Source organism: Euprymna scolopes, chromosome 25 (assembly GCF_053919585.1).
Source record: "Euprymna scolopes isolate OS-2025 chromosome 25, ASM5391958v1, whole genome shotgun sequence".
NCBI lineage: Eukaryota > Metazoa > Mollusca > Cephalopoda > Sepiida > Sepiolidae > Euprymna > Euprymna scolopes.
The window spans coordinates 97654424-97726512 of record NC_136506.1 but is presented as its reverse complement, the minus strand read 5'-3'; the positions used below and the strand labels follow the sequence as shown (position 1 = coordinate 97726512).

At 33.1% G+C, this 72089-nt stretch overlaps 1 protein-coding gene and 1 pseudogene across 1 annotated transcript; both read right to left on the bottom strand.

The window, feature by feature from the left end:
* Positions 1–33355: 33355 nt before the first annotated feature.
* LOC145247646 (U2 spliceosomal RNA) lies at positions 33356–33502 on the bottom strand (annotated as a pseudogene).
* Positions 33503–47734: 14232 nt separating this feature from the next.
* LOC145247547 (uncharacterized) lies at positions 47735–52989 on the bottom strand. Its single transcript, XM_080109389.1, has 3 exons — positions 52862–52989; positions 48681–51585; positions 47735–48553 (listed from the first exon to the last, which is right to left on the bottom strand). Exons 2-3 carry the CDS (start codon positions 51121–51123, stop codon positions 48222–48224), a joined length of 2775 nt encoding a protein of 924 aa, XP_079965515.1. The 5' UTR covers positions 51124–51585; positions 52862–52989; the 3' UTR covers positions 47735–48221.
* Between the last annotated feature and the right edge of the window lie 19100 nt (positions 52990–72089).

Below are 72089 nucleotides of genomic sequence, written 5' to 3'. Positions count from 1 at the left end.
CCCCACTCCCAACACATCCCAACTCTCAACACTGGAGCCTTGGGAGTACTTGAGTACCACATATGCCCGTGCAATTAGATTTGGTTGACCTTCTTCTGATGGGTTGAGGGTACCGGATTGACAGTTCCTGGCTACTGTTTCCGACTGGTAGTACAGGTGCCCTAACTCTTTGGTAGCGCTCGAGCGGCTGATCCATCAACAGTTGTATAATATCGGAATGTTTGTAGTGCCATGTCGCGCAGGGAAAGGGACCCCGCACTCATCCCCGGTAGGCTTTCTGAGGCCACAATCCTAGTTCATAAAAGGTCAGATGTCTGATACTATGCATAACCTCTTGTTCACCCCCTTTACCTAAACTGAAACTCTTTAAAAATAGGATGACAGTACAATAAAAAAAATAAGCTTAGACCAGGCTTAGGGTAAAGCAAATCCAACTTGCATACTCCCTTGATGCTTGCATTCACGAACATTCGTGGGCTTAGAAATAATTTAGCTGATGTTGAAGCATTTTTCCTAACAAATGACCCAGATATCTCTGCCGTAAGGACTCTGACAGACATATGCACGGACTTGGAGTCTACATTCGTAATACTCTTCCCTTGAATAGAGAAACAAACCTAGAATCGGACGATCAAGCCTTTATGTGCTTTAGACTAAACATGCAACATAACATTAGCTGCTTTTATTTTCTCTACCGCTCTCCCTCGACCAAGGACTGCACCATAATAAACAAAGTTTCTAACAGCATAGACACAGCACTCTCCCTCAATATTAGCGCACAAGTACATGTATTTGGTGAATTTAATGTTCACCACAAAAACTGGCTTGGATTCTCTACTTACACAGATGCAGCAGGCAGCACAACACAGCTTCTCTATATCTCACTCCCTATAACAAATGGTTACGTTTCCAACCCGTTTCCCTGACAAGCAAGAACAACACACATCACTTCTAGATCTGTTTCTGACCACAGTTCCCGATGATTGTACAACGAATGCCGACAACCCACTTGGTAAGGCTGATCATGAAGTGATAATGGTTGAAATCGTCCTAAACTCTAGAGCCAAAACTGAACGGCCAGAGCCAAAACTGAAAGGCCAGTGCTCAAAACAACGAGATATTATAAAAAGGCTGACTGAGAAGCCATCAGAGATATTATCAGAGATACCCCATTGGGAAATATTTTTTCTCTTCCTGCTAAACAGTGCGCAAATGAGACCACTGAATTGTTCAAAACTGCAATTGAAGTACATGTCTCCATGCGGAAATTTTATAGCAAGCCCCACTCTCCCCCAATGGTTTACTTCTACTTGCGCAACTGCCATTGCTCAAAGGCAGCATGCATACCGCAGATTTAACCGACATAAGTCCAGTTCAAACAGACAGAAGTACGTAGAAGCTAGAAGTAACGTTAAGAAAGAAATAAGAGAGAATTTACTAAAACCACTTAAAAACGAATCGAAGCACAAAAATTAGGAACTCGTGACTTCTGGAAAATGTACAACAGTGAAGTAAATAACGGACAATCAATAATTCCCCCACAAACCTACAACAACGAGGTGGTTTGCTCATCAACCGAGAAGGCTAACATGCTTGCCAGTCGGTTTGCCTCAAACTCACACTGGATCCTTCCAACAACCTCCTACCTGACTTTCCTTTGCGGACAGACGCTACGCTAGACGATCTGAAATCACCTCTGCTTAGGTGCTACTATCATAAAAAAAATTGACACTTCAAAAGCATGTGGACCCGATCTCATCCCAGCTGTGCTATTAAAAAAGTGCTCAGCCGAAGTAGCTCCAGTTCTCTCCAAACTCTACAACAAATGCCTCAATCAATCTTGCTTTCCGGGTTGTTGTGGTACCAGTATTTAAGAATTCTGGCGAAAGAACTGATCCATTAAATTATCGCCCCATTAGCCTCCTCCCACTTTTTGCAAAAATATTTGAGACCTTAATTAACCATGCTCTAGTCCACCATCTTAGAGATGCTAAACTTCTGACTGGATTAAGACAAGCCCGTTCCACACCAGACATCCTAACTGTAATCTCTGAACGTATATACCATTCACTGGACAAAGCGGGGGAGTGCAGAGCGGTAGCTCTAGATATAGCTAAGGCTTTTGACAGGTTATGGCATGAGGGTCTCCTCAGGAAAATTAGATCATACTGTAGCATGGTCGAATACCTAACATAATTAAATCCTTCTTAGATAAGAGAAAAATCCAGGTTGTCCTCGACGGTCGTACATCTAAACAATATGATATAAATGCAGGAGTGCCCCAAGGTTCTATCCTTGGGCCTCTATTGTTCAATGTGCCTTGTTTGGGGTCAAAAGGTAATAAAAAAAAATTTAATCGTTTTTGGCATTGGAAAATAAGCACAATTTTTCCGATTCCGATAACGATTCTGATACTTCCAAAAGTTCCGATTATAATTCCGAATCTCGATTTCGATTCGGATTAATAGTCCCAACACTAATATATATATATATATATATATATATATATATATATATATATATATATATATATATATAATGTGTGTGTGTGTATACATATATATGCATATATATATATATATATATATATATATATATATATATATATATATATTGCAAAAGTATTAGATTTTCTTCAATTTATTCCTCCAGAAAAGTCTTGCAACAAAGATGGACAATTAACTTGATTTGTTCCTTTTATATTTCTGTCTTCCTCTCTTTTTTCTCTCTCTCCTCTCCCTTTTCTCCTTCTATGTCTCTTTCTTTCTCTTTCTCTCTTTCTCTCCCTCTTTATATATATATATATATATATATTCCTTATCTAAATTGTCTTGTCATATGAATCGTTTCACCTTTAAGAGTTTTATTCGATTTCTTACACTATATATATATATATATATATATATATATATATATATATATATATATATATACACGAACACCCTCCCATATATATATATATATATATATATATATATATATATAAAGAACAACCTACCATATATATATATATATATATATATATATATATAAACGAAAACGAACATCCTCCCATATATATATATATAAACGAACACGAACACCCTACCATATATGCATATATATGTATATATATATATTTGTACAAAAAAAACATGAACACCCTCCCATATATATATATATATATATATATATATATATATGGGAGGGTGTTCATGTGTTTATATATATATATATATATATATATATATATATATATATATATGGGAGGGTGTTCGTGTATATATATGTATATAGTGTAAGAAATCGCATAAAACTCTTAAAGGTGAAACGATTCATATGACAAGACAATTTATATACGGACCGCATACTTTAAATATATACTTTACATGATAAATGCCTGCTTTTCCACTGATTGAAATATATTCGCATGTAATCATATCGATATAGCCGTTTACATACATCACTTCGTATATATATATATATATATATATATATATATATATATATATACATATATATATAAATTAGTAGTTATTTCCAACTGTATATTATGTAAATGCAACATTTTACATAATGTATATGTGTGTAATCTTCCTACATAAAAACTTCTATATATTTTTTCTGTTTCTGCATTGTATATTTTTAGAAGTATATATATGCTTATTTTAGTGTATTTTCATAAGTATGAATTTGTGTGTAATCATATTGACGTAGACAAAAACTAGTATACATTTCCTATAGTATATATATATATGTATATATATGTATATATATATATATATATATATATATATATATATATATATATATATATATATATTTGTTATCTATTTGTATTTCAAATTGATATACATGCATAATGTACATTACAGGAGTAGAGCTGAATAGAGTATAAAACATAAATATGGCAGGCAAGCAAGCTTCACATAAATATCGGTATTTTATTCTTATAGGGAGTTCATCAAGTTATGTGTGCGTTGTCTATCTGTATACATGTGTGCGTTTGTAATATATAAATGTGTTGGTTTTTTGTGTATATTATTTTATAATTTTAGTGAGTGTGTATAAGTGTAATTATGAGGGTTTTTACGCATGTACGTATGTATGAGCGAACATGTCTGTATCCTTGTGTGTTTTTACGTGAATGCTAGCGGTTATGTTAATATACGTATTGCTTTGTACATCTTTGGGCGAGTTATTTGTTTCTATATGGAAGTTAGTGTATGTATGTGTATGTATGTGTACGTGTATTTGCATATTTGTATCTTTCTTTATTTGTGTACCGTGACAATCCGCTCGTGCATGATGGATGGAATACTACGGCTCGCTAAAAAAAAATTGTTAATTTATTTATCAAAAATTTTAAAATAGCTTTTTTCGTATAAATATTTAAAAAAAAATTTTTTTGTTTTGCTTAACTTAAATTAATTATTTTACTTAACATATTCACCGAACTTCACACTTCAGAACTCAAAAGCGGTATAATTAAACACAATCGAAGTTCTGATATTCAGACGTCAAAATAAGGTATGCAAACAATTTTTTTTTTTTTTTAATCTATAATTCTGTCCCTTACAACAACGCAATATGCTTCTCTCTTTACATCATCAACATTCTAATTCACATTTGTCATCAATTGAAATGAATGGCTCTCGTCTTCAGGAGGCCTCAAGTTTTGACAAGCTTCTGGGCTTGACCATTACTCCTGATCTTAAATGGAACACGTATATCAAATCTGTTGCCAAGGCCGCTGGAAAAATGGTGGGATCTTTCTATCGATCCAGTAGATATCTCACTGCTGATGCTATTCTCTATCTATATAAGAGCCAGGTACGTCCAAGGATGGAATACTGTTGCCACATCTGGGCAGGAGCTGCTAGAAAGGACTTGTCCTGCCTTGATAGAGTTCAAAATAGACTTCGTAGCCTCGTAGGAGATGTCCTTTTCTCCTCCTTGCAACCTCTATCTCACAGAAGAGATGTTGCGAGTTTGTCTCTGATGTATCGTTATTTTCATGGAAAGTGTTCGACTGAGCTTCAATCTATGGTCCCCCCTCGCCAAACTTTCACAAGAAACACTCGTCTAGCTGTAAACACTATCAATAATTTCCCCCACTCTTTATCTGTGCCTAAACCTAAACGTAGATTCCATGAACAAAGCTTCTTTCTTAGAACTGCACGCCTGTGGAATTGTCTTCCGTTTTCCTGCTTTCCGGCTGACTACAATATGGTTGTGTTCAAGTCTAAAGTAAATAAGTTCTTGATGAGCCGTTCCATATAAGTTATCAAATTTACCAAATTTTCATTACTAATGATTACTATATTGACCAATTTCTACTGTACACTCTTTAACCCTTATCCTTGAGTGGCATCTGGGCCTTGATAATGTGGTGATGCCTTTGTAAAAAAAAAAAAAAAAAAAAAAAAAAAAAAATTTTCTGTAAGTTAATTGGTATGTCTGTTTGTGACTGCCTCGGTAGACGTTTCCACGTCAATTTTGTTTGTTCGTTTGTTTATTTTTTTATTTTTTTGTTTTGTTTTTTCGTGTGTGTAAGTACGGCATAATAATACCGTTAGATCACAGAAGTTAATCTACGTCGAGCCTAATCTATATATATATAAAAGTGAACGTGTATGTCTGTTCGTGTGTCTGTGTACATTTCCTTACGCAATAACTCTGTCAATTTTAAGTATACAGACACAAAATTTGATATACAGGGAACTGAAAGTTAAGAAAATATTTTTAATCCGTTTTCGGTCATAAATAAGGCTGTTAAAGGGTCAAAGTTCGACATTTTGAGAATTACTGCTTTAGATGAATGTGTCCGTTCGCATATATTCAAAGTTTTGTAAGGCTGACTCTAGACCTTGTCCGCCATTTTCAAATATCTTGGTCGCTTCTTCTTCAACGAACCAATAAAATGAATATAAAAGACACGCAACTCTACATAACGTTGGTAAATTGAAAATAAAAATGCAGTTGGATCTGGGTGAAAAGCAGACAAGTAAAAATGATTAAATAAATGCATAAATAAATCAACCATACAAAAATCGAAAATAACGCCAAGCGATATTCTCTTTTTTTATTATTTTTGTCTTTTCGTAAAAATAAAACAAATGGAAAAATGAACGAAATAATAAAAAGAAGAATAAATTCACAAAAATAATTGTAATAAAGACAAACGTCGGCATTGTAAATCAAGGAAGTGAGAATTTTTGGAGAAAAGCATGAGAATGATCTATGAAGATTAAAAGCTAAAAAAGAACGGACATGGAAATGTGTGCGTGGATGCAGTCACGGACATAATCACGGATAAAAAGAGACGTGCAAACTCGCACATAGATAAACATGCACACCCCGCTTACTCTTTTACAATTAACACATTAATACGCAATACGCCTACACACTAAAACAATATACTCAAAAACACAGAAATACATACACTCGAATTTTTTTTTAACTTTGACCCCTATTATGACCTCTTGACATTTATTGTTTTGGGTTCAAATCAAGTTATTAAGTTAGATACATGTTCAAGGAACCTATATCTAAAATTTCAATTGTTTATATCCAAAATTGTCGTTAGAGTTCTTAAAGGTCAAATCGTTGAACTTTGACCCATTAACAGCCAAATTTCTGGCTGAAAACGGATTACACAGATTTTCCCAAATCTCAGTAACCTGTATATCAAATTTCGAGTCTGTAGATTAAAATTAACAGAGGTCTTGTGTAGGGAAATGCACGCATACAGACACACACACATATACGCACAAATACAGACACTTTTACTTTCATGTATATATATATATATATATATATACATATATATATATATATATATATATATGTATATATATATATAGAGAGAGAGAAAGAGAAAACGAGATAAGTACACACACAAACGAACACACACAGAAAGATAGATATATAGATAGATATATAGATAGATATATTTGTGTGTTTAATGCCTTTAGAAAATTATTTTTTAGTGTGAATGCTAGTGTATAAAGTATAAAAACGATACTGTTTTTTTATTATGTTCTTTATTTATTTCAAGCAGCCCTCTACTCTTTATCAAACCATAACAATAATAAAATAAACCTAGCTAAACCGCTGACAAAATTGAAAGTTTCAATTTGCTTCATTTTATATAATTTTCTGTCTTCTTTCAAAAATATCGAAATATTTCAACTACGATACTCACATTGTGGATTAGAAAACATATTCCACACTTAATTTTAGGTAGTGTTCCCTAGTCAAAAGGGAGAGTGTAACAAAGGTCGATTGCATGTTCGTGTATGGATGAGTCCTTATGACAGAATGTGAGGTAATCAGTAATGTTAAAGCGATTAGATATTTAGGAATGTACGTTAGGATATCCGGAGAATTAAATCGGAGAAATGATTTTACGCCGTCGACATTAGCCGAGGGATGCTTGTGAATGCGGGCTTCAAGAGAAGAGTGGAATTAATTTTGTTTTAATGAGTGAATTAATCATCTATAAACGCAGTTTTCTAATATATATATATATATATATGTGTGTGTGTGTGTGTGTGTGTGTGTGTGTGTGTGTGTGTGTAAATGATTAAGGTCTATATTCCAAATGTCATGCTTTCACACTTACAGTATACGTTTTAAGCATATTACCATGTTATTTTTTTACAGCACCTGTTTCGCAACACTTTGTCAATTTCGGAAAACTTATCAACTTTAAAAGAAAAGAAAATATTATAGCCATGATTATAAAATCCAAAAATCGGAAGGTACGTTGCAATTGTGTTTTCAATTATTTACGCCATATTTGAAATTTGATATAAAATCTAAGTAATAATAAATTGTAGTTATATCATTTAATATTTTATATATATTTTTTTATTTATTATAAGTTCATATTTTTTCTAAAATTATATTGATAACAGGCAAATCAAGATTATATATATTTGGGTTTATTGTATACGAAACTGATTATTAAATTTATGTCATTTGTGTACGATAATTACAGTTAATTTTTTAGAAGTAACCTTTGCTTAAATATAATTTTATTTATGACATGAATATATGTTTTTCATTATATATATATATATGTTCACATTTAAACAAGCCTGTGTTATTGCGATATAGTTTAGTTTTATTTAGTTAGGAATTATTAAGCATTTATTTTCATTAATATGAAAGATTTATCTTTTTCAAATACATTTGTTTGTTTTCCCCGTTTAAGGCAAACAACTTACTTTCAGAAGTATACTGAATTGTCTTCACTTACATAATCTAATATTATTCTCTAGATTTTATGAGTTTTAACGGCATTAATTAAATGTTATTACTTTCTAATATTGGTTAAAAGTTTTATCTATGTAATTATCATTAGATTTAATGGCCTCAGTTGTAACGCGATTATGATATGTATTAATCTTACACTTTTCCTCTTTTTAACTTAAAGTTTTGACATTAGATTATAGTTAGTTCAGATACAGCATTATCGTAAACCTTGTATTAGTTACATTAGTTTTAACGGTGTCTTTGTTTATATAATATTAATCTATAATAAATTTATGTAAAAAAAAATGTGAAATTTATGTAAAATAATTTATGTAAATTATAATAAAAAGTAAGAAAATACATACTGTAAGCAGATGTCTTTATTTGGTTAAACGTATATGAAAGCGACAGTGCGAATATTACAGTCCGTGTTCGAAAATACGAACACTTTATCTAAAGAGTAACTGGTTCAGTTGCTATTCTGTTATTCTTTTAAGCTACAATAAAAGGGGGCGTTTGTTATTTCAACTTTTTAGTCGAGCGTAATGTGAATAATTTGTCAGTGATATGTGATTTTGGGATCCGTCGAAGGACTAAATTTCAAGAGAAAAAATATTTGCTACTACCTATCTGGAATTCCGTATATGATAGAGTGGGTGTAAGAGGATAAATCATACTATTTATCAAACGTTGGGGAAATGTGCATAAATACATGCTGGAGTATTTTCTGGAAATGCTTAGTGTGAAATAAGTAGGAATTGCCTCGTTTTCCTATAGTGGCAAAATATATAACGGAAAATCGTTTCTATTTTATTGTATATAGATTTATAAAAATATGTACTATTTCGCATATGAATATCATCCGCCAAAAGTAAACCGTATACCTCGGTACTGTTAACTTCCCTTTCTTCTTTATATATACTTCACAATTTCTCACTGGCGACAGATCAAAATTATCTACGACTTTATAACGAACACCCGGTAAGATTAATCATTTTAATAGAGACACATATCATACACTGTATGTTTGTATATATATATATATATATATATATATATATATATATATATATGAATTATGTGTGTGAGTATGTGTGTATTCTGCGCTAGAATTAATGTTTTCCTTTTTATACACGTGATAAAAAGTAATAAATAACTGGTGTACATGTTATTTGGTTGGCCAATAGTTCACCACAGAGTGTTCTATTCGTCCATCATATCATAACAAGATTTGTCTAAATAAAAATAAAACACACACAGATATATATATATATATATATATATATATATATATATATATATATATATATATATATATATATATATATATATTGGGTTTTTATATGTATTTAGATATGTATGGCTAGGTTTTCCTCCTTTTATCTATTTGACTTTCTGATACCTAAGGTAGTTAAGCTTTTATGCATTTTTATTCTCATAGCATTATTATGCTAGTAAACATGTGACAGAATGCATCTTGTAATCCTAAACTTGCGTATTAATAGTTAATCTTTTTTATTTTTATTTTATTAAATTTATCCATTTTTGATTTTCATATATTAGTAAAAATAGTAACCGTATTATTGTACATTTTTTATTGGGGAAGTGGTATTATTCAGCCATGTATTTAACAGCAGTCCTGTTTTTTAAATCTCTGAAACAGCTACATGGTAAGCAGCTAGTGATCCCAGTTTTCTATTTACAAAATTTAGTTTAGGTTTTCTCTTTTCATCCTTATGTAGTTAAATTCTGTTTTAAAATTGAAGACTTTTGCGAAATCGGCTTATGCAAGTGCTAAGTCTGTTTCTATTTAAACACTTTAGCTAATTCCCTTTTTTTCATCCTTATATAAATGAATTCTCTTTTGTCACTATAAACTTTTTAGAAATCGGATTATGTAAATGCTAAGTCTGCGATAGGTTAAAGTTTTTTTCTTCTGGGAATTGAAACTGCGTTCTTTATTATTTTTGCATTTTTTTATTCAAAGCTTCTTTATACTATATATATATATATATATATATATATATATATATATATATATATATATATATATATATATATATAACTGTTCGATTTTAAAGAAAATTGCAAAATGAGCTTAATATTCAGTTATATACGTGTGAAGATAAGAAAATCATCAGCACCGTCTGTTTCAATTTTTAAAAAGGAGACGGATGTCTATCGCATTTGAAATGTGATCGTAAATCCTTACAAACTATTCTCTAGATCGAATAACCGATGACGTTTAACTTTAAAACATCGCAATCGCATCAGCTCTGTTGAAAGAGTCAGATATAATGCGACCAGCTATAGGCACTCTTTGTTTGGATTTGAAACCGATAGTACCGATGTTTTTCTGTCCTTTTGTAAACACACACACGCATATATATATATATATATATATATATATATAGTTATTCACATACAGTACTGTTTCGCTGTATCACAGCTCATCAGTGCGTCTAGACAGGAAACTACCTCAAGACTGAATCGAAACTCAACCCCTCGTACGACATTCAAGGCTTCAAACCATTACCCTAAACGGCAGCTGCTGTGCGGGTAGTAAATTAACGATTGTCCGCATACTTAAGCTCGATTTGCTTACACAAAGAGCATCGCTTAATATGCTAATGGTATACCGTGTATATCACTTCCCAATGTCCGCAACCTAAGATAGGGAGCATTATAGTCATCCACAATTGTAATAAATTTATTTACAAACAAATGTGTCGCATATTGTGGTAGGACTTGTGAATTTCCAAAATTTTCAAATAATTTTCTCGAGAATTTAGTAATCTCAACACCAACCATCTTTTGCAACACATTTTCGTGATAAATAAATATATTAAAATTGAAAATTATTAAAATTTCTTAAATATTGACATCATTTCCTCGTATCCACGAATGCTCCCATACAAAAGTGCATTGCCATAGCCTTCATTCGCAACACCTTATATATATATATATATATATATATATATATATATATATATATATATATATATATATATATATATACATATATATATACATATATATGTATGTATATATATATGTGGGTACATATGTATGTATATATATACATATATATATATGTATATATATATGCATACATACATATATACACATATATATACATATATATATATGTATATATATATGCATATATATATATATATATATATACATACATATATATGTATGTATATATATATATATATGCCTGGATATGTTTGTGCATTAAAAAAGGCCAGAATAATATCGTACAGCCGGTTTCAAATCCAAACAATTATTCTTTTACACTTTTGACAGGGTGTGGCACGAAGGTCTTTTCAGGAAAATCAGATCATCATACGGGATCACTGGAAGAATACTTAACATAATTAAATACTTCTTAGATAAGAGAAAAATCCAGGTTGTCCTCGATTGCCGTACATCCAAGCAATATGATATAAATGCGGGTGTGCCTCAAGGGTCTATCCTTGAACCTCTATTATTTCTAATATCATTAATTGACCTCCCTGACAAAATTGTCTGTGAGATGGGTATATATGCTGATGACACCACGCTCGATAACAGACACGAAAGGAACACAAATGAACACATGTCTAAAGAAATGGCAGAAACGATAGAGAATGACCTCCAATCTGTAGTGGAATGGGGCAAAAATGGATGGTCACATTCAATGCTGCCAAGACTAAACTTGTTTCTTTCAATAATTACAAGAAACCTTCTCTACCACCAATAGCAATGGCCAAAGACTCTTTATCTGAAAGCAAATCTTTTAAACTTCGCAGCCTAACGTTCACAGGAAACATGAGTTGGAACAATTACATTGAGAGCATTGCCAGGACCGCTGCGAAAAAGGTAGGTTCTGTCTACCGTGCTAGAAAGCTACTGACTCCTGAAAGTATTCTATACCTCTATAAGGCCACCATTCGCCCATGTATGGAGTATTGTTGTCATATTTGGATCGGTGCATCTGCTACTAGTCTCTCACTCCTAGACAAGGTTCAAAAGAGAGTCGCCAACCGAATAGGTCCTGAACTATCATCCAAGCTTCAGCCTCTGCCCCATCGACGCAATGTAGCATCCCTCTGCCTGTTCTACAACGGTGCATGTTCCGACGAGCTTCAAGCACTTGTACCCCCTCTACGTAAATACCCCCGACAAACCTGACAAGCAGTACAATCCCACCCCTTCACAGTAGAGATCCTTAGATGTAAGAGAGCCTTCTACCCAGAACCGCTAAACTTTGGAACTCCCTACCAGGTTCCTGCTTCCCCAACTGTACTGATATGCAGAAGTTCAAGTTAAGGTAAACCGACATCTTGCTGCCCAACTCCCCACCTAGTACCCCTGTAGTCTGTGTCTCTAATAGTAGCCCCCTACATCAAAATGGCAATGTGCCTTGTTTGGAGTGAAAATGTAATAAAATAATGTAATAATAAAAAAATTTGCTTGTGTCTAATTTGCATTGTCATAGCCTTCACGCACAACTCTTTACACACTATGAGCAATACTTAAAGCAAACTATAATATTCTAATCATATATATATATATATATATATATATATATATATATGATTAGAATACAAAACAGTACTGTATGTGGATGACTATATATATATATATATATATATATATTAAGTAATGTGATTGATAATTTAAAATTTAAAAATCAAATTATAATTAAATTAAACATCCGTTTCATAAGAAGGAACAACAACAAAATCAATTATCTGTACGATCGTTTCGGAAAACAATGCTTTTTATTGTGGTAGACATCAAGTTACGTAAAATAATTACATATAGTTTTTTAATAAGCAAGGTCTCCTCGTCAGCAAATTTTGAAGGGTTTTTATTAAATTTAAAAGACACCATAAATAAACCTAGCATTAAAAGTAAGGCAGATGTATCTTAAAAAAATTGAAATAAAAGGTCTGGATTTAAAATTTATAAGAAAATTTATATGGGTTAGAGATGGAAAAGAAATAGAGTAAAATATATTCCAAAAACCTAGAGACAAACATAGCCAGAGAATTTTTTTAAAATATTAGATAAGAACATTAACCCCCCCCCCATAGATATAATAAAATTTTCAATAAGAACACAATTAAAGTCTCTTACTCTACTATGCCTAACCTTCATCAAAAAATAATTAGCTCTAATAATATGAAAATTAATAAGCTACAAAATACAACTATACAAAATATATCGGACTGTAACTGTAGAAGAAAAATAAATGTCCCCTACAAGGCTCATGTAAAATTAAAAATGTTATCTATAGCTGCACAGTATCAAAAACTCCAAATCTACATGAACCTATTAACAACCATAACTCAACTACCAGATTAAATAATAACACCAACTTAAACCAATCTACCGATCAATTAAAAATCAACCCACCATATAATAATCCAGCACCAGACCTAACGGAAAATAATCATAATAAGCAAGAGGTAATATATTTTGGTTCCACATCTGGCCTAATAAAACATAGAATTTCAACGCACAAACATTCTTTTAAAAATAACTCTCTGTCAAACCAAACTACTCTATCCAACTATATTTGGCAACTAAAAAATAGCTATATTTCTTTCAACTTAAAATGGCGAATAATTGAGACTTGCAAATCATATAAACCAGGAGATAAATTTTGTGCACTATGTACAAAAAAGACCCTAAAAGTTTTAAAATATGAACATATAAAAAATACAACCACACTATTAAATTCAAGACAGGAACTAATATTTATATGCAGTCATAAACGTTGGTTACAATACCTTAAATCATTAAAAATTACTTATTAGTAAAAATAGATTACAATTTTTATTTTTAATAAATAAAGTTAGACTAATTATCCCCCTGACACCCTTTAAATAAAAAAGTAAAGAAAATATGACAATTATCTCCCCTTACAACATGTAATTACACAAACAACATTCGAAATATAAACCGTAGCGTCTTTAAATCAAAAGTACGCTAACGGAAATAATTTATTGCACGGGCGTCCCCCTTTTAAAATTCAGCATTCAATAAGGTAAAAAGCTATAGCAAACATCTAAAGGAGTATTTTAACCATAGTTCCTGATTTCAAAAGGCGAAAAATTAAAAGGTTAATTTCTCAATATATATTTTATGTATATACCTGTATATCTATGTTTATGTATATATGTGTGTCTATTTTTTCATATATATGCATGTATATATTTGTAATGTAGTACTTAAATGAAACTTATCATTTAAATTCAAATCTATATTTTACTCTATTTCTTTTCTATCTCTAACCCATATTAATTTTCTTATAAATTTTAAATCCAGACCTTTTATTTCAATTTTTTTCAGATACATCTGCCTTACTTTTAATGCTAGGTTTATTTATGGTGTCTTTTAAATTTAATAAAAACCCTTCAAAATTTGCTGACGAGGAGACCTTGCTTATTAAAAAACTATATGTAATTATTGTACATAACTTGATGTCTACCACAATAAAAAGCATTGTTTTCCGAAACGATCGTACAGATAATTGATTTTGTTGTTGTTCCTTCTTATGAAACGGGTTTTTAATTTAATTATAATTTGATTTTTAAATTTTAAATTATCAATCACATTACTTAATATTGAATTAGCTCTGGGATATTTACCTATCGAGCTTATTATATATCTAAATTACAACGAGCACTTTCTCTTTCCTGTATTTTAATTAAACTAGTAATTTCACTGTTACATTGAAATACACTCAGGTCTTTAGACTATTATTCTAATCTCCTTTAAATATATATATATAGTCATCCACAGTACTTTTTTGTTGTGCCACAACTCATCAGCGGGGCTACACTAGCACTTTTCCCTAACCGTGGATTGAACCTACAATCATCGCGTTGATATATATATATATATATATATATATATATATATATATATATATATATATATATATATATATATACTAGCTAGACACCCAACGTTGCCAGGTCGTACAATACGCTAAAACATATTTTAATTTTATGTAGATTGCGTATGTATTATTATAGAATAATTTTTTTATCGAATATTATATATGACGAAAAACAATTTTCCCGGTGGATTAATTCGCATAATTGTTTTTTTTTTAACTAATGATAATGTCGTTCATCTAATTCCGTCTGTGTTTGTTTAAAATATGTATAGCGCAAGTTGATGTTTGAACTTGACGATCTTTTAAATGGCATTTCTTCTCTTATAGATGAAAAAAAAGAAATTTTACACGGTAATATTACACCATTGTAATGTAAAAAATTCCCCTGTAAAAAATCATTTTTTTCTATAAGAGAAGAAACACTATTTTTTATATCGCATTTTATCGATTTTCGATACTTATCGGATTAATTTCTGTAAAAAAAACATATCTATGAACATTGTCCAAAATATAAATTAATTTGGGTCAAATTTGCAAAAGATAGGCTCAACCGTTTCGGAATCAATGAGGAAAGAAATTCACACACACACACAAAGTGACTTTTATGTAATAACAGATATATGTATATACAGGCTATTATTTTCAATAAGAAAGAAAATAGATGTGGGAAATATATTATTATACGCCATTGTTGTTAATTTAGTAACAGGCAACTGTTCCCTTTCGAATTACTTTTTTGTCATGATTTCATATCTGCTGTAGACAAAAAACTATTTAAAAAATCTTCAAGTTATTAATTCGAAAATAATTTTGTCATGACACTCCAAGTTCGGAATTCTTGTCCGATTATCTTGTTACCATCGTCTCAGAAGTTATTTTTAAATGCCATTTTCTACCGTCGTGTTTTTTATCATTTGTTTCAGATCTGAAGTACTATTTGTATGTGACCACGAAACATTATCAGACGTTCTGTCTGTCAGTCAGACGATTGTGTTTATATTTAAATTTTCGTCCGTCTGCCATGCCGGGGTTTGAAATAATATTTGAGACTTAATAGTTATAATTAACTTGGATATAACATATATAGATAGTATCAATTTTTTCCTCATTTAACAAAGATGCAAATATCAGCGTTTTGTTTGAAATTCCATACAAATTCTCGAGTTTGACAAACCCTGCCAAAGACGCAACCCTCAGTGTCTCGTTAGTTCCACATAAAGATCGTCTATATTATTTAATTATTGGAATTATTTTTAGATGAGTAATTTATATATTTATTTATTTTATTTGCGAACTATTATCCTCATCTTTAAAGTTTCAGGTGAGTATTGTCTGAAGATAGCGGTTTCAAATCTACCCAAAGCCAGCCAGATGATTAGTTGGCCAAAACGTGTTGAGACGACAACTATGGAAGACAGTAATCACTGAAGATACAGTTAAAGATTCAGCATTCCCATCCCGTCGCGGTTAACAACCTGATGAAAGCCAGTTGGCCGAAACGTCGTGAAACAACAATTATAAAGATGAGAATGATAGTCCTAAATAAATAAATAAATAAATAAATATAAAGACCATCTAATTAAAAAAAAAAAAAAGAAGACACTTGAAGAAGGTTGGGGACTCGAAAAGTTGAGAAAATGTATCAGCGCGTGGACACGTATATGCAAATGCATACGAAAATAGTATATGACGTCACCGATAAGGAAAAGGAAGGGCAATAAAAAAGAGAAAGATGACGTCCGAGAGGTCAAGCGCCATGGAAAATGAGCATGTTCGAAATCACGTTTTACCCGAAAATAAATGTTGTTGTCACAAAAAAAAGGAGTTGGGTTATTACTTGTCCTATGTTCCTTGTGGCGAACTCTGCTACAACGTGTTGGGTCTACATGTGTAAACGTGTGTGAAACGATACAAAATAACATATATGATGAAATAATTTGCCTGAATCTCTATCTCTATCTCTACTATTATATAAAAAATCATTTCGTTTGTGTAAGTTCCTTCCTCATAGGTTCCGAAACGGCTGAGCCTATCTTCCGCAAATTTAACACAAAAGTAATTTATATTTCTGGCAGTGTTCTTAGAAATGTTTTGTTTTACAGAAATTCATCCGGTAGGTATCGAAAATCGAAAAAATGCGATCTTAAGAATAATCTTTATTTTTCTTATAGATGAAAAATAAATTTTACAGGGGAATATTTTACGTTACACCGGTGTATCCTTGGCTGGTGTAACGTAAAACATTTCTCTATAAAAATTCTTCTTTTTTATATATAAAAGAAGAAAAACCATTTTTAAGATCCTCAAGCCCAAATATCAGCTGACGTGATATTGTAAACAAATACAGACGACATTTGATGAACGACATTCTCATTATTATTATTTTTTTTTTTTTTTTACGAATAAATCCACCGGGCAAATTATTCCTTCTAATATATAATATTCAATAAAGGACTTACTCTATAATAATACATACGCAATCTGCATAAATTAAAATATTGTTTATGTGTATTGTAAAATCGGGCAACACCGAGCGTTCAGTTAGTAGTACTATAAAATGCTTATCAAATGTTTTATACAAAACTAAATTTATCGTTTTGTAATTTATTCATTTAAATCTTTTTCATCATTCATAATCACATGTTTGTGACGTAGGTTACCAGAAAACCAGGCATGAAACGGATAGTACAGGTTTAGCCCTTTACTCGAAGAGGACATGATAGGATATCATATTCGTAGTAGTAGTAGTAGTAGTAGTAGTAGTAGTAGTAGTAGTAGTAGTAGTAATGGGTGTTCTCTAATAGCTTTCGCATTGTATATGTTATCCTCTTTTAAGTCTCGCAACAAAAAAAAGCAACTGTACTAAAATAATCCGCACCATTTCACCCATGAATGCATCTTCCGGTATCCGTATGATTTAGGGTTTTCTTTTTTTAAACATTCGAGAAAATGGCCGGAAGACGAGAATGGTTGAATGTTTCTTAAACTTTTTATTCGAATCTGCCATTGTATTCTGCGCCATTTGTTGTTATCAAATCGAATTTATTCGCAAACTTCTCATAGTTTTATCGCTTTCTCTACGAGAAAACAAATAGTTGCAAAGAAGAGACGGTGCTATACATAACTGCAGCCGAATCAATTCTGTCTGTTGTTCACCAAAATATATAACAAATACGTATTATAGGATGTGTCTACTGAACGTTTTCTTTTTTTTATTATTTATGCTTTTTTACTTTATTTTTTTAGTTCTTTGCACCCACCCCCGTTCAATACTAAAGAAGAAGAAGACGAAGAAGTAGACGAAAAAGAAGAAGACGAAGGAGATGAAGAAGCAGACGAAGAAGACGAAGGAGACGAAGGAGCAGACGAAGAAGAAGCAGACGAAGAAGAAGCAGGCGAAGAAGAAGAAGAAGAAGAAGAAGAAGAAGAAGAAGAAGAAGAAGAAGAAGAAAGAAAGAAAGAAGAAAACCAGCCAAACGGTTATCAATGCGAGTGGAAAAATTGTCACGAGTTTTTCGAAATTTGATCATACGAATGGCGTTCAAAAAAAAAAACGCCTTCCATTTTTTTTTTCTCCGGCGGGAATGTATGAGAGGAGGTTGAAAGTTGCATTGTTATTATTACTTATGCATTTATGACCTGAAATGTTCATCTTTCTCTTGCAGATATTGACGATATGAAACTCTACGAAAGAAAACCCTGTCACGGACGTGAGTCACAAGCAGAGATGTGTCATTGGATTTCTGGAAAAAATGCATAGAAAATGGTGGTGACTATGTAGAAAATAATTTCTGAAACACAAAAGATCGCTCGGTTTGATGGTACCACTCCCGTCTTCGCAGTCCTTCAGTATTTTGTAGTTACAAAATATGAGGCTTTACTTTTGGAACGACTCTTGTATGATGAGGCGAGTTCCATACGCCCATATACAGCCATCGTCCATCACTGATAAAAGTGCATTGAAAATGATGACGACTATGTAAAAAAAAAACTATATTCAGCATCCCACAAGGTCGCTCGTCTTAATGGTACCACTCCAGTATTCAGAGCTCTTCAACTTTTTTAGTTAAAAAATAAGAGGCTTTACTTTTTGAACGACACTCGTAAGAGAAAATGCACCCCGGACGCCCATGCACAGCCGTCATTTGTCGAGAATATTGGTTACTATGTAAAAAAAATAAATTCTGCTGCACAAAAGGACGCTCGTTTTAATTGTAATACTTCCGTCTTTGTAGCTCTTCAACTTTTTGGAATAAAAAAAAAATAGACTTCACCTTTGGAACTACCTGCGTATGTTAAACCAAGTTCACGCCGCTTTTTATAAATTTAATAATCGTACGTTTTTAGTACTTTCTCATCTCAGAACTATTTAAACGATTTTTATTCACTCCAAGCAAAGCATACTACTGCTAAGTCGAAAAGTGACAGTGCTGTTAGTGGTTTGATTTAAAGAGTACATCCTAAGTGAAGAGCTGCGTAGTAATATGTTTGTTCACGTTAAATAAACACTCTTGCCTGATGATACGGTCGAGGAAATAAGGATCAGACAGGAAAATCCAATAACAAGCAGTCCAGGGAAATGTAATGTAGTCATTAATCTTCTTCAACGGTGTCGTTACATTTTTAACACTCGGACCCAACACGTTGTGTCTGAGACAGTCGCAAAATTGCAATAAAAACAAAAGTACAAATTCTACTCGGCATTTTTTTTTTGGTCTTTAGAAATGGGCATTTATTACCAGTACTTTCAAACATCGCTGCATCTATTTTTTTCTTTTTTGTTTGTTTTTTTTTATTATTATTTCTTTCGCGTTGACATGTGCGTGTCGAACCCATGCTTTAAAAATCTCTCACGTTGGCACCTGACCGCACATCTTTCTTATACCGGCACACCTTTCCGGATGCATGCCGGCCACGTTTTTTTTCCCCCGTCGCTTGCTGTCTACGCATGCCCTTTTTCTTTTTCTTTCCCTTCTATTTCTTCGCTGTGACGTCACTTTGCGCATAAGCTTGGTCATTTGCATGTGTGTCATGTCCACTTTTGATGTAGCTTCGTTTTCGACTACCATTATAATGATATATGATCATTGTTTTAATAGTGTGAGAAAGGAACTTGTAATACTTTCGACGTACAGTTGTTTTTCCTCGTTTTGTAAAAAAGGAACATTCGAAAGAAACAGGAAAAAAGAGAACATTGTCTGGCAAGAACTGCTGGACTGAACGAGTAGATTACGGATGTCTCTTATAATGTTAGTTTACTATTTGCATTGAACTATGTAGCACAATATTACTTTCTAAGTATTTGGGTCCAGTTCTGTATTAAAAAAAAAACAATGGATACTATGTCCATATAAATGTTTATGAAGCTACATTTCCTGCGTGTTTTGGGGTTTTCTGTCCAAAAAATATTTTTTTATATATCCCGAAATATATCAGCTTTATTATAATCTGTTTGTTGATTAAATACATTTCTCATTTGGTGGAATTGCTATGGATTTGGATAATTAATAAATATACTCACGATTCTAGTTTCCTAGAACTATTTAAAATGTTATTAAGGAGCATAATAATCTGCATTAAATTAAATTTGCATTAAATTTAACCCATAGTTATTAAACATTGCACGAGTTTCCATAATTTTAATATTTTCTTCGGAATCTTTAAGCTTACACATTCAATTTGAAACATTTCTAGAATTAATAACATGTAATGAATTTTAGTAAAGGTTAGATGAGATTTCGAGACTTAATGTTTACTATTCTTATAAATCTTTCTAAGGATAATAAATTAGAATTATAATAAAAATAATAATCAGAGAAAGTACGAGGTACATTTAATAACTTTCCAAAGTTTTTTGTTTTTTTTTGTAAAGGCATTTAAAATTGCCGTAGACCCTTGAAAATTCAGTATCTTATTGCTATACATCTTATGAGATAACTGACGAAGGTTCATGATTTCAGGTTCAAAGCAACAGCTTCAGCAGGAATTTGGAATACACTCGAATAAAACCTGATTCTTACAGCTGGTGAATTTCAAAAATGCAATATGGACGTGGGGACATTTTAGAAGTACGATATGCAATAAAAATCTGTTTTAAACTTGAAAAAAAATGCCACAGAAACGTATGGAATGTTTCAGACTGCTTTTATACCATCTTGCATGAATTAGGTAGGAGTTTTTGAGTGTCACAAGAGATCCAAAGAAGACAGTGGGTCTGTGAGATGATGATGAGAGGTTTGTGAGGAGTAATGAATATCAGAACACCAAAGTTCATAGGCTAAAAAATAATTTCATGGATAAAGATTGTCGTGTGTCTATTGAGACAATAAGTGCATAGTTTGATGTCAGTATTAAAATTATTTGCGAGGAACTGAAGATGTGGAAGGTTAGCGCGAAGTTTTTCCCAATGCACCAGTCTACAATTCCATCCTTGTCGCAGACTATTTGACCAAAATGTGTACCAAGACAGTTCCTCACCCTTTTTATAGTCCAGACCTTGCTCCCTGTTATTACCTAAGTTCAAGGTAAACCTTAGAGGCTGTCAATATGAGACAATTTAGGAGATGACAAGGGCCGTGACGAGGGTTCTTGACAAGTGAACTTCTATGGTGCCTTCCAGAAGTTGTTGGAACGGTACAACAAGTGCACTGAGACCGGAGGAGATTACTTCAAAAGGGACGAGAGTTTCAAGTGTGTACTATCAGTAAAAGTGTCTATCTGAAAAATGCTTAGAAACTTATTAAAGACACCTCGTACAACGGATAACTATAATGAAAACGGATGAAAGTAAAAAATTTTAAAAACACTTGAATGTGAGGACTAATGGACATAAAGTTGAAGCCGGACATATAAAACCTTTTACAGATGTAAAACAAAGAAACGCGTATGGAATCGTGAGAAACGGAAACTGTATAATTGTAAGTTAACAGGTATGCACCCAGCCTTCCGGCCTATATCGTTTTTTTTATGTAATCGTAAACTGGCGCCATACCAAATAAGTGAGGAGTGTCAAAGAGAATGGGAGAGACAAAGAGGGAAAGCACTACCCATACTTTAGCTGGATTAGTTCAAAGAGAACTGGAACCTAGGGGACGCTTATTGCCACACAAATTCGAGTGAAACGCAATGGTCGCCTCCAACGAAAAATCAATGGTAAGCGGCTGTTACGATGACGCAAATTCATCTGCACAGGTCATTGAAAAAGGTAGAGAGTACTGGAAATCTAGGGAGACTTGTTGTCACACAGACCCCAGGGAAGATCGCAAGTCGTTCTCAAGAAATCTTTGATGTTGGCTTGTGTAACTACTCCAAGTAAATAATAATTGTCATAATATAAAAGTAAAACAATGTTATCTTCAGTGATGAAAGAATAATAGAAGGGGTTGCTCAAGCATTTTTATCGGCAAGAGCGTTCTATATCTACGACGTTGTCTTTTCCAATTGCATTTTCCGACCCATATTTTTTGCTTCGAAAACTACACCTAATAAACTTTGCCAACACTCAAAGCAATAATAATAATAATAATAATAATAATAATAATAATAATAATAATAATAATAATAGTAATAATAATAATAGTAATAATAATAAGAAGAAGAAGAAGAAGAAAAAGAAAAAGAAGAAAACAAAATAAAAATAAATAAATAAAAACATCAGAAAGTTGAAACTGCTATAAAACAATAATAATAATACAATGCTAACAACTCGAACTGTCAGAAAGTTAAGATGATTTTAGAGTAGTTGAAACACTAAAAAAGCCACCATAAATGGCTTAATCAGATTCACAAGACAATTTCTTTTCCAACTTTTCATAAGGCTTGCCTGTAAGGAACAGCGATATTTTTAACACAGCTTGAAAATCTAAAGTCAAAGGAATTGACCTGATGTTCAAGAAAAATCTAAAGGTTGAGACTACTATGGAATAATAATAATAATAATAATAATAATAATAATAATAATAATAATAATAATAATAATAATAATAATAATAACAACAACAATAATAATATCAACAACAACAATAATAATATCAACAACAACAATAATAATAATAATAATAATAATAATAATAACAACAACAATAATAATATCAACAATAATAATAATAATAATAGTTGTTGTTGTTGTTATTATTATTATTACTACTACTACTACTATTATTATTATTATTATTATTTCTTTTTATTATTATTATTATTATTTCTTTTTATTATTATTATTATTATTATTATTATTATTATTATTATTATTATTATTATTATTATTATTATTATTATTGTAATAATTTCCGTGTGAAGAACCGAATACTGAGTGACAGGTTACAATCTGGAAGAACATTTTTGTAAAACTATGTCTTGATTCTTGTCGACGGGAAACAGAAACGGAAGAGATATGAAAACATTCCGGAAAATCAAAAAAGATGCGGCTCTTAAGATGACAGATACGCCTACATAAATCGGTATTACGAAAGCTAGGAATAAAAACAAATAAACTGTTGTAGTATTTCGTCTTCTATTCTGTAAACTTATTGACGTAGAATTTTATAGACAGAAAACATCAAATTGGAGTCAAAAGAATAAAATGAAGAGTTATTACTTTACAATTCTCGATGTGATTCGTACTTTCACAACTTCTCAACTAATCGAACTTGCGAACGTATTTGCGTGCAGCTTTTCAAACACGCTAATTTTTGTATCAGACTTTTGGATCTATAGATTAAAGAGAGTAAAATGTGAACCTTTACATTAGACAACTTCGTAATTCTCGCTTAGCTTATTTTGCTTTTTAGTTCTCAACTAGCGGCGGTGCGCGGCGTTTCCCGGGTGTTTAGGTGGTGTAGTAAGGACCCCGAGCGGGATGAGAAGTAAAAACAACAGTAGCTGGGGTGCCTGGGTGTGTGTAGATGGTCCAGTAAAGAACCCAGGGGCTGTAAAAAAGTGATAGTAGCGGGGAGATCAAAACAACAGAAGGGAGAGGTGTTTAAAAAAAAAGGGCCAGGGTGTGTGGAGGTGTAATAAAGACCCCCGGGGAGGGTGGAATTAAAAGGTGTTTTTAAAAAAGTGGTATAGTAGTGTTGTTCCCCGGTGTTTCTTGGGTCAAGTAAGAAACCCGGGGGAGGGGTAAAATAAATTGGAAGTAGCAGTGATGGGGCGCAACAACAGTAAGCAGTTTGAGTGGATAAAGAAAAAAAGTGGGTGTAGGCAGTCACGCTTGAACCGGTAATTGTTGAAATTAAGCGAGGTCAATCAAACCGATACGATAATCTGCAAAAACGACGACACAAAAATCGACCCGTCATCGTAGAAAACTGCCCAGTTTACAGTAAAAGAAATAATGTTTTTGTCGTCCGAAGGGGCGAGTTTTAAAACGATACCGATTTTGTGAGGATCTGCAGCTTCTGTCGAAAGTTTTTACGAGACATACAAGCACACACACACATTTTGCCTTTTATATATATATATATAGACTAACGGGTGTACCTGGTGTTGCTAGGGTGTTTGGAGATGTGTGTGTTGGGGGTAAATCAAAACAACCCTGTTAAAAAAAACGTTGGCCGGGTGTTTGGAGGTGTAAAACAAGTCTTAGGAGGAAGGTAGGCTTCAACCCCGAAGCCTTGACGCGAAGGTGGAAACGAAATGGAAAAAAAAACAACTCTGAAACCTAACCATCTGAGCCACGAGGGGAGAGGTAGTAATAGGTGTCTTAAGTTAACGTTTATAAATAGAAATTGACAGGTGCGAGAAATTTAAGTCGCGTGATGTTTGACCTAGTTTTGCGCTGCAAGCCAGTTTCTGTTTCCCCCGCACCATCATTCGCGGCGATCAAAACATATCTCGAAAATAGCGCATAAATGTCTGGCAAATTAAAGATAGCCGCAACCCCCGTTCTTAAGTCGTAGATATTATGATTTAGACAGCATATAAAAAGTTTTAAGAAGGAGTGAGCCGACCGAGAATCCCAGCGAAAAAAGCCTTTGGCGGACATACACAAAAAGGCACACACACGCACACACACATACACACACACATTAACACACATTTTCGCTTTTATATATATAGATAAGCGATGTTTACGACAAAGAGGAAATAAGTCTTGTTTTCTGGATGGAAATTTATCTATCTCATACTTATTGTTGTCTAGTTTTTAACCTTGAAGTAATATTAGGTTTACAACAAAGTTCTTCCGAAATATAAAATTTGGATTTCAACATAATTTACTCCTACTTAAATAAGAGAAGAATCCAGGTTATCATCGACGGTCCTACGTCTAAACAATATGATATAAATGCGGGTGTACCTCAGGGATCTATCCTTGGACCTTTATCATTCCTGATATCATAAAACACCTCCTTGATACGATTGTCTCTGAGATTGGTACATTTGCTGATGACACCACTGTTTTAAAACAAGAATGAGGGGAAAACAAATGAACACATATCTGAAGAAATGGCAGAAACACTAGAGGAAGACCTCCAATCTGTAGTGGAATGGGACAAAAATGAATGGTCACATTCAATGTTGCCAAGACTAAACTTGTTTTCTTCAATAATTAAAAGAAACCTTCTCAACTATCAATAACTATGGCTAAAGATACATTACCTGAAAGTACTTGTTTCAAAATCCTCGGCTTAACGTTCACGGGAAACTGGATCAGATACATTGAGAGTATTGCCAGGCCCGCTGCGAGTAAGGTGGACTCTATATACCTTGCTAGAAAGTTACTTACGCCTGAAAGTATCGTGTACCTCTACAAAGCCAGCATTCGCCCAAATATGGACTATTCTTGTCGCATTTGGACTGGTTTATCTGCTACTAGACTCTCACTCCGGGACAGGGTTCAAAAGAGAATCGCCAACTTGATAGGTCCTGAACTGTCATTCAAGCTCCAATTTCTGTCCCATCGACGAAATGTTGCGTTTCTCTGCTTGTCCTACAAGTATTTTAATAATGGATGTTCTGACAGATTATAAATACACCCCCTCGGCGTAAATACTTCCGACAACCCGACAATCAAAATATATCCACCCTACACAGTAGAGATCCTTAGATGTAAGAAAGTATTCTACTCTAATAGTTTCTTTTCCAGCACTGCTACACTCTGACAGTCCCTTCTGGATTATTATTTTTCTTACTGTACTGACATGCAGAAGTTCAAGCGTAATGTGAACAGAAATCTTTCTGCTCAACTCTCCACATTGTTTGAAGTAAAAATTGAATTTAAAACAAAACAATCGTTTGAACACAACTTTTTTTTTCAAAACGTTAAATACAAGAAAATAAGCAAATCTGCGACCTTTTTTTTTTAAATTGAAATTCAAACTAGACCAAAAAGCTGCTGAAACAGCTCGTGAAGTGTTTGGCTCATAAACCACTATTAAATGGTTTAAGAAATTTCGTGGCGGTGACGAGAGTCTTGAAGATGATGATCATAGTGGTCGGCCATCGGATGTTGACAAATATTAATTCAGAGCATTTGTTGAAGCCCATCCAAGCACAACTGTTCGAGAACTAGCTTCTGAATTAGACGTAACGTATGGGACGATTTTCAACCACTTTAGAGAGATCGAAAATCGCTGCCTCATGAATTTAAAAGTAAACTAAAATACGCCATTATGAACTGTCATTTTCCCTTCTTTTAAGCAACAGACAGACCCGTTTCTTGATCAGGTTGTTACTTTCAATGAAAGGTGGGTTATTTATGAAAACCGGCGACGTTCAGCTCAGTGGTTAGACGCCAACGAAGCTCCACGATACTTCTCAAATGTAGAGTTGCACCAAAATAAGGTCATGCTGACTACTTGGTCGTCTGCAATCGGTCTCATCCATTACTTTTTAATGCATGCGAAAACATTATAGTAGTAAAGTATTGTAAACAAATGGATGAAATGCATCAGAAACTTCGACAACAACACCCAACATTAGTCAACAGGAAAGGAGCAATTCTCCTCCATGACAATGCCCGACAGGACGTTGCTAAATCAATCCTGCAGAAGTGGACCGAATTGGCTACGAAATTCTGCCTCATCCGCCATACTATCTAGATCTCTCACCTACTGATTATCACTTTTTCAAGCATTTCGAAAAATTTCTGCATGCGAAATGGTTCAAAAACCTAAGCAATATCAATAACGCCTTCAGCGACTTCATTGTCACCGGAACGCAATTGCGCTGGGAAAGGTGTGTTTATTCTGATTATGTTTATTTCAATCAATAAATTTTTGTTGGAGCCGAGACATCAGAATTGAAAAGTTAAAAATCGCAAGAACTTTCTTGTTAACCTCATAGAATAAATATCCATCAAACTATCGCTCGTCTTGGGATATCAGAAGACTCTCCTCAAACCTAGTAGCTACACTTTGGTATTATTGACTACATTATTAAGTACGTTTATAAAATGTCATTCTTGTTTATTATCGACAATTTTAAATTTCTTATAGCTTTTTAAATTCGACAAAAAAAATTTCTGAGTTGGAAAACGGTCATCTAAACTAAGTCGGAACAATATGCTAATATCAATTAAGGTGAGAATGATAGTTCGAATTATCGAGATAATAAAACTATTAATCCTTATCTAAAAAATTTCAGAGTATCACATAAAATAGTATTGGAATGAGAGAAACCGAAAGTTTATGCATTAGCGAACGTAGAATGGAAGAAAGTATAGTCTCTACTATCTTTTTCGACCTCTTCTCAACTGCCTCTAACGTGTTATCTTTCGACCGATGTAATCTCGGCCTTCTTCAAGTGTCACATGTCGAACTCAGGAAACTTTATGTTGAATTTGGTAATCTTTTCTTTTTTTTTCTTTACAAAATAACTACCACTAGTGGAACCTGAAAATTGGAAAATTTGCATGTTTAATAATAGAGCAAGATTACATAATAAATATCAATATATTATTTTATTTTCCACAAAAAGAAACATAATTGCAAATGAATCTATAGAATTAATTTTACCTCCTTAATAAGAGGACAAGTGCAGGAAATTTTATGTTGAATTTGGTAATTTTTTTTTTTTTACAAAATAACTTCCACTTATCAAGGTGCAGAGGCCACTCGATGATAAGGGTTAATGAGCGTACGGTAGTCAATGGGACAAAATCGTAGTAATAGATAGTAGTGGAAATTTCGTAAATTGGATTACTAAAGGGGACGACTAATCAAGAACTTGTTTACGTTAGACTTGAAGATGACAATTATTTAGTTAGCTGGAAAGCAGAGATATGGAAGAGAGCTCCGCTGGCTTGCAGTTCTAAGAAAGAAGATTTGTTCATGGAATATAAGTTTAGGCAGTTAAATAGTGTGGAAATTATTGATAGGTTTTTCAGATAGACGCGTGTTTTTCATGAAATTTTGGCAAGGGGGCATCGATTGCAGCTCAGACGAGAACTTGCCATGAAAATAACGAGTAAAGACACTCTCGCAACGTCCCTTTCGTGGGAAAGAAGTTGCAAGGAAGAGAAAAGGGCATTTCCTACAAGGTTATGAAGTCTATCTTAAAACTTGTCAATGCAAGATAAGCTGCCTCTAGCAGCTCCTGTCCAGGTGTATTAACAGTATTTAATACTTGGACGTACCTGGCTTTTATACAGATACAGAACTGCGTCGGCAGTAAGATATCTACTGGAGCGGTAGAACGATTTCCAGCGACCTTGATAACGGTTTGATGTGCGTGTTTCATTTCAGATCGGCAGTAAATGTCAGATCCAGAAGCCTGTCCAAACATTGCGCCTCCTTAAGACGAGAGCCATTCATTTCGATTGATGTCAAGACGGGATAAGAGCGTTATGTAAATATAAAAGCTTGGTTTGTGATGCATTAAAATTAACAGCCACCTCTTTCCCCATTGCAATACGTGCTCAATAGCAGAGCAGAGAGAATCAGATTGATCTTGGCATTTACGGCCTTTGAAGTGTTACCATAGATGGTAGTGTCGTCGGCATAAATGTATATAATGATCTTATGATGTTATTTGGGAGATAATTGATGTAGACCAGGAGGAGAGTTGGGCCTAGGATGGACCCCTGAGAGATTTTAGCATTAGTACTGTGCTTCTGGTTTTTGTCCATCACCCACTTATAAACCGTTCGGGGAAAAATTATGCCATAATTAAGATGACATTTCCAGCTATACCGTAGTTAGAGATCTTGGGAATAAACCTTTATGCTATACCCTATCAAAGGCCATTTAAATATTAAGAGTAATTGCCCTAGAAAGGAAGCCTCTGTCGGGCAATTCGCTAATCCTTTGAGATATAACTGTTAACACGTTTGATGTAGATCTGGCAGAACGGAAAACATATTGCATGTCACTGAGAAGATTATTTTTGCTGAGGTGGTTGACTACTTCTCTATTTGACAAAGATTTCACCAACTTACTCATGAGACACAGGAGACTTATTGGTTTGTACTGAGAGGGAAATAATCTAAATTTTTAAATGCGGGGCATACTGATGAGGTTTTCCAGTGTGTTAGGAATCAAGTCGCCTTAAGACAACGTTTAAACAGCTTTGTTAGTATACGAGCTAGTTTTGGTTGAAGCTTTTTTTTAGAACTATAATTGGAATGCAGTCAAGGCCAGTTGATTTACTGGAATCTTAAAGAATTTTATTTAATCAACTGACCGGATAGAAGTAAGTTTCGATTTTTTTTTTGCTTTTTTTTACATTTCAGAATTTTATTTATTTATTTATGTATTGTGCTTAAATGAGTAGGGTCAAGGAGAATGGGAAAAATCAAAGAGGGAAAGCACTACCCATACTTCCGCTGAATTAGTTCAAAGAGAACTGGAACCGTGCTATCTTTTGCACCGTGCTATCTTTTGCACCGTGCTATCTTTTGCACCGTGCTATCTTTTGCACCGTGCTATCTTTTGCTTATTAAAGTGTCAGACGAAAGTACGGAATATTCTTTTATGGATGTTTCCCATCCCTACATTAAGAATGTGGCTTTAAATTATAACATTAATATATTATAACGGTTCGTAATCTGCAGAGGTACGATTTTTAAGTTATGAAAAATTGGGTTTGTGTTACTATACACAGATTCGAAAAAGTGGTCAAATATATAACTAATAAATGTTATCGAAGGCAATGTAAGTTACTCTTCTACCTATCTGGTAAGGTTCTTAGTGGTTTTACTCACTTTAAAACGTGTAATCGGCCCGAAAATCATACATGTTTATCGATATATTTTTTTTTTAAATGGCAGCATGCTCGCTGTAGAACACGGTAAGTTCGGGAAAACGAGTTCAAACAACAAATTATACAAAATACTGTTAGAAACCCACCGAATATATGTCCGCCTATGCCATGCTAACATATATAAAGTGAGTTTCTAACAGTTGTATAATTTTTTATTAAACTCGTTTTCCCAAACTTTCTGTGTTCAACACCGAACATGCAACCATTTGAATTTTCCAATACATCGGTAAATACTGTATCTTTTTCGAGCCGAATAAACATGTTACATTAAATTAAAACACAAAAAATATCCAGTTAGGTAGAAGAGTAACTTATCTTGCCTTTGGTAACATTTATTTGTCATATATTTGTTTTTTGACAACTTTTTCGAATCTATATGTATAGTAACACAAATCCGAAATTTTAATAATTTGGAATGGATTCCCGAGTTTTACTTAAATATTTTTATGCTCTAGCAAACCTCAGCACACAAAACGTCTTTCATGGTCTAGTGAATAGAATTGTTATACTTGTTAAGATCAACACATCTAACAGTACACATGACATTGTTATCGCTGTAAAGCAATGCTGGTGAAATTTTAAGTCTACAATTACTGTTAAGTAATGCCGGGGTAACATCGGGTGCACTTGCTGGTAGGAAATATTCAGGAAATCGACTATTATTATTAAAAAGTATAAATGTTAGATAATAAACATTATTGTTGTTTTTGTTAATTGTTATGCAGAAAAAGATATGGAGAGAAAATGTTATTGAAACAAAGGAATGTTTAGTAAAATATTTTGGTTGCCTTATAAACAATAACAAGGAAAGAATGTGGTGAAAATAAGTAGAAGACAACAACAATAAATTTGGCCAGGAAACCTGACTGAAGGTCACGTGCTGGATCTTTGTGTGGTCGAGTAACGTCAGCACTAAGGATTAGTTGCATATATGCAAGCAGAGTTAGGAGATTTACAGAGGAATCACCGCTTATCAAGGTCCAGAGGCCACTCGAGGATAAGGGTTAATGGGTATACATTAGTCAATGTGATTATAGCGCAATGGACATTAGTAGTAGGAATTTTGTAAATTTGATTATTTGGGGGGGCGGTTAATCAAGAATCTGTTTACGTTGGACTTCAAGACAATCAGAGTGTAGTCAGTTGGAAAGTAGGCAATCGGAAGAGAGTTCCACAGGCGTGCAGTTCTAAGAAATGGAATCTACATTTAGGCTTAGGCATAGACAAGGGGTGTGGGAAATTGTTGATAGTGGTTTTAGTCAAACGAGTGTTTTGTTTGGCGAGGGGGGAGCATAGATTGAAGCTCAGCTGCTGCTCAGATGTGACAACAGTACGCCATCGTTGGCTGTACCTGGCTTTTATATAGGTAGAGAATTACACCAGGAGTGAGATATCTACTGGAGCGGTAGAAGGATCCCACCACTTTAGACAAAGCTAGATAGAAGGCTAGACGGACGGATAGAGTTGGAGTGTTGGATGCAGGCTCTGTAATGGCCCTGTATGGGAGTGAAGCAGCGTCTAAGGCAAACGTGCAATCTTCTAACAAGAAAACATGGTGAAATAAAAGCTGTCTGAAAATATGACCGGAAACTTCCGTTCGTTTCTTTGGCAGGAATGTTCATTTCAGCTTTTGGCCAATTCAAGAACACAAAAAACTTAAATCTATTTAATTTACTTACTAGCATGGAGACCCGACGTTGCCCACGATTGAATAAGAATCAACAAATGTTTCACCCTCATATATTTTATTGACGATTGATTGCCTGCTCTAGTTGAGGACCAACATCGGTTCCTTAGTCCACAATACATTGTAATTTATATTGCACTGTAGAGAATCTAATGTTGTAATTTATATTGCACTGTAGAGAATCTAATGTTGATTTTATAAAAATACCTTTATATAACGGCTTGAATTAAAGTTTAACGGTAGACATCTTATCCTTAAAGAGCTAACAAGTAGACATCTTACCCTTAAAAGGCCAACGGGTAGACATCTTACACTTAAAGGGCCAACGGGTAGACATCTAACCCTTAAAGGGCCAACGGTAGTTATTTTTAAAAGTGTTATAAAAAGATCTAAAGTGGCAATGAAAATGTTTTCCGGCAATTTTTTTTATCGTTCACATGTTAAGCATTGTGGAAATTTGAAACAGCAAATCCGTTAAAGATACATTTTTGTTTTTAGATAAACAATGGCTTTTTCATTTCACAAATTCGGTATTTTACATTCAAGTACACGTAAAGTATAACTATAACAAAACTCCTCAACATGTTAAGGGGTACTACCACATTAAGCTGTCTGAAGATACCGGCTTCTCGACATAAAAAGGCCAATAGCCATTAGTCGCGTGCTCTCGTGTAATGAATGAATGCGTCAATGTAGGATTGACATGAAATTCTTAAAGATAAACTAAAATGACCGAAAATTGGCTGAAATGACTTAAATGAATAAAAGTAAATGACTTAGAATAACTTTAATGAAATTAAGGATGAATTGAATGACCTTAAGAATGAGTTGAATGCTTAAAAAATAACTGGAATCCTTCACAAACAACTTGAATGATCTGGAGAATGACTTGAATGGGTTTGAGAATGGGTTGTAAAAAGGGTTATCAGTTTACATTAACTTAATACAGAAAAGTGATCCCCCACGTTATATAACAAAGTTACAAACATAAATACAGCATGTAGTAAGCACAGATACTACACTTTGATCTTGGCCAAGAAAAGGGTATTTATTTGTTCCCCCACCGAGCAAATTAGGCACAAGGCCGATTTTTAATGTGAGGAGTGAAGGGGAAATGGGGACCAACTCACCGGGGAGTGGGGGAGCTGGATAGTCACAATTGCCCCTACATTGACCAAGGTCTTATATGTGGGGTTTCCCCCACAGATGGTCTTTGCTTGCAGTATCTGCCGGAACAGATGGTATTTATTTGCTCCCCCACTGAGCAAATTAGGCACAAGGCCGTTTTTAATGTGAGGTAAAAACCAGCTCCCCTAAAAGTAGGCAAAAAGGGGGCACTCTGGTTACCAAAAATAATAATTGTCCCAGTATAGAGGGTTTCCCCTCCATTGACTGGTACAAATTATCTTAAGTGCAGCATCTGCCGGAACAGATACTACACTTTGATCTTGGCCAAAAGGCCAAGAAAAGGGCATTTATTTGCTCCCTCACCGAGTAAATTAGGCACAAGTCCGATTTTTAATGTGAGGAGTGAAGGGGAAATGGGGACCAACTCACCGGGGAGTAGGGGAGCTGGATAGTGACATTTGGTATGAAGGGTTGCCCCTACATTGACCAAGGTCTTTTATGTGGCCAAGAAAAGAAAAGCTTAAAAAGCAAAGAACAGCATCTATTAACAACAGACCTTTGATCGTAACCAAAAAGGCCAAGCACAAAAGTGTTATGGACAGACCGACAGACCGACCGACGACCGACGGAGTGACTTATAGAGTCGCTTGCACACGACGAAAAGTCAACAAACATTGATCTTATTTTGTTTTTATTTTTTCACTTTCAATAACTAGAGCCCCTTTTTTAAGAGCTGGATTTCCACTACACCAAAAATCGATTTCGCATGTAACTCTGCCCTCGTGGGGAGGCAAGTAAATAGGAACACTTTCTGCAAAGACAAGAGTAAAAAAAAAAAACTATTTATTTACAAAAAAAACAAACCAAATATCATGAATAAATATTTGAAGATATGAAGAACTCGGAGCATAATTTCTTTTAAATAAAATAACCGGCTACAGCACTAAATAACACGAAAATGACAAACCAAGCAGCACGAATAAATACTTGAAAATATAAAACTCGAACGAGAAAATATTTTACCAAAATGTTTACCTAAAATATATCCGAAAAAATGTGGATATGTTCTAAAGCAAAATAGCTAAATCACTCATCATGAATAAATGTTAGAAGATACAAGAAAATTGAAGCGTGCAACTTTATCAAAAATGATGGGATTCATTATTAAATAATCCAAAAATGTTGATATGCCGTAAAACAAAACAACAAATAACGTATCACGAATAAATATTTGAACATATAAAGAACATGACCCTAAATTCCTTGATCCAAATGACCCCATTCGGCAAAAAATATCTCTAAAAGAGTTGGTACGCCGTAAAACACAACAACCAGTCAAAACGTTAAAAATGCAATCTTTTTAAAACCTATAAACATCGAGCCAACTTCTCAAGGTAAAAGAAAAACAACGATTAGACTAATCTAACCTTGCATGAAGTACCTGACCAATTATATAACACATTTCTGATATAATATTTCACAATCAAGTTGGGATAATATCTTCTGCTGTCGAAAACTGTTGTTTTTTTTTCACTAAAGAAGCAATGCGAACAATTCTTTTATTCATTGTTATTTCAATGGAAAAAGTTCGACTCAGATTCAGTCTTGCATACACATTAAAACTAGTGATTATACCACCACTGCAACGAGATTTCATTTTTTCCTTTGTTTGTCCAAGATCAAACGGAATTTCCATGAATTGAGTTTCTTTCCAAGGACACCATATCTGTGATACACGCTGTCAGTATATTTTTCGTGATTATACCTTTATATAACGGCTTGAATTAAAGTTTAACGGTAGACATCTTATCCTTAAAGAGCCAACGAGTAGACATCTTACCCTTAAAAGGCCAACGGGTAGACATCTTACACTTAAAGGGCCAACGGGTAGACATCTAACCCTTAAAGGGCCAACGGTAGTTATTTTTAAAAGTGTTATAAAAAGATCTAAGTTGTCAATGAAAATGTTTTCCGGCAATTTTTTTTATCGTTCACATGTTAAGCATTGTGGAAATTTGAAACGCATACACATTAAAATCTACTGATTATACCACCACTGCAACGAGATTTCATTTTTTCCTTTGTTTGTCCAAAATCAAACGGAATTTCCATGAATTGAGTTTCTTTCCAAGGACACCATATCTGTGATACACGCTGTCATTATATTTTTCGTGAATGCTACATCATCGTCATCTTCAAATATACGTGTAATACCAATAAATACGTGTCATAAACCGCCCTAACAGATCATCAAATTTTTTTGAACCACTCCACTACTTTTAATAATATAATAGCCATCATCATTGACCTGACAATTTATTACGTCAATAACTATTAATATCCAATGCATTTTATCTACATCAGTTATAGTTGATTATATAAATCATATAAACCTTAATGGGTTTCATATTTAAATTCTCCAAAACCATAACTACATGATTTTTCACGCATATTTCATACAGAATATAGTTTACACTATGCTATATTATTAAAGCTTAAACTACAAAAAAAAACTTCGCTATTTTATCACACGTGCCATGGGAAAAATAATTTCAATATCTTATTTGTGGGTCCCGCTTATTAAAAAATATCAAATATTCATTTGGAAAATATTTGGAAAATATTATAAACCGATAACAGCTGCATGTATTTATATTACGTATCTATACATTTGTTATAGCTGAATTACATACGAATAAACCGATCCACATACATAAATACTGCAAGACAAGGCATTAAAGCAAAGTCTACTTCCGGAGAGCAAAATGTGGTTAAATGCTTCAAAAGAAAATTGGTACAAACCTGTTTTTTTTTTTAGCATGTAGTGTTTGTTAGCAGGTAAACGAAAAGAAAAGGAAAAAAAGGGGTCGCTACTTCTCTTTATATATTTTCTATCTTGTTACCCGATATGCAAATGAACTGCTTCCGGTTTTTAATAAAAAAGGACGGTTTTTCATAGACTCGGGTAGTTTGGAGTTGGATGTCGGCGCAGCAAGTGTATAGAGCAAGGTTACAAGCTTTTGAGTAGTGAGTTTTTACAGCAGCGCATCAAATTTAATTAGAGCTTGTATGTTCTTGTTAATACATTTTTCTACTCTATTTCCGTGTTCTGTTTTCATTGTTCAACCTTAAAACAAGGTTACATCAAAGGGAGGTCACTCTCACATTCTTATCCAGTGTTTTTAAAGCCAACTTTTGTCAATTGCCCTGTTTTGAAATGGTTTCGCCTTAAAAAAAATGGTATGCGGCCCTTTTCAAAGCATAACGCGTGGACTTACTACAGAATAAACAAGCAAAATATATAGAATAAACAGATAGATCATGTGTATTAGAAAAGAAATATAATCAGTTAATTGTAATAATTATGATAATAATAAGGATCACATCCATATTAACGTAAGTAGTGGAAAAAAAAGTTTTATGGGTTTATGAATTTTACGTAATGGAAGGAAGAGATTCTTTTCTCAGCGCATCCATTTAATTTACATATGTATGCCTGTAAACCACAAGTCTGTTTACTATAAAAGACACTGTCCTTACGTCTTTTTCTTTTAAAATGGAATACATCACTGAATAGCTGCATATTAAGAATATGCATTTTATTGTGTTTTATCGATCAAAAACCATGAAAAAAAAACTTATTCTTTTTGTTATAATGATGAATCGATCTTCTTGCCGGGAGTTGGTACTCTATAGGTGAAAAAAAAACTCAATTATTTCCCTGGATTCCGTTTCTTTTCATATGTTAATGCAAGTATTTATGTCCTGTAGCCGTGTCGGCAAATGTCCAAACAATGTGCTGCATTCCTCCATTCCATATTCTACGAAGACGAAGGCTTGGTTTGAAAAGATGGCGAAACTAATGTCATGCACTGCTGAAAGAAATAGGATGAGGAGGAAAATGGGGATCTTGGTGAGGAGGGGGAGAAGAATGGAAGATTGGGGGAAAATGGTAGATGAAGTAGGATGCTGAAAGAAGAAGAGTGGAAGAAGAAGATTGATGATGAAGAGATGAAGAAACAAGGAGTGTAGAAGAGAGAAAGATGCAGAGGTATGATAGCGAATGAGAGAAGAAGAGGAAGAAGAAGAAGAAGAAGAAGAAGAAGAAGAGGAGGAGAAGAAGGAGGAGGATAAAAGAAGAAGAAGAAGGATGAGGAGGAGGAGAAGAAGGAGGAGGAGAAGAAGAAGAAGAAGAAGAAGAAGAAGGAGGAGGAGGAGGAGGAGGAGAAGGAGGAGGAGAAGGAGGAGAAGAAGAAGAAGAAGAAGAAGAAGAAGAAGAAGAAGGATGATGAGGAGGAGGAGGAAGAGGCGGAGAAGAAGGAGGAGGATGCGAAGAAGAAGAAGAAGAAGAAGAAGAAGTATGATGAGGAGGAGGAAGAGGAGGAGAAGAAGGAGGAGGATGCGAAGAAGAAGAAGAAGAAGAAGAAGAAGAAGAAGAAGAAGAAGAAAAAGAAGGAGTAGGAGGAGAAGAAAGAGAAGAAGAAGAAGAAGAAGAAGAAGAAGGGGGAGAAGAAGAAGAAGAAGAAGAAGAAGAAAAGAAGAAGAAGAAGAAGAAGAAGAAGAAGAAGAAAAGAAGAAGAAGAAGAAGAAGAAGAAGAAGGAGGAGGAGGAGGAGAAGAGGAAGAAGAAGGAGGAGGAGGAGAAGAAGAAGAAGAAGAAGAAGAAGAAGAAGAAGAAGAAGAAGAAGAAGGAGGAGAAGAAGAAGAAGAAGAAGAAGAAGAAGAAGAAGAAGAAGAAAGTAAGACAATGTACAGTATTACGTTGTTCAAAAAAAAAGAAAAAGAGAGAGGTGATCGGGGAGATAAACCAGGATTTGGAGATAAAAGCTTCTTTCTCCGATCGCCTTTAATGGAGGGAAATATCTTAAGCCCAAATCAAGGATAAGTGTATATATATTTTAGATTTGCTAAAATGGACAACATACAATTTTAGTGAAATGAGATTTGCTTTAAATCAATAATTGCCAACTGCATAAATGCGAAAAAAACAAAAAGAACACCCACACACACACACACACACACACACATATATATATATATATATATATATATATATATATATATATATATAGTAATCCACATACGGTACTGTTTCGCCGTTTCACAGCTCATCAGTGCGGCTAGACAAGCAACTACTTCAAGTCAGGTTCGACAGTCAGAGCTTCTAAGCGTTGCGGTATACGGCTGCTGCTATGCGGGCAGTGAATTAACAATGTTTTGACATTGTCCAAATACCTAAGCTGAATTTGTTTACACAAAGAGTATCGCTAATAGTAGTTTGTATATCACTTCCCAATATGCTCAACCCAAGATAGGGAGCATTATAGTCATCCACATATAGTACTCTTTCGCTGTATCACAGCGCATGTATACTAGCAACGAAACCTGGCATTGTCTCGGATTAAATGAGGATTAACGAATGTTCTACACTTTCCATACTTTATTGTCATAAAATTCAGTATAATTACTCATTTTTTATCAAATAGATTGATACCTGCTCTAGTCAGGAACCAACCACGATGCACCGGGAGGAAACTTCACACACCTCCACATAGTGACTTAGTCCAAAATAGTGTATTCTACATTGTTCTTGAGAGATGATTTTATAAAATTATTTTCGTATAATCGATTAAATTAAAGTTCCAAATGCAAAAGTGTCAGTTGGGTGTGCTCTAAAGGAAAACATTCACTTTGGACACGCCTCTGTCTTATCAAAGAAACTGCTGATTTTATGCAACATGTTCCTGCTTTTTGATAAAGCTTTTCAAACGCACTGTTGCTTTTTGGCTGTATAAGGGTGTTTACTTTTGGCAAACTGTTCATTCTGTAATCGAATGCTTTCGATTATAAATTTTCGATACTTGTCGGAGGCATTCCGATACAAAACCTATCTAGGAACACTCCAAGATACAGAGGATACAGTTATGTGGAATTATTTTTAAATCGGCCCAGACATTTCGGAGTCCATAAGAAAAGAACTCAGACACACAGAATACACAGATAAAGATACACACAATGTGCCGTATATATATATATGTATATATATATATATGCGTGTTTGTGTGTGTGTGTGTGTGTGTGTGTGTGTGTGTGTGTGTGTGTGTGAAACAATAGATAACACTTCAAAGTTAAAAAAAAAAATTATTTGATCAGAAATTAAAAACATGTGAATATTAAGAAAATTCTGTAATCCAGGGTATTTCAAAGCTAAATGCGTCTTATCAGATGTAAGAAAAATACCGAAGTTATGTAGAAAGGAACTTTGTATAAGAAAATTGTGTGTTGTATAAGCTGGTTAAACAATAAATTTGGCAGGAAAACGTGACCAATGTTGAATCTTCGTGAGGTCAAGTAACGACAAACAAAAAAAGTTGATCACAAGTCGATGCAACGCCCAGAAGATGATGTCAAAGCGAGGTCAAATTTTAAGACGCTAAATCTCTGATCAGCGAGTGACCACATTTTTGCGAAACAATGCAGATCGGAATGACGTCGTAATTTGAGCAAAATAAAAAGTGTCAAAACAACGATACGAGAGAGATGCTAACAACACAGTTTTCTGCACACCACCTACTAACCTCGTCATGTCGTCATAAGATCTGTCAAATCTGTCTATTGTTTTTTTTTTGTTTTTTTTTTTTATTATTAAATAGACTTAAACACAATTGACGATTCGGCCATTAACAGAGAGAAATGTAACTAACCAGTTTTGGCATCGTGACAAATTTTATTCTCGCAAAAATAAAGAAAGAACCAGCATCACGGAGATAAAACTATAACATGGGTCCTTGAATAACAAAGACATAAAGCAAAAAAAGTAAGATGTTTTATGATAATGTTGTTTACACAACGCAAATGTATCCTTATCATAAAAATTTTTGCCACATTGTTTCAATATTTGTTTTAGTAATTTATAAATAATATTATTTCTATTGTCAAAAGCAAAACGTGAAATGTTCCGAATTCTTATGAAATTGAATTGTTCCTTAAGTTTTCAGCTTTCGTGGTTTGTATTTTGAGAGAAAAAAAATGACAATTAAAATTAAATTTGTTTTTTTTTTTTTACGTTTGTAAGCTTTCAGTTTACTGGTGTTTTGAAAAAGAAAATGTGTATCGAGAACTGAAAAGTGAAGAAAAAGTAAAGTAAAAACGTGATTCGTGAACATGCAATTGTGCGCAGTGAACTAAGAGGCATTATTTTATTGATAACTAGCGGGGGTAGCCGGCGTTGCCCGGTTGTTTGGAGGTGTTTGTAAGAGGGGAGGGGAGTAAGGTAAAGAATAAGCGGAGTAATAGCCCTGGTTAACTATTTTAAAAGAATGACAAAAGCAAACATAAAACAGCGAACAAACGTATAACTTATTTAAAAAATAAATCGGAAAAACAAAAAGCGAAAATCAGGGGAAAAAATTAACGTGTTTTGAAAAACAAAAACAAGAAAAACACAGCGGAAAGCGGGAGAAAATGGCATAAATAACCCTTCGATTCGCTTAAGTCCAATGGTGCATTTCACCCCGTAGAAAATGAGCGTTAAAATTCCATTCTAGTTTTTTTTAGTAAACTACAAAACAAAATATAGCGAAAGGAAAAATGGCATAAATAAATCTCTGAATCGGTTAAGTTTGACCCAGTAGAAAACATAGTACGAAAAGGAACGTTTAAATGCTATTCCAGTTTTTAAAACAACTACAAAGTAAAGAAAACCCAAATCGGTGTTTCTTCGTACTGTCCCTTGTAAACGATTCCGCAACAGTGTAAATGGTAGCGAGGTGTAGGAGGAATATAATAGAGAGAAAAGATTTTACAACTACCATTGATTCTAACCGATTTTGGCAGTGAACTCTCACCAGAAAAGTATAGGAATCTACGATTATCGATGAAGTGTAGACGTAATAGGCCTATAACACACCTACGATTATGTGCTGCAGTTTGTGCATATTACATTTGCATGAAATGACTTGATTTTCAATCCTATTAAGGTCAAAGTCACAGGGGAAAAATGAGTTGATTTTATATATAAGGGACTATTGGTAACTATTGTGCTACAGTGACATGCATTTTCTTCTTTCTCTTTTGTAAATCCAATTGTATTGTTTTGTTATGCTGCATTCGATGGTGGGGTGGATGCGTGTAAAATGCGTGTAGAATGTAAAAAAATATGTCAAATATTTTTAATGAGAGGAGAAGGGATTTTGCAGAAGCAGATCCCTGGAAGTGAGGCCAAAGAATAAATTCGGCCAGAAAACGTGACCAAAGGTAACGTCCGAGACCTTCCTGTGGTTAAGTGGCGGCAAACGTAAAAGTGAGTCACAAGTCGATGCAATATCCGGGAGATGACGTCAAAGCGAGTTCAAATTTTAGGCCGCAAAATCTCTGGTCAACAAGTTACCATATTTTTGCGAAGCAATTACAGATCGGAATGTAGTCGCCATTTAGGTCAACAAAACGACAAGAGAGGATTGCTAGTCATTCCGCCATTAGATTTACAGAAATGAACGACGACATATTTTTATAACTAGTTGCGTGTTTTTTCTATTTTCACCAATGACTGATTAAGTAAAAGAAATGAAAAAAATTATTATTTTTTTTAATTTAATATACTTCAATACAAGTGAAGCTTCGGCCATCATCAGCGTGAAATGAAACATATCTAGAAATAAAAATATTTTATATGTATATATCGACTGAACAGATAGTAAAGAATAGAGGTAGAAGAAAGATATAAAGGTATAGAAACTATATATAAACAGGTTATAGAAAAATATAAAAATAGAGAAAAAATCAAGATAAAATAAAAATACAATGAAAATAAGAATAATATAATGCTATTTATTATTATTCATTTCTAATTTATTATATACATTTAATATATCATTCAACCACGGTAGTGGTTGAATATATGCTTAAGTCCGAAATTGAATGAATCGAGACACATTCAAACCCCCACCACTAATTCCGTTCGCAACCAAATTTCAAACACCTTATATATTTGGATAGAGCACCTCATTAGCTACATTTTGAAAAAAAAATTCGAAAATTGGTTCAGTAGGAAAAAAGTTACAACAAAATATGTGGGTTCACAAACAGGAGAGTAAGTACATAAGTGACTAACGCTTTTTTTTATTTTGCATAACTTTTTTTATATATAAATATTTTTATTGCGATTTTGCCAATATGACATGTTAGCGTAACGGTTAGAGTACCGGGGGTTGGTGGAAAGATTTTAGGTTCATTCCCGTGTATCGTTTTTTTTTTATAATTAAAAAACCGAACTTTTTTTTAATAACTAATTTTTTTTTAATTCTCCTTATGAATTTATAGCAAAAAATGGCGAATTTATCGATTAAAAATATTAGTGAATTCTATGCTATACATATTCTTTGAATGAACTCAAATTTTTCGTTATCACATTTGGTGAAAAATGTAGTCCCATTTTGGCAATGCGTCTGACCAATGATGCTTTTGAACCCGCGACCAGCACTGCGATATCATCAGCATCAGCCTGGGCATAAATATTCCTATTTTCAAACTCCTTTAAAAGAGGATTCAGCATACAGTTCCATAGTAAAGGTGATAAAATCCCACTTTGGGGGTTTCATTTAACTACTTCCCTTTTAACAGTTGCCCTCAGTAGTTCTACTTGAACTGTTCTGTGCCTCACCATATACTCAATCCATCGGATGAGTACTGGTGGCACATTGAGTTCTCGTAGCGACTTGAACATACTACTGAAGGGTATGTGGTCAAAAGCTACAACGATATCTAAAAAGACGCCGAGTGCCATCTTCTTTTTTGTTAGTTTACGCTCTATACAGATCACGAATTCATGAACCGCAGTCTCGGTAGAGACCCTGGCTCGGAACTACTGTGATTGAATGATAAATATTGCATGAATGTGTATTTGAGAGCTAATTTTTTTTGACAATCATTAATAAATATTATAAATTTATATATTAATACAATAGCAATGCCTGGAAAAAGCATGGATTATATGAAAAAAATGCGCGCATGAAAAGTAATATTCTTAAGATTTTATTAAACCTGGAAAAGTAAAGGACAAGAAATTCAACCTGGAAAAGTAAAGAACAAGATATTCTAGTAAAGTAAAAAATAAGAATTTTTTAGACTTAAAATATTGCAGCTAAAAATAAAATTTGAATATTGATAAATATTTTATTTATTATTTGCATATGTTGTTTATTGTTGAGTTAGAAAGAATTAAATAATCCTAATTATGATATAATAAAATTATTAATTTTTATATAAATTATAAAATTATTAATTCCATCTACTAATTAACTAACTAATGAATTAATTTTATTCAAACAATTTTCACTACATAAATATATGCAAATAATAGGGGGAAATAAGTTCAATCCAGCGACTGACACCCTTTCTAACTCAACAATAAACAACAACATATGCAAATAATAAATAAAATATTTATCAATATTCAAATTTTATTTTTAGCTGCAATATTTTAAGTCTAAAAAATTCTGAATTTTTACTTTACTAGAATATCTTGTTCTTTACTTTTCCAGGTTGAATTTCTTGTCCTTTACTTTTCCAGGTTTAATAAAATCTTAAGAATATTACTTTTCATGCGCGCATTTTTTCATATAATATTATATATATATAGCATATCCTGCCTTGAGAGAGTACAAAATAGACTTCGTGGCTTAGTGGGGGATGCCCTTTTCTCTTCCCTGCAACCTCTCTCCCACAGAAGAGACGTTGTGAGCTGTCTTTGTCTTATTTCCATGGCAAGTGCTCGTCTGAGCTCCAATCTCTGGTCCCCCCTCGCCAATCTTTTACGAAAAACACCCGTCTAGCTGAAGCCACTGTCAAAAATTTTCCCCACTCTTTATCTGTGCCTAAATCAAAACGTAGATTCCATGAACACAGCTTTTTTTCTTAGAACAGCACACCAGTGGTTCTCTGTTCCGTCTGCCTGTTTCCCACCTGACTACAACTTTGATGTCTTCAAGTCCAACGTAAACAAGTTCCTGAAGGGCCGCCCCCTTAAGTAGACGCTTTATGAAATCTCAACACTAACGTACAGCGTACTATACATCCAATAACCCTTATCCCTTAGTGGCTTGCGGGCCTTGATAAGTGGTGACCTCCTTGTAAAAAAAAATATATATATATATATTTGTCTATGTATGTATTTTATATATGCGTATATATGTATAAATATATGTATATATTTTACATATATATGTGTGTGTGTAAGTTAATTCGTCGGTATATACGCAGATTACACTATGATTTATGGCAACACTTCAAACACCAACAACGACCCAAATTTCTTGTAGTGTCATCGCCTCTCGACCATGTGGGGGTAAAAGATGCTTAATTTTAACGCGTTTTAAACCGAGCTTTATTGTTTCACCATAAACGCTCTGATTATCTTTTGATTCCAATTGATATAAATGGTATTCGTCCAAAAGGTGCACCCTCTTCTCGCAAACTTTTGATCTACCTTTACTTACTCCTAACGGAAAATTAAAGACTTACATCAAATCTGTTTCCAACGTCGCCGGAAAATATGATTGCGTCATTTTACCACTCGAGAAAGTATCTAACTAACGACGCTATACTGTAGTATAGAGAGGTGGATCAGCACCAAAACTGTCATATAGGGAGGATGATACATATTGTACTCCAAACGACAGCAGATAAACGTATAAATTGTATATATTGTAGTTTAGTCAGGGGATATGGTATCGACATATAAACTGAGTCGTGTAATATCAGAGAGTTATCACACGGGTATATATTACAGTTCATATTTACATAAAAATATCATTTTTTATAAAAAGTATAATATCTGCTTCATACCTTTATTTCTCCAAGAGTTCTTCTATCTTCACTTGCTGAGCTCCGTGATGAAACATGAAATGACCAACACCATAACCAACTGAGACATCTGTTTTTCCTTCTTTTGTGAAACTACAGAACAACACTTTATATTTTTAAAATATAAATTTATTTCAGCTGTCTCAAATAGTCATCACGGGAAGTCTGCATTTCGTGTCTACATGCTTGTTCTTCACGGCGTCGCTTCCTGGCTTGAAGCACATCTGTTCACTTCCGTGGCCAAATTCAAATTCTACTCCTTTTTCTAACCTTCTCGACCTCTTGACCTTAGTTCCGTTATGTCATCATTCAAAAAGCGCACGTATCCCAACGTGCGAACTCTCCACGCATGCCTGCCCAAGGTCGTTTAGTTTATTTTCTCTAGCTAAGTTATGTAAACATCCTCAGCTAAAACCCATTGCTACACTTTACTCTATAAACAATAAATAACTCCAGATATAAACAATTTTAACAATATCACTGGATAGATAGATAGATAGATAGATAGATAGATAGATAGATAGATAGATAGATAGACAGGTAGATCGATAATAACTCATTTCACTTTTAACAATGTTATTATCTAACAATACTCGAAATGTATAAGAGCAAGATACGTCCTTAAATGGAGTAGTGTTGCTTATTTGGGCGGGAGCTGTTTTAAGCACCCACTCCTGCCTTGATAAATTTCAAAACAACTAGTAATTAGTAGGTGATGCTCTTTTTTCTTCCTTCGAAATTCTTTCCTTCAAAAGTAAAGGTGCGAACCTGTTTCTGATCTGTCGTTATTTTCATAGCAAGTGTTCGTCTGCACTTCAATCTATGGTCTCACTATTGTCAAACGTTCGCAAAATCACTCGGCAAGATGCAACGATCATCAACAGTTTCTCCACTCGCTATCTGTGCCTAAATTTAAACGCAAATTCTATTAACAAAGCTTCTTACTTAGAACTGCCCGCATGTGGAACTTTGTTCCGCTACCCTTCTTTCCAACTGACTACAATATGGCCGTTTTCAAGTCCAATGTAAACAAGTTGTTGTTGAGCCGCCCTCCTAAATAATCTATTTCTGCTTCATTTCCACGACTAATACGCTATACTAATTAACACTTCTCCTCGAGGTTTTTTAATTGGTAACTTTTAAATACGAAAAATAGAGAGAGGAAGTAGAAATGTGATATAGAAAGACAAAGAGGGTTTGCATTATTTGAAATCTCTTCGTAAAGGTTAAAATAAACAAATTTTTTGGTAAACTTTCCGTCCTGAATCGAAATCTTTTACATGATTTTAATTCTAGAAAATATCTGAAATCTAAGGCTTAAGCAGAAGGGGTCTTAGAGATGTTTAAATTAAAGGAATCTTGCTTAATTTGTGTTAATGACCTCATATAAAATTCGGTGCGAATGTGGAATATTTTAATTTTGAAAAGCTGTTTACATATTATAGAAAACGCTTAAAATACTACTAAAACATTAGAATTTTTTCCATATTTGTTAATTGATAGTGATTTATAGCATTATATATATTCCTACAAATAGAAAGCGTATAAATTGTCAGAAATTTCTATCTTGCTTTATATATACTTCTCTCAGCTATGAAAAGACAACAGTTTATATGGAAGATTTTTCCACAAATTTATTAGCACAGTTAACTAGATAATGCCAGATCATCTGGAAAGAATACGCACCGTTTAAGGGCTGACTCCTTAATAGTAGACGAAAGAAAGGTTTCGAAACGGTGAGCATTCTTTCCTGGTGACTCGACATTATCTAGAAAGTCAGATTGAAATATCTCATAAGTGAAAACAGCCAATTAACATGATTATATACGTCTACAAAGTAAGCTGTTTCGTCCAAACAATAATATCTTCTGTGGGTCACTCTCTTGATGCTGAGTTTCTGCTACTGTTTCAGTAAGAAATATCATAGTTATCGCAGTCCACCATTTCGTAATATTATACATCTAAAACGATAAAAATTTTCACTATAGAATTCTTCCTGAAGGTCTAAGGTTTAAGCTTCACGGTCGATGTATTAGTTGAATAACTCCGCACTGGTGAGTGTTAAAGACGAAACACATGTGTCCACATTAATACGTATAATATACACAGGCGACAAAAAGAAAGTCCGCACTTGTAATTTTTTCAAAAACTGATAATTTAAGCTAAATTTAATGTAACTATTTAAATAAACTCTACCTAATTTGATTGGCCTTTTATTCTTCTATGATTTTACCTGCTCATATTTGACTTTTAATTGAAATATTCTAATGTTCAAGTCAATTTAAAAAAAATAACTTCAAATTGAGGAAAAAAAAGAAAGTCCGCACAATGAAAAATTGTTATTTAAATGTAACTTTTGGACACTAATGCAACACAAATACAGGGTGACCAAAAAAAAACAGAGGAAATTCAATTGTTTTTCTTAGCGTTTTACAGTCAACGGAGAAAAAAAAGCCAAAAACCCTAGTAGGCTATGGGCCCAAAGGTCAAAATCCCTCTAGATTTTTGATTCTGTGACCTCGGTTGGGGGTGGAAGAAAAAATGGTGTCAAATGAATGCCAATAGACTCCTGAACATCATATTTTTTTTCACAAGCACAAATGTTGCGCATTAATGAAAACGGCGGCCATATTTAAAGATGGCCGACAATCATCAAATAGAACATTATGACTTGCTTAAACCTTAGTAGCACACAAACCGATAACAATACAGACATCTAGTTTAGCACATTTTATTCCCAATTTATTTCTTCATCATTTAATACATAAATATTGGACTTAATATATTTACTATGCTTCAAAATAGGGAATATTTTTCTAAAAAAGCTTTTTTCAAACATCTTATTTGAAACAACTTCAATCTTTTCTGTGGATAACTAAAGAAATAGATTTACATTTTGATATTTCTCATGTAGAGACACCTATAGTCTACCAATATTATTAGTCATACAAATCTATTGCTATATTTTGTATGTAACAAGGTCGTTTAAACCTGAGGTAGAGCTGCGATTTTGTGTCATTTTTTATACACATCAACTTGGTAAAATATACAATGTTTGTCAATTTTCATTAAAAAGTATTTTTTTGAATCTATGAATAATAACACAGATTTAAAGGACAAAAAGGCATTTTTAATGAAAGTTAAACAAACAACATGTTAGTAAATAAGATCATATATGCTTTTATTTAAAACTGATCACTGCTTATGCCACTTCATCATCATCGTCGTCGTCATCACCATCATCAGTGTCATCATCATCATGTCCAATGTTTTTACTAATTTTATAACAAGAATCTCTTGCACACTTGCACATATCTGTGCATGGGACCCTGTTTTGGAGACATGTACAAATGTTAACGTCTTTACAATGACTTTTTTTACATTTGGCAGAGCAGTTAATTAAATCCATTAAACTGTCTGGAGCAGGAAGAAGATTCATCCAATGGATTACTAAATCTCCATTTTCTATCTTCCATCCATGACAATCAGGGGATGGTATATCAGGATTTGCATGGAGGCTCCTTTTATAGACACCTGAAAAAAGAAAGAAATTAACATTAATATTGAATAATTTTCATCCTTTCTAATAAGCAAATAACAATGAAACTCCATATATTTAATTTTTACATATAATTGGAAATTAAATATTTATAAAACGTACCTGCTTGATAGTTAGCTCGCTTGATGTGTTCACTCAGGGCATCTTGATTTGGAGGCATTGTGATTTCCAATTTTCTTTGGAATCTAAACATGTTGTATCTGGCTTCATTAACACTTGTGACATTTTGTTGGCCATACAACCTGCAAACAAACATTTCCAATGATTTTGCTGTGTCTGGTTTCACATAAAATTCATTACCAAGATCACTGAATGCGTAACAAAACTCATTCTCTCTCAGTAATAAACTAAGTGCTTTCTTTTTGCCCTTTCCGTAAAATGAACTGACACTATCACATCCTGTAAAACAATGTAGACCAATCAAGGCTTGACTGACAGACTCTCCAATGTTGTCTTTTATCATCTTGATGTCTATTGTTCGCAAATTTGTTCCTCTTCCTGTGTGGAAGTATAAATGTGCGGGAATAAGATTTTGTAAAGAAACTCCAATTACAAACACATCGGTATCAGGACTCATAATGATTACATCCGTACTAGTGTTGGCTGCAAAAGAAGCATGCAAATAAATCCGTGTATCAGCTTCTTCTTGTGAGCTACAAAGTTTTGTCTCTTCTAACCGGATGACAATATCACTTGCCTCTTTTCCAGGTGAGAAGGAATGACATTTCTTGTTATGCGCCAAGAATACCTTCACTCCTCTAAGCTCTGATGTTGAAACATTAGACCATGTTTCATCCAAGAATTCTATTAAGGACTTTTTATTCTCTCCATTTGAAAGAAATTTCTTCCATTGCTGAGGAAGGAGCTGACCATGGATTCTTATCTGAGAGCTAGTAGCAGCTCTTTTATCCCTCTCGATATTTTTTATAGAGATCTGCTGGTATGTATCAGTAACAAAATGAATTTCTTTAGAATGATTCGATTTTGCCCTGTTCACTAAACTTTTCAAAATAACAAGAGCAAGATTAAGAAATGTTTTCTCTCCTTGTAATTTGTTCAAATTTAATTGGTGTATCAGCGACATACCATCCACTATATATATGCCACCTACTATAGGGTTCTCAACAATAGGATTGTTAGCATGGCTTTCTAAAGCATGAAGTAAGTTTGCTTTATTAGTTTTAACCAACGATCCATGTGAATTTGCAAGGGACAATGGTAATGGACCTAAGGAATATGACAGTAATTCTTGAAGATTAATGTTCCGGATTCTACCAATCACAACCAATCTTGCTAGGAGATTTCTATCTGCTTCCAAAGTGATATCCTTTCCGTGGACATGATGATTTGATTTTTTAGACATACTGGAGAATGTTTTTAAATTCATTCTTTTCATCGGGGCAAAAAAATCAACTTCTCCCGTTTGTAGACGCTGCCCACAGAAATTTTCAAATTCTGATTCGCCCCTTGCCTTAGCAAATTGCAGATCATTTTGAACATCTTGTGTCGCAACTAATCCTGATGCAATATGGATCAACTCAGCTGGTTCATACTCAAATGGATTAAACATACTGTTTACTGTGTCTATTATCTTTCCAATAGCAAGCTTATCATGTTTCATCCGACTATGTAAAAGATCTGATCGTGTTCCACTTCGTTCTCCTTTGCCAGCCATAGTTTCACATTCATGGGAAATAGACCCTCTCGCATGATGGGACCATATCCACCTGTTGACGGCTCTCTTGTTTGTGCTGAAGCCTGTCATACCACCTTTTGTTTTTGAATCACGATTAGCAGTTTGTTCGATGGTTTGGTCACAAGGAATTTTAGCAAAGGCATTTGAGCTTCTTTGAACAGCAAAATCTCCTCCAATGCATTGTGTATATATCACTGGATGAGTATTAGCGAGATTAGACATCTCCAACCAGTAAACTGGAAGGTATCTGCTATAATTTACATGGTCATATGCAAACACCCAAGGTAACATCTGTCTAACACTTGCCAAGTGAAGTTCCCAGTTTGACTCTCGAATACCTCTAAGGAAAAGTAAAAGAATTTCTACAATGTCAATATAAGAACTCCAGAATGCAAAAGTTTGCTTTTTGTTGCCAACCTGTATAAATTCTTCATAGGATGATAGAAAACTTTGAAAATGTTCTCCCTTCAGAATTTCTTCATACTGAGGTCCTGAGAATGATTGTGACAAGGATGTCATTAAATGCTTCACTTTTTCTGCCTTTTCTTCAGGAATGCTGTTTAAATAGGTTGTCAAACGCATATGCTGCATTGCTTCGGCCACTAATTTATGGGCTCTAACTGCTCTGTTATAGTGTCTACCTGTGAAAACTCCATTTATTGAGCCTACAGCAACAACTTCTGATTCTATTAGAATATCTTGAAGCCCGGCATCACGAAAACGCTTTCCCAAACACCCAAGAAAGGACATTGCTGTATGAAAAGCACCAAGTCGAATCACCAATCTCTTCATGAAATATGGATTTCTCCATCTAATTAATTGTGCCTTTGAATAGATTGCTTGATCCATTACAATAACAAGAGACTCTAACTTGAGTTGATCTGCAATGTCAATGCTTTTTTTTTAGAATTGTAAGGACTGTATCCATTTCTGTGGGGCTAACATCAATTACGGGTAAATAACCTATGGTAGATTTTGATGAGTTATGATATTTCACTTCGATTGCTACACAATCTTTATTCCTTATTTGCATGAGGAGTGATTCATTTTCATTTTCTTCTGCTGCTCGTTTTAAATTAGCAGCTTCTATTGTCGAACATCTGACAAGTTTTTCCCTGTTTCTTTTGCCAGATCCTTTGCACACTATAGTTTTTACTTTTTGGCATAGTATGCAAACATCTGGTAAAATATGCTCTGATCTAGCTGGCAAAGATGGTCGATCAAAATTGGAACGAAGAACCCGTCTTTTTTTAGCTGGTGGATCATCATTTTCGGCAGTAGTCGCATCAATGTTTTCTTGAGATGGGGACCCTGTAAAAATAAATATATTTAGGAGTTTAATATACATTTGAAATAACAAAGTATATGGAAAAGTTCAAATTAAAAATATCCAATCATTATTTCATAAATCCAAAACATTTCATTAAAAATTTAAGATTTTTTTTGTATAGTGCTGATAAAACTTCTGTGAAAAAATTGTATGTTATTAATTTACATTCTACAATTAAATCGTCTGGTGACTCATTATTAATCGGACCAAGGGATGTTTACAAAATCATGCAATATATTTATCATTGGAATTGGTAGGTAAATTCAATATGCAATGCACTTTATTTTACTAGTGAGTTACCACTTATCAAGGCTAAAAGCCACACGAGGATAAAGGTTAATGGAATAGATTGTCAAGTGACTGATTGTGGAAGTGCAAGAATCAAGAAATGGTACCATAGACAGTTGTATCTATATTTAGAATCATAAAAGAAATGAAACATTTCCAGATTAAAACCAATAGCTAAAATTATTGAAATTATGAAAACTGTTAAATAGTAACAGCATTTGGCTAAGAGCAAAGTGTACCCTTTATTCTGATAATACAGGTTATCTTTTGTTTCAGATTTGTGAAGGAGAAATCTTTCTAAACTGAGGCAATTGTAATTTTTGTTCCAATCAGAATACATTTTTGGTGAACTAAATTTTACCCACAATAAAACCCTGTTTTGTATCTATGTTCTCGTGGGGGAGGCAAGTAAATAGAAATAAACTCTAGTTTTTTTTTTGTTTTCTTTACAAGTGAAATTTTCTAAAACAGATGCCAACTTTTATGTACATATTCAATTGTTTGAAAAGATATTAATGTAGATTAACACCCTCATTTAAATCGCTCCCTCCCCCGAGAAGAAAAAAGATTGTACAACTTAGAAGTTTACAAAAAAAAAAAAAAAAATTAAAAATCAATTAAATTGAATAAATATATTTTAGAATTTAGAGGTGTTGACCTTTTTTCTAGTGAAGATAAATTCTGTGCGTTTTTTTATTGGGAGAGGAGGGGGTAAATTACAATCTTGGCACTCAGACTTAGGGTTAATGGTAAAAAAAAATTAACAATAGTCTCCAGGAAATGGAGGATGATTTTCCATTAAATTTATATACGAAATGTTACTCTAAATCCATTTTTTCCTACCATAAAATTTTTCATGCTGTTCAGTTCACACGTACTTGCCTAAGTGAATAGAGGGAGTATAAGAAAAATTGTCTCTTTCCAAATACGTATCAATAAAAATAAAAATTATTAAAAGCTTAAACTTACCTTCGAAAACGTTATCAGTATTCTTTTCTAGTTTTTTCTGAATTCTTTCAATTTTCTGATAATCCGTGAAACGTGCATAACAAGTTTGGTGAAACCCAACACGAGGTGGTATTTCAGTTGAATCACAGCTTAAGTCAAAGTCTTTCGCAATTTCTGCTTGTGGTCCATGTAAACCTTTCCATTTTTTAACATATTCTAAAAAGCGCGTCCATGTCTTCACTGAAAAAGATCTAACATTCAATGTTTTAGTTGGAAATATTCACATAACGCACTCTTTTTTGTCTTTGTTTACAAACATTTCTTCTTCACTGGAGGCAGCCATATTGAATTTTTAACTCGCACTACGATGATTGTGATTGGTAGATTGTAAGGAGTAAATAAAAGAAGTATTCTGAATGGCTACTTTTTTGTACGAAGGCAACTTAACAGTTAGCATTTTTTTGTGCATTAAAATTAAAATTATTTATTAATGCACCATAATCTTGCTTGTGAAATTTTTTTCCATGTTTCTTATGATTTTATACATATTATATCCAAAAATCATGCCCACCCCTTTTACATCTCATTAAAATTAAGAATTTTCACTCTGGGCCGACGGCCTATAGTGTTTTGATGTGATGTTTTGAATATAATAAACTAGTTATGACCAAAGTTTCATTTCATTCGGACAAAACACTAAGAAACGGGGCCTAATTAGAGTTGGGGCCCATTTTTGGGGTCACCCTGTACAACAGGAACACAATGAACTAGGTAATATTTGGTAGCATAGCAGGCGAATCAAATGAAGTATAGGTTGTTTAAACAGTTACATTACAATTTAGCTTAAACTTACAGTTTTTTTTTTAAATTAAAAGTGCGGACTTTCTTTTTGCCGGCACTGTATACATTTGTTAATTTTCTGATAACTTTGTTCTAGCTGGGGATGGGCTATCCTAGCGGATGCCAGACATTAACCTGCTGTCTCATACATTACAACCGAGAGATCTTTTTAAGATTCCAATTGTCCCTTCAAGTGTAAAAAAAGATTTGAAATAATTTTTGATGGGTGCCATTGCTCCTATAATTACTGGAATGATTTTCCTAAGATTCTACTTGCTTTGAATGTCGTACATAAGACCTTGGTATTTCAATATCTTTTCTCTCTTAGCCTTTTTTAAGCCAGAAAGATTCGGACCACTAACTTCTACATAGGTGGCTTCTAGTTCTTTCTTATCCCATATAACTTGTCAAGTGTAATCACTCCGTGTTCTAAGTACGTAGTTCTAGGAATATGTGTGTGTATGTGTGCAATATAAGAGTAGATAAATAGATATTAAATATATATCAATACATCAATAGATATTACATATATATCAATATATCAATAGATATTATATATATATATATATATAAATATATCAATAGATATTATATATATATCAATATATCAATAGATATTATATATATATCAATATATCAATAGATATTATATATATGTCAATATATCAATAGATATTATATATATATATATATATATATCAATATATCAATAGATATTATATATATATCAATATATCAATAGATATTATATATATATATATATATATAGTCATCCACATACAGCACTATTTCGCTGTATCACAGCTAATCAGTGCGGCTAGACAGGCAATCGCCTCAAGCCAGGATCGAAACCCATTACGCTACACGGCTGCTGCTGTGCAGGTAGTGAATTAACGATGTTTTGACATCGTCCGAAATATCTAAGCTCGATTTGTTTACACAAAGAGCATCGCTTAATACACTAATGGCAGTTTGTATATCAACCCAAAATAGGGAGCATTGTAGTCATCCAAATATAGTACTGTTTCGCTATATCACAGTTCATCAGTGCAGCTAGACAGGCAACCACCTCAAGCCAGGATCAAAACCCAAAATCGAAAATAATATTTGGTTTAAAACTATAACATCTTATGATAGCCAAATAATTCAGAAATATACAAGCTTTACAAATAGCTAATACATCATTGTTTTTAAGACCCAATGAACACATCTGAAATGTATAAAAAGACCGAGACGTATCGACTCTGAAGGTGGTTTGTGTAATTTCGGATTATGCAATCTTAGTGTTAGGTGCTACGACTGTTCCCTCTATACATTCTGCTTTGTTCGATACAAATTACCTTTTCTACCTATATCCGTGTCCGTGTTTTCATTAGTGACCCTTCAGCAATCGTATTAGATATCTATCAAGGTAATAACCTTATTATATATGAATAATTAATGGGGCACCTCAAATAATTAGCATTAAACTCACAACTTCTCAGAGCAAGACCGGCAGAGAATCAAAGCCGCGTCATTCACATCAGGCACAAGTGTCTGCCGGTAAAATTTTCATGCGAAGTAGCCGCCATGGTGGGTGTCTGAATGTTTCCTATATACAAGGTGTTCCAGAAGTCTTTGACAACTTTTATTTTATAGCAAAATTTATCAAGTTCAGTTTTTATGTTAATGATTATATCTATCTATCTATCTATCTATCTATCATTATATATATATATATATATATATATATATATATATATATATATATATATATATATATATATACATAGACGTAGAAATCGAAATCCTGTAGGAGAAGGATTTATAATACATCAAATGCATTCTTTGTCTTACATAGAATAATATAAAATCTTTTGATTTGAAATTTAACCATTTCATGTTATCAATTTTAAATTTATTGAATTAATCGAAATATATATATATATATATATATATATATATATATATATATATATAAGCGAGATAAGACACAGATTAAAAATCAGAGGAAAAACCCTGATAGATATTACTTGAGGTAATACTTTCAGGGTGATCCTAGCCAAAGAGGAGAAGCCCAATATTTAAGATTAGAGCAATATATAAGTTTAGTGGTTAAATTTAACATTTTGCTAAACACATTTCATTTCCTCTGATGATATGAGCCATTATTGAAAATCCATGGATTAAGGAAATTAACATAACCCCTTCTATATATTCCTTTTGTCAAACAATAAATTCTTAATTCGAATATATGTTTGTATTTTTATTTTCAGAATTTAAATTTAACCACTAAACTTATATATATATATATATATATATATATATATATATATATATATATATATATATACTGTGAAAGCAAAATTAAGACTTCAAAAAAGGTGTTGATGGCAACAAAAAGTTTATTTCGTTTTACGTTACAATTGTTTCCATGTCCAGTCGACAATTTCAAACATTATATCGTTTGAAAATTTTCAAAAACCAGCATTTCTTCAGATTTTATGAATAAAAACACTTTTGACAATAGAGCATTTTTGAAGAGAAAGAAAAAAAAAGAAAAAGGAAAAATTCCCTTAACAGGAAAAGCATGTGAGAAACATTTACCTTTGCGGTAGCTACGGAAAAGCCCATTTAAATATTAATATATCGCCTTATTTTCGTATCCTTATTTAAGAACAGAGTCATTAGAAGTTTCCACAGAAAACCCTTAGTTATTTTTAAAAATGTTTATATATCCCATTCGTTGAGTTCCTAAATTAGATCTCGCTGTTTCTTTATTTTCCAATAATTAATTTTTTATGAAAAGAGTTTTTTTAATTTTTATTTCTATATTTATAGTATGACCGTAACAACCTGGCAATAACGTTATGGTTAATTTAGTTTCGTATTAGTGGCAAGTAATGTTTACAGATTATCGTTATTTTAGTACTTAGATCTAAGACCATTTTAGGTTTAAAGTTTTATTGAATATGAGAATAAATAAAAAGGTTGTATTATATATATAAATCCTTGTACATTTCGGGTAAGGTATTCTAATTTATTTATTACTATCTAATGTTTTAAAATTACTTGTCATTCTACTTGGATACGTTTTCATATCGTTACTAAAGATAATGAAGGGAGATAATCCAATTATGTTGTTAATTGCTACTAGTTAATTCTGTTGGAAACTGGGTCGATTTTTATTTCCTGTAACAGCTAAAGGGAGATAATTCAGGCCGTTTTATGTTTTCGGTTCATTGATTACTAGAAGGCGTCTATGATTTAATAATAATTTAATCAGATTGATCCAGAACGTGCTACGATAGCTTATTTAACAAATTAAGGATATAAATTATGTTTTTAATCTTAAAAAATTGTTTTTTACCCATGAGTTTAACCTACATCTGTTATTAATCACTTATGCTGCTCATGTCTTATAATTTAGTGTTGTGTTCTTGGGTATCTAAATAAAATAGTATATATCCTCTAATTATAATTCTGACAGCAAAACCACCCAATAGCTACCAATATGTTTCACTCCGATGAGAAGATGTCTAGTCCTGCATTTATGGGAAAAACATTTAGAACAGAGAGTAAAGTAGGAAAATAAGTAAATCAGTATGGATTCTACCAACTTAAGATGTCAGATGACAAAATCAATTAGATTAATTTTAAGCCCCCAAATTGTTAATTTAATTTTTAATAATAACTAGTTTATTGTTAAGTTGTTTTATTGATTTGAAGAGGGCATCACTTATTTAACCATCAATACTGCTACAATTGAATAAAAAAATACTCACCGTTATGGAAAAAATTCCATTCTTAGATGAGATTTATACTTTATATTTCTTACCCGGTTTAGAATAATAGAGACTATATTCTCGTGTTAGATTTGGATCCTTCATTTATATTATATTTCTAGCTATTTAACTCTACATTAAAATTTAATCCTAGCATCCGATGATCCTTACTGTTGTAAAAAGTTATACCTCAGTAATATTTAAGGCGTGATAGCAGAAATCTATTCCTGTGAAGACATCCCTGTATGGCATTTAGTCTTTTGTTCAAAATTTCCTCTTTGGAATTCACTATGTGGAAGGCTTCCTCAGTTACATTTAAGGCGTGATAGCAGAAGTCTATTATTATTATTACCTCCTCCGTTCCTATTCGTTTGATCATTTTCAACGTTTCCCTTATTTTCAACGCTTCCCTTATTGATCGTTGTTTTTTTTTTCTAGCTCTCATTGCCATGTTATACGTGATTACGCAGCTGGGTTTGTAGATACTATTATTGGTCCTATTATATTCAATTTTTCCGTTGTATCCCGATCTCCTAAGGGCATCATTGTAGTATTCCTTATTTTTTTCAAAAAGACTCTCATTCTTAGAAAGTTCTGAAACTCTTTTAGAAATGTTGGGTATCAGCGCTTTATTCATGCATTTCGGATGGTTCGATATATATATATATATATATATATATATATATATATATATATATATATATATATATATATACATATATATATAAAGATCACTCTGGTCGGAAGTCTGGACATGTAAAAATAAATGTTTAAGTTTCAACGATATTTCTCGCGGTTAAAGTTAGCCCTGGGTGTTTGTTCCATTTTAATGGAATCAGAGATGGCTTTGTAGCCGGGTTCGAATCTCCTGGCCAGCGGTATTCGTTATGCTCCTCACTGATGAATCCCGAAAGAATAAAACACTGAATGAAGTGTTTGTAAGTATTTAAAAATTATTATCGTAATAACTGGGAGTGATTTTATTAAAGTTTGTCTCAGAATTCGTCCGATAATTACCGATAATCTATAATCGGAACCGTTATTTTAATTCATCCATCATCGGTAACGCAATTTTTTCCACGTCGTCGCTTAGTAACAACGATGGAACAACGAGCTGTGAAAATCCTTCTTTGGGTAAGCTGATAGCGTGTTTTGTGTTTTGTTTGTTTTTTGTTTGTTTGTTTGTTTGTTTTTTTTTTGTTTTGTTTTTTGGGTTTTTCTTTGTTTTTTTTTGCATGATGTAGTCTGTAGCTTATAACCCCGCACGAAAACTTCTTAATGTTCTTATTTCGTTAACCGGAAAGAAGTTTCTATAAAATAATTTTATAAAAGAATCAGAAGGTTCTCTCGAGTGCAATGTAGAAAAACATTTATTTTGGATTAAGTCACTGCATCCCGGGCGTTTTCACGGATTTCGGCGACAATAAAAATATAGGAGTGTGAAATATTTGTCGATCATTATTCAATCCCGGGAAATGTCGCGTCTCCCTACCTATATATATATATATATATATATATATATATATATTGGCATGTTGTTAATTCCGAATTAGTTCTTGAGATATTTAATGTCAAAATGTGTTTACGACTTGTGGAAAATCCTGTATATTTAGGTGTGCAAACAGATATAGGATAGCTGGATTGATATATATATATATATATATATATATATATATATATATATATATATATATATATATATATATATACACACACAATAAAAATTACAATTAAATTTTTCGAATTTCTTCTTCTTCCCTGATCTTTCTTATTATGTCTTGGCAGTCGTGTGAAAAGCATATATGATTTTTCTTTTATTAATATCATTGGAATTTCTTTGTACATATTTGTGAATTATTCCATGGATTTCGGCATTTTGGATTATTTTGGACCATCTTCCAATTACGTGATTTCCTTGGATTTTACTTGTGCAAATGGAAACTCAATTAACTTTCTTAGAGTTATATTTTCGGATTTTACCGTCATTGGATTATTTACCTTTCACCAGACTATCCATTCACGCGTAATCACCTTTTTCTTCACCCTATTCCCTCTGCTTCACTTTTTGTTATCAAGTAAGATCTTTGACTTACTTGCAGTTTCATCAAATACTTTTTTATGCAAAATCCGATCCCGCATTTTGCTAATTCCTACCCTCTGATGAGAAGGAAAGTATTTCTTCGAAACTCCGCGGATTAAGGACTGCCACTTATCAAGTGTTTCCTTTTGAGATTAAGTATGTATTTAACTCTTTTTCAAAGTGTTTTTACATGTTTTATTAACTGTTTGCTCTTATATATATATATATATATATATATATATATATATATATATAGATAGATAGATAGATAGATAGATATAGATAGATAGATAGATAGATAATACAATTTCAATGACGAGACAGTTCAAGTTTAGAGAAAGCCCAGGTTTAGAAGAAGTCCAAATGAAAGGAAGTCCAACTTTAGAGGAAGTTCAAATTAAAGAAGTTTTACTGTATATATATATATATATATATATATATATATATATATATATATTATAAGATAAAATTAAAAGCCAAGAACAATGCGAGATTTTTTTTTATATAGAGTAAAATTAAATGCAAACAAAAGAAATAAAATTCTTTTTTTTTTGTTGTTTGTTTTTTCTTTTTGACACAAATTTTAACTCTAAACAACAGTATTTTTTTTTCTCTGTTGTATTCAATGGTGTTGTAAATCTCAATAAATACAATACAACTACAACACCATTGAATACAACAGAGAAAAAAAAATTACTGTTGTTTAGAGTTAAAATTTGTGTCAAAAAGAAAAAACAAACAACAAAAAAAAAAGAATTTTATTTCTTTTGTTTGCATTTAATTTTACTCTATATAAAAAAAAATCTCGCATTGTTCTTGGCTTTTAATTTTATCTTATAATTTTCTTCAACAATGCTTCAAGCAAACTACAACCTACTTATATATATATATATATATATATATATATATATATATATATATATATATATATATATATTTCATTTGAACTTCTTCTAAACCTGGACTTTCTCTAAACTTGAACTGTCATTGAAATTGTATTATCATATTTGATGCGGAGTTGCAGTAAAACTGTTTACATGGTTTAGTCAGATATTGCGGATAAATATTAATATTGGCACTATGTAATTAATGTCGATTAGCTATTGATAATTAATTTACACTAACTGTATTTTTTTTTCAGATTGCTATATTTAAATTAGTGCAACACAACCCATCATAATGGGTCTAGTAAAAATTCTTGAAACTAAACGGTTACCGACCAACCACGCTGTTCTTAAATCACTTAATGCAAACGATGTTGAAATGTGGGTGCAACAAGATGAGGAACTACTGATCAATATCCTGAAGGCAGTAATGGTGATGAAAATAGTGACAGATCCCATTCTCTTGACCTGAATGTAAATAACAAAGAACACTCTGATGAAGCAACATCATGGGATGGTGCAGAAAAGTCTATGGAGACGGTTATAAAATTTCTAGTAAAATATCCTGAATTTAGTTACAACTATGTTTTGCAAGCAATGTCCCTCCGAAGAGATATAGTCATAAAGAAGCTACAGCACCGAGAAATTGTAGATTTTCGTGATCGCTTACGGAATACAATGGCAGTGCCCGAGAGCTCAATCGATGAAAATAGAAACTGCAATGAAACTCATTCAATGAATAACTAAAAAAATGTATTTTACATAAATATATGATTTATGTAGATGATAACTTAGGTAATAAATACCTAACAAGTGAGAGTAGATTTAATTTATTTTCAATGTTTTTGTTCCTGGGAATAACATTTAACAATTCATACTTGCAATATATCGTAAACTCAACTTAATATATACTTGAAGTATCATATAGCAATGAATTTCATTTACTATTTCTTAATTCTTAGAAAATTAAAGTTAACTGCAACACATTTTTTATCACGAAACTTGAACAGCATCCTCTAATTTGAACGAAGCGGATGTTCAAATTATAGGAGTTATATACTATATATATATATATATATATATATATATATATATATATATGTGTGTGTGTGTGTGTGTGTGTGTATAATACATACATATATATAAATATATATATAAATATATATATATATATATATATATATTCATTACTAAGTATGCCTATCTATTTTTACAGTTCATAAGACATATTCTCAGCTATATTTTTAAATCCAAATTTTCAATTTGTGTTTATTAAAACAATTTTTTTTTCCTGTCGACACATAAATCCTAGGGGGAATGTCTCTCGCATGCTATCTCATTTAAAAAAAAGTGATCATAAAACATCGCCGGTTAATTCTGTTTCTCTTTGTATTTTCTCTCGATTCTTTCTGTTTATTTACTTAATTACGTCTTTTATTTAATTTTTTATTTAGTAAATTTAAGAAGTTGATAATAATTGCGGAAAATGCGTATGACATTGAACACAAAAAAGAAAATATTATTTCAAAGCCAAGTCTGGAAAAATCATGGATTACATAAACATATGGTGAGCTACGATGTTCACTCTTTCGCTGCCGGAAATTCAAGTGCCCCGAGACGTTTTCTGCGCAAGCGGCTAGAGGCGCCCTTTTTCTTTTTACTGAATTGCTCTGGAGGTTCAATGTTTTGATTTTTTTTTTGACCAATCAGAGAGTTTTCCGGGCTGTCGGAAATTATGTGTCTGGGAGCCGGTGAAAATCTTTAAAAACCTCTGTATTTTCCAAAAAAAGGCAGTTAACAAAATTCAGAGATAGTGTTGGAAGATATATATATCACTACTGTCTCAAAAAATATATATATCACTACTGTATCAAAACTAACGCGACAACACTGTGAACGTAGCAGGCGAGTCGGCTGATAAAACAATGTGGGCGAACACACAGACACAGTAACTAACTTTTGTATTCCCCCTTTTATTATAGCATGCTCATTTTAAATTAATTTTATGTAAATAATTATTTTAAAACTTCTAACATTTTTTTTTTTTTTTTTTTATAAAAAAAAAAAAAAAAAATATATGGTGAGCTACGATGTTCACTCTTTCGCTGCCGGAAATTCAAGTGCCCCGAGACGTTTTCTGCGCAAGCGGCTAGAGGCGCCCTTTTTCTTTTTACTGAATTGCTCTGGAGGTTCAATGTTTTGATTTTTTTTTTTTGACCAATCAGAGAGTTTTCCGGGCTGTCGGAAATTATGTGTCTGGGAGCCGGTGAAAATCTTTAAAAACCTCTGTATTTTCCAAAAAAAGGCAGTTAACAAAATTCAGAGATAGTGTTGGAAGATATATATATCACTACTGTCTGCAGCTCAAAACTAACGCGACAACACTGTGAACGTAGCAGGCGAGTCGGCTGATAAAACAATGTGGGCGAACACACAGACACAGTAACTAACTTTTGTATTCCCCCTTTTATTATAGCATGCTCATTTTAAATTAATTTTATGTAAATAATTATTTTAAAACTTCTAACATTTTTTTTTTTTTTTTAATAAATTTATAACGTAAACTATTATATGTGTGTGTGTGTGTGTGTGTGTGTGCAGGTGTGTGTATGTGCCTGTGTGTGTTGCGAAAAACAGAATAAAGGAAATAATTTGCGAAACAGGAGGTTGGAATTCGCAGCGCGTGTAAAATAGGAAAATAAAAGGAAAATCAAATGAAGATTACAAATTAACAGTAGTTATATATATATATATATATATATATATATATATATATATATATATATAAAAGATTTTCGGATGTGAGATAATGTATTGACAATCAAACAACACCGCAGTTCACACAATCCATGAAAGCCACAGACCGCTAAACTAAAACTCCGGTTTCGATCTCATTTGGGCTTATTAGTTGAACATAGTCGAACTCGGATTTCGAATCCCGAATTCGGATATGTTGAAATGATGAACCAAATGATTGCGAGCAAATTATTTCTCGCACCTGTAATATGTCGCGGATCTGTTTATCTATAGAGTAAGATTGACCAAAAGAACAACAACAAAAAGCAAACGATTTGCTCGTAGCTGACTGACATGATGGATAAGAGCCCAAAATGTATTGACTTGGACATCGCCGGCCACATCGCCGAATTATAAGTGTTGGAGTTGAGTGTTTTTACATCTGGTGCACTTTAAAAACTACTCTCTCTCTCTCTTCCCTAGTGCATCGGACTTGTCCTTTCACTCACTCATTCGATAATGTAACCTGGGAAGCATTGAGCGGCAAATTGAGCGAGTGCATTTGTTTCCATGTGCGTACATTGTCCCCAACGACAAACTGTCAGCACAGATTCGTCCGAGTGTCTTTTTTTTTTGCATTTCTTTTTTTTTTTTTTTGCATTGTTTTTTTTTCAATTTTTTTTTTTTTTTTTTTTTGCTACTTTACTTTATCTCTCCTTCTCTCTGTCTCTATCTATCTACCTTTTTATCTCTTATTTCCTATCCATTTTCTTTAACCGTCATCTTTCTTCCTCTCTCTCTCTCTCTCTCTCTCTCTCTCTTCTCTCTCTCACACACACACACACACTTCCTATCTTACTTGTCACGTTCTGTCATCTCTCTACTTCTCTCTCACTCTTTTTCTATCTCTCCCTCTCTCTCTCTCTCTCTCTCTGTCTCTCTCTCTCTCTCTATATATATATATACATACATACATATATGCATACATATAATTATTTCCACAGCTAGACATATGCATATAGAAAAAGAGAGCAAGAGAGAGAGAAAGCCTCGAATAAGAACAGAGATATATTGATATCTTTTAAGACTAAAACAATAGATTTATTGTAGTGACTTACAGTTAGTTTGTTTACCAAAATTGAAAAAAATAATATATTGCTCATTATTACTTGAGCACTATCAACAACCTCGTTTAAATTCAATGGTTGTTTTACTTTGAATTTGAATAACTTAGATAATATATATATGTGTGTGTGTGTGTGTTTGTTTCAATTACTTTTATTATTTATTTTCAGTATCTCTTGAATTCGACAAAGGAAAATGAATTCCCAATATTTACAGCATTTATTACTCCCTATATCTACTTCCTTTACTTCCCTGTAATTTTTCTACATCGTAAACAATCGTTGAGTTTTGTGTTTAAAAAAAAGAGTAAATACTTAAAGAAATAAGGTCCAAGTCATCGACCAACATATCTTGGTCCAGGTTTATTGATGTATTTGTATCGTTATTTTTACAAGCATATTAACTTGATTATCGAATTTTATGCTTTGTTTGAAATTTTCATATCTATTCACCCATATTTGTGTTAACTCTGCATTAACTATACTTTAAAAGCCATTTTTCCATCGTACATGCTGTTTCTTTTAGAATTGTTACCTTCTAAGCGTGTTTGTCTAGAAATTGTATGATTCTAATACTATGCTGGGAAAAATTGGAGAAAATATATGTCTGTTGTACGTGTTGCAATCGAGTTTAACGTTTCTTAGCGTTGGATATGTGTTGGATAACTGTGTTTCGCTGGTGAAATGTATCTGAATATCATTTTTCTTAGCAGAGATTTGTTAGAGATTCTTTACTTTGTTTGAGATACTTTGAGGTTTAGCTAGCGGAGTTTATTGTGGTTTATTAATTAACTAGCTTGGGGGTTTGCATAGATGTCGAATAATATGGTTTGTGAGGTCCTTGATAAAGATAAGTAAGTGAGTTAGGCACAAAGTGAATCCTTTGGGCATGCCAGCATTAATACTATGACCTACGTATTTCTGTCCATTAACGACCACTTTAATAGACCTATCAGAGTGAAAGGATTTAGTGCTTGAAAAGATATTTCCAACTATTCCTTAGCTAAAGATTTTATGAAGTAAACATTTGTGTTAGACCATATTAAACGTCTTGGATATGCTTAGAGCTACGGCTCTAGAAATGAAACCTTCATCAATAAATTCACTGATTCTGTGTGATATCAAAATTATCACACCAACTGTTGATCTCACACAGCGAAAACCATATTGCATGTCACGGAAAAGGTTATTTTTGTTGCGATGATTGACAAGTTTTCCATTTATCATAGAGTTACATTAGCAAACTATCTTTCAATGTCATGAATTAAGCAGTAAAATTTCAATATCTTAAAAGTGATTTTTTTCTGTTAGAAGTGAAAATATAACAAGCAAATGAGGAAAAGAGGAAACATTATTTTGATAGAGCTAAATATACAGAGTCAAATTGCTCCATATAAGAGCCCTTAGACAAAAATGGCGGTCTCAATTTCTGACTCAAAACTTTGGCTGTGATGTGTTTATGTCATGATAGAAAACCATATGCATTTTTTCATGCCTCCGTTGTAAACTTGACTGCCCGTTCCACATCCTAAGAAGTCAAATCTGGCAAGTCGAGCTTGTTCCGATTAAATAATGATTCTCGAAGTTCAGAATCAGAAAAATCCTCCGTCATTGCTAGTTCAAAAATACCACATAATGTCAAATCTATTAATTGTGTCCAATGAGTTGCATTAAAATTAATATTTGATATTCTTTTTCACCGGTTCTTGGTTGAACCCCTCACTGCTGACAGAATATAAGAATTAATTGAATATTAAAAAAATTCAATGTGTAGTGTTTTTATAATTATGGTGAAATTAGATAATATCTTAAAAACGTTTGTATAAATTGGAATAAATAATTGACTCATTAATAAATGAATGAATGTTTACTTACGTAATGGCCAAAATTCTTTTAAAGCTCCTTCTCTTACTTAAACTTCCTTAGATTTGACCATTGAATAAAGAAGATTTTCAGGCAGTAAACAAAATGCATTACCTTGTATGTTTTTCAATGCAATCTGCTGGATTTCATTAGTCCGCTCCGTAATCCTCTGAATCATATTAAAATATGTAATTGCTGATTATGGAATTTATTATTTTTTTAATTTCAAACCAGCAAATTGCATACACATTTACAATAAAAAAATTTATTAACCTCTCGAGTTTTGTTGTGAGCCTTTGTGGGTAAGCACCACGGGTCCATAAACACATGAGCCTGATGGCTAAAGTTAGCCACCTTGCCTGGTTTAAAGGGCCAATTTTCCATCAAGCATATCTAGAGTCAACCTTACCTCACGAAAAACCTACTGTGTATTCATGCAGTAATGTTTGGTCACAACTGAGGACATTTATTTCATCAAATTTCAAAACTGAATCCAGAAGACTTCTAATAGTGGAAAATGATATTTGGGTTAAATCATGGCAATCATTTGAGCATAATTTCTCCAGGGGCCCGCTGAATGTTATAGGGCCTTTTGTGCAACCATCCATGTTTTTAAAAAGAGCCCTGAAAGATAGTTCATTATGGTGCAAAGAGCAACCAATTGTATGAAGATTTTTTCTACTTTTTTTCTAAAATTGCCACCATTTCACCTTCACAACCTGTGTTGGCATTAGTTTGTCAACTAGGATAGCCTTGATAATCTTTTCACTGTTGAATTCATGCAAAACATCCATCCCTTGCTCTGCATGAACAACACCTGCTGCAGCACTGTTATGAAGAACTGTGTGTGTCAGATATTTACTTCCATATGTTTTTTTCTATTGTAAAAGTTAAATGGTGTTCTGGTGCCTTAGTTTTTTTCATAGTTTTCTGCCCATTTTCCTCAACAATTTCCTTATAAAACAATGTATCCTTATCCATTCTCCCATCAACTCCAATGCATATTAGATTGTCCACACTTTGATTATGTTATTGTTTTCACTTTAGTTTTTGCCCTGTCCACTTCAAATTTATCAATAAGAATATTGCTTATATTAATATTGGGTACAAGAAAGTCCATAGTCTTCAAATCCAAGAGCAAGGCATTGGCAGGGCTGACTCCAAGAGTAGAAGATATGCTCACCCCCTGACTAACTCAAGAGCATATCTGGGAAATTTGATAAGGCTATAAGGCCCTTTTGGATGACTCTTTGATTGCAAATATTCTTCTTCTGGTTCTTCACTTTGAGAAAATGAGTAAGAGGTGGGGAGGAAATATTACTCTGGAGATTTAAAGTTGAAGATGTTGGTGATGAATGTACATTTTTATTAACCCCTCTCGTTCATTTTACTCCTCTTTGTATTATTACAGGTCTAAATATTCTCTCTGTTTCAGTTTGTATTTCTCCTCACACCACAACTCATTTTTTGCAACCCCCTCTTTGTAATACAGGTCTGAATAATGAGAAAATCTGAATATTTTTAAACAAAAACTTTAAAATAACTTTTTTAGATTAAAATTTTTAAAACTTTTTTCAGAATAGAAAATCATTAAAATTTAATAAGGAACATATTCCATATAGGTTTCATTAAAAAATATTCAGTACATAACGAGAAAAATGGAGAGCGGTCAATAGTAGTCCTCGCACGCGAAAGTCTTTGTCATCGTTATTCTATTACTATTATTATTTAAAACATTTTGTGTCCTACTCTTTCGCGCGAGGACGGATATATATATATATATATATATATATATATATATATATATATATATATATATATTTAAATAAGGGGGTAGTCACTAACAATGTGTATTTTTTAACATTACTTTATTATTCCGTGCCTTGGTTTTTCATTGAGAATTATGTTTAGATCATTGTAATAATGTTTTAAATCATTGAAATCGTTTTTAACGCGTTTCAAACGTTCTGTGAAGCGTCCTCTTCAGAAATTATTTTCAAAATGTGTTGGAGATATAAAAATAGCATTTTCGTAGTTCATTTGAAATGTTTCCAAGAGATGGAAACGTGTAAGTGTCTACTATTCATTGGAATGTTCAATTACACCCCTCTATCTAAACAATCATAATATAAAGAATACCCGAACAGTCTAAGACTGAAAGGAAAAATCACAATACTAAAATCTAAGAATCTAAAAAATAAATATCAAAATAGGATGAAAGCACCACTACTCTTATTTCAGAAGAGCTTGTTCTCTCCCCCCCCCCTCCTCACACATACACATCAGTAACGACATTGGATCACAGTCACCTTCCTAGGGAAGCAAATAATTTCATAATACTATATACAGTACACATTTTTCAAACCAATAAAACACACACACACACACACACACACATCCTACCCAAAAGGAAAAGAAAAACAAAAGCAGAAAGAGAGAGTGAGGGATAAAAACACAACACAGGAGTGACCACGCAACCAATAAAACAGTAATAAAAATTGAACATTCCAATGAATAGTAGACACACGTTTCCATCTCTTGGAAACATTTCAAATGAACTACGAAAATCCAACACATTTTGAAAATAATTTCTGAAGAGGACGCTTCACAGAACGTCTGAAACGCGTTAAAAACGATTTCAGTTATTTAAAAACATTATTACAATAATCTAAACATAATTTTCAATGAAAAACTAAGACACGGAATAATAAAATAATGTTAAAAAATACACATTGTTCGTGACCACCCCCTTATTTAAATAATATACACCTTTCTTTCGTTGGAATTTCTTAACCCATTATATATATATATATATATATATATATATATATGAAAATATATATTGAAAATAATTTCTGACGACCGCTTCACAGAACGTCTGAAACGCGCGTAAAAACGATTTCAATGACTTAAAAACATTATTACAATGATCCAAACATAATTCTCAATGAAAAACTAAGACACGGAATAATAAAATAATGTTAAAAAAATGCACATTGTTGGTGACTTCTCCCTTATTTAAATATATATATATATATATATATATATATATATATATATATATATATATATATATATACACACTTTATGCTTGCCTTATTAATTTTGGATTAAGTATTTTAAGTTTCAGGTTAAATTATTTATTTATTGAGATTTTAAAATTTAAGTGAGTGGTTTAAATTTTAAATTGTTTTTTCTTTTATTTAAGTTTATACTGGGTGACCAAAAAAAAACAACAGCTAAATGCAGGCCATCTAGAACATATGCTGTAGAGAACAAAAGGCCAAAGATCCTAGTGTCTTGATGTCATGTTTTGAATATAATAAACTAGTTATGACCAGGGTTTAATTTCATTTGGACAAAACACTAAGAAACAGGGCCTAATTAGATTTGGGGCCCGTTTTTTTTTGGGGGGGGAGGGTTATCATGTATTACCCAGAAAGAAAAATATATTTAGTCAACAAATGTTTTGATTAAGCTTATATTTTTCTCGGATAGTGCAAATAATTAGATTTTTTTACAGAAAAACTAATAACACGCAGCAGATATGAGTTTATTGATATTTCTATGAAAATAGTGTCATATTTTAAATATAGAACTGACCCAAATGAATTAAATTAATATATACTAATTAATACTCAGAAAGTAATATTGTACTACATAGTTCAATACAAAAAATAAAATCACATTGTAAAAGACAGGCTTTTATTTACTTCTGCATCCCAGCACCTCTTAGTAGACAATGTTTTCCTTTTTTGACCTGCTTCTTTCTAATGTTTACTTTTTACATAAAGTTTCACTGAGTTTTCCTTTTTAATAGAGGATCATTACAATATGAGTGTGTACTATTATTATAATGATATTCAAAAACGATGCTACATAAAAAGGATTTCACTTTCCTATTCTTGTCCAGGGTTGCCAGATTGGACTTTTTAAAGACAAATTTAGCGAATTTTTAATTTTGTGAAACAGTTCAGCCTCCAAAGAATTATATTTGGCCTTCCTCAAAGCGTTAGCTCAGAAATAAATACAAATTAAACAAGTAGATGTTTTTTATAAATTTTAAGTTGTTTTTTCTTATTTAAGTCTAACGCTTGGATCTCACCATCGTTTTTAATAATTTTAATTTTAGCTATGTATATGCATCTTCAGTTTTTTGGGGGTTCTGAGATTGAGTTAAGTTTACGATTGTTATTATATTCATCATCATGCAGTCCGTCAATCTTGACGATGACTCTGTGTCGGCGTAGTCTCACTCCATCACCACAAGACTTTCCACCTTGGCTCCAAACTTGCTTGAGCAGTTTAGGTGCTGTATCTGTTTAACATCAGATATACACCCTCTGAACCTCCAATGCTCATGTGCAGTGGAGAGAATCTGCGACGACTGGTAACAGAGTAGGCCGCAGCTTCTGGCCAAAAGTAATCTCAGTGAGGTAAACAGTCGCCCTTTTCTTTCTGCATGGGGTTCCATACCATTTTAAGGAAAACTGCAAGGCAGCAGTAGGATTTGAAGTCAGAGTTTTTTTTTTTTTTTTTTTTTTTTTATTACATTTTCACCCCAAACAAGGCAAATTGCCACTTTGGTGTAGGGGGCTACTATCAGGGGCAACAACTACTGGGGTACTATGTAGGGATTTGGGCAGCAAGGTGTCGGTTCACGTTACACTTGAACTTCTGCACGTCAGTACTTTTGGGGAAGCAGGGACCTGGAATGGAATTCCAGAGTCTAGCGGTTCTGGGGAAGAAACTATTAGAGTAAAAAGATCTTTTACATCTAGGGATCTCTACAGTGTGGGGGTGGGATTTAGCAGCTTGTCGGGTTTGTCGAGGGTGCTCACGTCGTGGGGGCACAAGTGATTGCAGTTCGTCAGAGCATTCACCACTAAAATACTTGTAGAAAAGGCAGAGGGATGCAGAGGGATGCAATTTCACCCCTTAGCCTTTTGCTGCGATAAGGCCCACAAGGCAGTGGTGTTTGATTTGGTGGTTGGTTCTCCTGGTCTTCGCCCAACCAAAGGCACCCACAAGACAGTAGGGTAGGGGTTGGTAGTGTGCCAGGGTATGTCCAAACATCGGTGGACCATAACACACTACCTCTGAGGTCCCCTACTACTTCGAGATCTCCTACGTTTAGCCTGGACCGCAAGGCACCCAATTACCGTGTGTGGCCAACATGGAGACATTGTATGAGTCTTGATGATGGTGAGGCTATGTACTGGCAGGGAAGAGTTATGCGTAGCTGATCCCTTTTCACCACGAGGTTATCCAGCGGTGTTGGCTGGAAGCGAGAAGGCATGCGAGAATGAACTTAACACTAACTTATACCAAACACACTAGACGCATCACATGCACCTGACGTATTAAGAATCCAAAATCCAAATTATATTACACTTATATCAATAACTGTATACTAATCTTTTTACTTTTATATGGAGTATTTTACATTTTAGGTGTGTTTATGTGTTCATGTTTCCACTTCTAGACTGAGATTACAAATTTTAGGTTTAGTTTGTTTTGTTTTTTGGGGGGGTTTTTTATTTGATGTAAAACTTTTAAAATGTGTAAGTGGAAGTTTTACATCTCGATATTAAGTTTAAAAACAAAAAACTTTTTTTGACATTACATAAATGAAATCGCCCACTGTGTAGCCTTTAAGAACCGTGGATATGTTTTTATGCGTAAAAAGGTTGAAATTATATCTCCTGCTGGTATTTACATAATTTGAAGCAATTGGTATTTTAAAAAATGTGCTTAAAATAATTCAAGCATAAAAAAAAATATATTTAAACAATAAAGAAGTACCAACCGTGATTTTACATTCTTAATTATTTTCTTTATTGTTCCTACACAATAAAGAGCGATTTTTACGCGTCTTATTTTTTTTTTTCGAAAGCTCTTAAGCGGAAAGCGAGATCAGTAGAAATGTTTATTGCGCATGCGTGTGTGCGCGTTCTG

Excerpts from the sequence above, each read along its gene's own strand:
- LOC145247547 (XM_080109389.1), bottom strand. The coding sequence starts at position 51,123 with ATGGATCAAGCAATCTATTCAAAGGCACAATTAATTAGATGGAGAAAT. Across the intron at positions 48,554-48,680 it reads GCGAGCTAACTATCAAGCAG|GTGTCTATAAAAGGAGCCTC; the intron begins GTACGTTTTATA and ends TTCTTTTTTCAG.